At 40.8% G+C, this 62,739-nt stretch overlaps 2 long non-coding RNA genes across 2 annotated transcripts; one reads left to right on the top strand and one right to left on the bottom strand.

Moving 5' to 3' along the window:
* Positions 1-13,519: 13,519 nt before the first annotated feature.
* LOC119896871 lies at positions 13,520-22,054 on the bottom strand. Its single transcript, XR_005443302.1, has 3 exons — positions 21,886-22,054; positions 18,641-18,734; positions 13,520-13,799 (listed from the first exon to the last, which is right to left on the bottom strand). It is a non-coding gene; the product is annotated as an uncharacterized LOC119896871 (long non-coding RNA).
* Positions 17,319-19,289, top strand: LOC119896872. Its single transcript, XR_005443303.1, has 2 exons — positions 17,319-17,406; positions 18,846-19,289. It is a non-coding gene; the product is annotated as an uncharacterized LOC119896872 (long non-coding RNA).
* Positions 22,055-62,739: the final 40,685 nt, after the last annotated feature.

The raw sequence follows: 62,739 nt of genomic DNA, 5'->3' as shown, positions 1-62,739 counted from the left end.
TGTCTTACATAGACTTTTAACTCTATTACCTTTTGTAATACTGAACAGCTTCTCCTAAAGTATTGCAAAGTTTGAGCAGCAGCCAAACAGCCCTTTTTATACAGGGACCCCCAAGATGCTACAGTATGTTTATGTAGCGCTTTCCCAGTATCACCTAGCATGAGATACAGTGCTCTGGGTTCTTTTCAGTAATCTGCACTTTCTGGTAAATCTTATGAAATGGCAGTATTTATTTACTAAAGTTTTTAAAATAAAGATAAAAAATAATAAAATTAAATAAAGTGACGTTTAGGGTTAAGAGAGATGTCCCTTCAATTACCTTAACAAATTGAAATATACAACTGTCCACTTGTTCCCCAGATACTGTAAAACCGATAGGTCTGTCTGTACCTTTAGAACTATTGATGGAAACTTAAAGTTCTCTGCACTAAACACTTACTGCAAATATCTGTACTTTAGCAAACAATATTTTTTTCACATTCTAACTGCAAATGAACATTCAGCAGTAAATACCTCAGATAACTTCATATAAAACAATTATCATATATATTAATAACCACAGCACTGTACTCTGTTACTCTAATGGGTCCAAAGAAATAAAAGCCGGCATTAAGTGGAAATAAACAACCCCTGCTGCAGGCCTGAATGCAGCTTGAGCGCGCTGAATGACAGTTTACAGTGGAGCGGATGGTCCCTTCCCTCCCTGAGCAGGGTACCAGTGAGTTACTCACCAATGGTGAACAGTTCAAACGTCCCCTTACTGTTTCAGGCAGGCGACTGTCTACTCTCAGTCCCAGTGACTGAGTTGGGAGTTTTCTCCTTTTCTTCATCATCACCACTGGGACTGCCTAAGGACTGCCTAAGGAAGAGGAAAACTCCCAACTCAGTCCCAGAGATAATGATGAAGAAGACGGCTTGTCTCACTCACAGCCAGAGGTGCACCCGTGTTTTTCCGGTCACACAGGGCGCTATCTGGGGTTCTGTCCGGGCCTCCAAGTCCACACACACGGCAGGCAAGCCGTGAGATACTATGCTAATTAGCCTACCGGCCGAGGTTAGCTCAGAGATACACAGTAATGTCCACAGCAGACTCTTAGCCAAAAAATACACTTGTCTTAAATGAGTCAGGCTAACACTGGGTCTCTACACTGTAATATTCGTCTTGGTTCGTAGCTATTCGCCACTCAAAATACAGTCGCACACTCACACTGCAGCGTCTACTTCTCTCGCATGTCTCCCTTGTTTTTCTGCTCCTCCAGTTCCTCTGACTTCTAGTCCCTAACAAGTAGTCAGAGGACCCTAACCAATCATACCTTTTAGAAAATGGATGCCTCTGTCAATGGACTAATCAGAGGCACATAAATAAAAGCATCAGGTTAATATGTCTCCCCTCGTGTTGAGCGATGTATGTTCTAAACAAACTATTAAAACACTGGCCCCTTAAAGGAACAGCGCCTACTATAGTAACAATGTAGGGTTTACACTGCTGTGTTCAAATTAGCTCTGGGGTTTAACCCAGGGGCTACATTTAAAAAAGTGAGATCGTAGGAATTAAGATGCAAACATTTGATTGACATGGTTAAATCACTTAAACCTCACTCAAACAGCTAAATTAAATGCCATTATTCACATGTTCATCTGTAACCATTCGCCCTAGCAACCGGACAATGTTTGCTTTGTGAAACACCTTCAATAACTGGCATAAAATACCCTCTAAAATCCACATTGTGCCCATTATTATACAGCAAAAGCTTTGAACCCACGAGGTAATGGACTACTGTGCTATATTTCTTCTTGACACCATATTTAGCAGGGAATCAGATCCAGTACATGTGCCGGCAATGAAAGGGCTGTGATTTAACATCCAGTTAACTGATGGTAATGGTTGGTAATTGATCATTCAAGTTATTTATCGAGCATAACAAATTTACAGTTTGCAAATTCAGCCACACATTGTTTTCCTATCTCTGCAGAGGGCACTGACCCATGAATGTGCATGAGGAGGGGTAACGCTTATTAGACTGAAACACACACACACACACACACACACACACACACACACACACACACACACACACACACACACACACACACACACACACACACACACAATGTGCACAGTATAATCGGTATGCAATACTAAATAAGGCAAGGCTTTTGAATTGCTGATAAGGAAAAAATAGAAGAAAACATAATAATTTGGAAAAAACTGAGGTGTACTGTTAGTAATCTCTTATGTTTTTGGTATTTTTTTCACCTCCCGTGAGCTGATCTGAGGGGCAACATACCATGTCTGGAAGAGAGTAAGAGCTTTTGTTACAGTGGTTAATGGAGTCTATCATAAAACATATGCTTGTATATGGTAGATGTATGCATAGGCTTCACTTTGTTTACAATCCATCCATAACTTCTAAACTTCCCACATATAGTTTTATTTTTTGACTTACAGATAATAATAACTTTATTATTTACTTGCAACCTTGTCTGGCCAGTCCCAGTCTCATATTAACAACCTATTTTACTGCTTCTTCTCTTTGATTTTTCCCCTCTCATTCTCTCCTCTCACAACATGACTGGCTCCTGCTGTCCCTAAGGATAACCAGGGAGTTAAGAGAAAGTTGCGAGATGGAGGAGAGTGCTACTGTGAAAAAAACTCAGGGCTGGTTATGGTTCCCTTCAAGCAGCACATCCTGCATCATTTCAACAGTTGTCCCTGAAGGTTGAACGTACAGTACAGTATGTTTTGGGGTGAAGTAAGTGGATCTCAGTGCAGCACTCAGCTGGGGGAGCAATTTTACTTGAGTTATATTCAGAGTGATAGCAGTGCCAAGGCACTATCGTTGGCATCAGCTACATTACACATTCATGTTTGTAGAAACACACAAATACACCATGTCATGTGTAGCCAACATCATTAGGGCAAAACAATCAGAGATTACATCACTTCTTGGGCTCAGAAGAAGGACTTGTGGTGAAGGTGTCTGTGAAAAGAAACAATGAAAAAAAAAGTACGCTTCCTCTGCATTAGATTATTTTTGTCTGTTTTTTCTTCTCGTGCTGTTGATGCAATGACATCATGAGGCAAACAGTGTTACAGTGTTGAGGTGGAGGTTATACAGTATGTCATTATCATCAGAGAAAATAGCAAACTTATCGTTCTGCCGTTGAAACTGTTGTGCATTAAAGTTACTATGCGATGAGTTTTAGGACATCACTTTTCATCACGCTTTATTATACATTATGTTTATTGTGCTTTAAAAAACACCTCTGAGGTTTGTGAGAGACTTAAACTCTCTTACATCTTAGCCAGACAACCGAGTAAACACAGATGATAACAATCAGCACCAATATGGATTTAGTTTGCATCTAATGTGACATCTGATATGTTTAAAAGGGAGAGAGGCTACATATGGCATTTTAAAATACCTGCAGCGTTGACTCATGAAACATTTATGATGTATGGTAGAACACATTTTCAATGAATATGTACTTTTTTCATTAAATGCATAATTTATTTTGGAAAATAAGTAATTGTAATTTTAGAAACTGTAAAATAGTCCCTCAAGGACCATTATATTTTAATAAAATGGCTCCTTGTTTGTATTTCTTCAACAGGGATGAATCTACAGTTCATTCATATCATTCTAAATGCATACTGGAGAGCTGACGATGCCTCAGATAGTGTCTCAGAAACTAAAGCAGATGTCGGATCAGATGAAAATCTGGCTTCAAAGTTATATAATGTGCCAAACTCTGTCATGACCATCTTTGCTCCACAACCAAGTGGAAAATATTACCTTAGTTACTTAAAGTGTCTCACAACATTGCAAGCAGCAATATTAATAAACACAGAAAAAAAGTTTTTATTTTTTATTGTCATCATCACCGTGGACATAGACTAGATCTGATCTACGATCTTGAAAGGAAACAAACCCTTACACGTTAGCCAGCAAAACAACATCTTTTCAACGTTCAATTGAACAGGAACTGTGGCCTATAATACAAAAAATTACCAATTTATCGGCTTTGTGTGTGTAATGTGGGTGTTGTATTTTAGTGACCTTCTCTGAACATTTTCAAGAGGTGGTATTATGCTTTTTGGCTTTTCCCCTCTCCTTTATTGAGTTATATATCTTTTTTGTGCATGTAACAGGTTTGCAAAGTGAAAAAGCCCAAAGTCCAGCCCAAAGGGAGTTCCCATCTCCCACAGAAAACTCTGCTCTGAACCGCTTGAAAACAGCTCGCTTGTAGTCCAGTCCTTCACTTCCTTTACTTGTGACATCACAATGAAAACGCATCATAAAGCTTACCAAGCGGCTGGCGGGGTTCAGGCATGTCCTCAAACCAAGCTAGTCTGAGCGGAGGCCCTTTGGCTCAAGACTGTATGGCTGCAGCCTGGAGCCTCCCGTCTCATGCCCTCCCGCGTGGTGCCTTCCGCTAGCTTCTACGGCAAAATAAAAACTCACGTCTGGTTCTTTCTGTCTCCTCGTACTTTGGTGTTTTTGAACTAAATAGTTACGGCAATGATGCGAATGAATAAAATACTTAATAAAATATCTGCTGCTTATTCTGTATATATGCCAACCCAAAGACACACACACACACACACGCACACACACACATTAGAATAAGCAATTGTATTTGCAGCGATTTCCCTATTAAGTGTGGAAACAATATAGAATATATAAACAAAAACGAGTCTTGGAGAGAGTATAACATGTTTATTATTTTATTCTCCATTATCACTGTCCTCCCGCACATTGACAGAAATTGCTGAAAATATACCATGCAGGTCACCTCTTCCATCGTACCCTGTGTTTATAAGAAAAACAGAACAAAATCATACTCTTGATCTGCTCTCATACAGTGTTTAGATTTGTTTTTGTTTCAGACAGTCTTTTTTGTTAGCAACAAGTGACTTGCTCAGCTCAGTTGGCTGTGCCCTGTGCATGTGTTATTTAAAAAAAAACACACTGATGTATTCCTTAGGTAAAATCAAATAAAGAAACCACTGAAGTCTGTTATCATAAATTGGTATAGGTAACAAGTTAGTGTTGAGCTAATATTCGCTAACAAACGTCTAATTGAAACGCTCTCGCAGTTTAAAGTGTTAAAGTCATCGCAGGTTTCATCAAATACGTTAACGTCAGGGACACAACAATAACACCCAGAAATATGCAAAATATATCTATGGCCTCACCCGTAACTCCAACACTTTTTCCTTCTGTTGCTGCTGCTTCTTCTCTTGATTAAGACCGGATTGCAAACAACGCCATCTACTGTACAAGAGTTTGTAACACACACACATTCGCGATTTCCATTTTGACACTTGAACCTACGTTTAAAACAATCTTTCTACCAGATTGCTGGAATAGCATTATCATTAGCACGACAGTCTTTATTTATCAGTTCAAAAACACCAAAGAACAAGGTAGAAATAGGGAACAAGACACAAGCTTTTATTTTGAAATGTAAAAACTAGCGGAAGGCTAGTACAAGTACTTTTTTTCATATCACCTCACCTCTGTCGAGGTTCCAAGCAAACTGAGTGATACTAAAAGGTAATGTGCAAACAGGACAGACTGCTGATTGGTCAGAGAGAATATTCACTATTCACTGCATCATCATTGCGTGCGCCAGACAGGGGCCAGCAACAGAAAGTTTTATATTTTACAGTTTTCGTATGTAATTTCATCACTAAATCCACTTCTGAGGTGAGAAATCAGCTGTGTAGATTTCGAATATTGCCAGTTTTAGGAGAAGTGATGACAGAACAAAAATGTGCTTGAATATTGTCGGAGTTGAGGAGCTCCGCAAGTGGCTGCGGGGGAAGCCTGTGCCAACCCGTGGGAGGAGCGTGTGAGGCCGGCCAGCCGCCCGCTCACAGAGCCCTCTGCTCCCGCCGTCACACAGACCGCTGCAGCAACAACGGCAGAGGAAAACACAGCTGTAAGGTTTTCATACCGCTTATCTGTCTTTACATTCTGAGTAATGTTGAAACGTTTTACCTTAAAAAGAGAAAGCTGTGTGTGTCACATTGAACATTACGGCGCAGCAGTTGTGTGTGGCGTCACTATGACGACAAGCTACATACTATCTCTGGGTACTACCTGCAATGGAAAACGGAGCAGGGCCGAGTAGAGTCGAGTCTATCGATTTGCGCTATGATATGATTTTTCGGCAAGGCAGCATAGATCATCAGAACACCGGCAACAGTTCAATGTTTAGTCCTAATGGTAAGATGTGGAACAATGATGTTGTGTGGTTGTGGATTTCAAAGTAACTTATACCATCTGCTAGGTTACAGTCGCAGTCTGAAGCAGCTTTGATTTGGATCACACTACCTTGTTTCTTACGACCCGCCCTTCTCTGCTTCTGATTGGCTAGTAGTCCTTACCTGGGAACTGCACATGTGCAACTCCCAACAAAGATTTTGTACAAGTAAAGATGCATCACTCTGTAGCTCAAGAGTGGAGCGTACAACACATAAGGTGAAAAGAGGAGGTGCAGCAATGTGCAGTATGAGAAATACATGGTGTTTTTTGAAAATTAAACCATGTAAACCGGTTTTGGTACAACCCCTAATTAAGATTTTGAACCTGAAAATGAGCATAATACCACCTCTTTAAACCTTTTAAAAAAAATAATTTTATGATTTAAAGTTTATGTTTTGTTCCCTACTTTCTTGACATTTCTCCATAACCATGTCTACTTCCCTTATTATGTTCTCATGAGGGCCTGATGGTGAGACCAACATAAGGTACCACTGCAAAACCTGTTATGTGTGACAAACTGGTGTTTTCACTGCCATGCAGGATGATAATGGCAAAATGTTCCTGTATATAATGTAATATAAAGAATTTAACAACCCCGTAAGCATAAAAAAGAACAACACATGAGCACAATTTGGAAACAAACACCAAGAAAATATATAATATCTTGTTAATTTCAGTAGTATGGATGTTCACATGAGGTCTCAATTTACACAAGGTTCATAGGGTTTAGCTTTACAATACAATATGAGAAAACCTAAAATGGAACAAACCATAAGTTTAGCACTGAGTTGCTTTCAGGAAAGTGGGTTGAGGCATGGTTTGTTTTCATTTGCACACTCTGAGGTAACGCATGCACATAAACACATCTGACCTGTATCACTCAATCTCTCTGACATTTTGATCTCTAAAAAGCATAGAGGCTCTCTGCCTTTTCAAGCTCTGTAAGCATTGTTATGATTCACTGTCTTCATCCATAGGCCAGACAGAACCAAATGAAAAACTACCACATTTAGAAAATGTCATCTACTTGGCTCATTTTCAAATTGAAGTCAGCACCATTCCTTTGCCTTGCAACCTTATTTATTTATTTGTGTTGAACATTTCCTTCAAGGTGAGGAAGTTTAACATTGTTGCTGTTCAAGAGCAGCAAACTTTTTTTTTTCTTTGCTAGGTATTAAAAGTTAGGCATGCAGACATTTGTGCTTGTGAGTGAGGTTTGGTGTGTCTGTTTGCGTGTGTGTCCTGGCTGCAAATGGTGTGTCAAGTATGCATTGGCTGCTGCTATGAAGCACCTGGCAAACCCCCACTGTCTTTATAACAGGGCCTGACAGGTATGCTTCATGCAGGTCCAGAAGAGGAAAACACTTGAAGATGGGTCTTAAATTATGATGAGTTGGCAGGCCAACATAACTCGTATCCATGAGATCCCCATATCAGCCAGATGAGCTCTGAGCAAGGACAGAACTCAAGCATTTTGTGCACTTGCATCCCAGGGATATCCATTTTTCTAAGCCCACATTAATGTTATTGCCAGTGAGGACAAGTTTGCACTGGTGTGTATGGAAGATTACAAGGCTGTGATGCTGATGATGATGACTGTGTGACATACATATACTGTATTTGTCTTGCATTGAATTTTTTATGATTTTGTGTGTGCGCATGTGTGTGCATGTATTTTGTACTCTCAACGCCCCCTCTTTGATGTGCCCTCCCTGAGTTGAAAGGGTAATATGAGAACTCAGGACCCACAATGCTGCTCTCACCTGTGTCCTTTGATGACAGGACAGAGGCTAAGTAGACCAAACCATGGATGTTCCTGTCATGAAACACACACACACTCACTCATGCACACACACAGATATTCTCCATGACCTTTTATTGTGGTGACTGCACAACTCAAACCAGTCCTGCTGCCTTTGTTGGCCATCGCTCTGATGTGCTCCTGTTACGGCGGTGGATGGATGTGTGTCATACAGAGGTGAAGGCCGTGCCCTCCTCTTTATCACTCAGCCCTCACTGTGGGAGCCACTGAAAACTTTGGACAACACTATAACTTACAGCATACTTGTTTACTTACAGTGTTTACCTTTTTCACCTCCTACTCCCTTTCAACTTCAAGCTTTGCTTGAGAAACGACTGTTACAACCTGATGTGAGACATATTAGCTACAGTTTCAATGTGAAAAAAAGATTCTATATTTCATTAATATCAAAACACTTGACTTAAATGTCTGCTACCGCAACTATCTTTCTTGATTTTAGGATTCACTTGAACATCACTTTCTCAACTCAAGATGTTTTACTGCAATTATGACAAAAAAACAACGTTCTCATTCTGAAACAATTGTCGAAAGCATTAACTTTACAGGTGTGCATTACTTACTTACATTACTGTTTTCTTCAGGTTGTGGACAAATAAAATAATAGAATACCTGAATACCTTGTTCAGTACATATTCACTCACACAATTTCTGCATTTACTTGATCACATATCTTATACTTTGCCTACAGGAAGGAGCAAAAGGGCCATGCCACCCCGTGCCCAACCCGATTTGATGATCAGCATATTTGATTTGGTTTGATATTTACACCTGATGCCCTTCTTGACGCAACCCTCCCCATTTATCCAGGCTTGGTACTGGCAACAAGGAATGGCTGAGGAGCAGATAGTGGCTTGTCCAAGGACGCGTCGACATGAGGACAGCAGGAGGTGTGGCTCGAACACATTATCCTGTGATCAGTAGACGACCCGTTAGACTTACCCTATTTATGTTATTTCACAGATGTAGCAATAGCTGATCCCATTTCTCTGTCCAGTCTGCAGCGACAAAGCTAATAATGGTTGGACAGAGAGTGATGGTTTGACAGCAGGATGAGGACATCCCCTGTGGACAGGTGAACCAGATACTGGCTCAGGTCAGTACAAGGTCAAAGCACAGAGCGAGAGAAGGGATCTGTGTGTGTCTGTGCATTTGTGTGCGTGTGCGTGCGTGTGAAGGATAGTGCTTCCATGAGGTAACAATTCTTCCTCCCTCTGTCCTGCACACACACACACACACACACACACACACACACACACACACACACACACACACACACACACACACCCTCTGAAAACAAACCCACCACAGAAGCAACCCATTGTCAAACCAAAGAGGCGCTGAAGGGTCCTGTCCTCCGGTCACTTCATCCCTCCCTTCATCCCTCCACCTCTCAGTGGGGGTGACAATGACCTCTGTCTGAAACAGAACAGGATCCTGCATCTGTGGAAAGAGGAGGTCCCGTGCAGGCTGATTTGATTCACTTCTCTTCTTTTAGCCTCATTATCAATGTCATACAGCACCGGGTCTCAAACGTTCAGTCCAGAATAGATCACAGAACTTCCTGTGTTGGGTCTTTTTTAACATTAGTAAAGCACATTTCTGTTCTTTTCAGATGATCTTTTGAACCCATGCTGAGTGTAAATACTCAGTTTGAGTATCAGCCAGGTTAAAAAGCGCCAAAAAGTCAAATGAAAGGTTAATAATCCCTGTGGGAAAAACAGGCAATTTGCAGCAGACATTAAAATGTGTGATTTTGGCAAAGGCAATTCAGAGACTGATCAGTAAAAGAGGAACCTAATCTAAAATCTGATACTACTGTACTGTCCTGAGGTTTTTAACATATGTTGTTGTATTTGTATGTATTCCCTGGGCTACACTGACATTTACAGACACTTACAAACATGAAGTCCTTGCAACAGTATCCATGGTAAAGCTACACAAACTCTGTCAAGACTCTCTAATTTCACTGATGCTCAACAGTCACATTTATGAAAGAGCCACATTTGCAACATTTTCACAGAAGCGACTCACTGTTACAAACGTACTGTCAGTGTTGTGAAATTCCTTTCACCCCAGGGATGAAGAAAAGCACTGTGGGAAATGTAGGAAAGGATTAACTAAAGCAAAGGGTAATGTGGTAAAGGTTACCTCTCATGCAAGAGACAAATAATTACACTAACTACCCAAGTCTTGGAATGGATTAAGCAATGCCAATCACAAAATCTAAAGGCGGAATTTTCCTTTAAAAGTCTCACAGTATTGGCTTATCATTTGCCATTTACTGTCAAATTACAGATGGAAGGACAAACTACACGCGGATACGACAGTGTACACTTGCAAAGTGACTTCTGCTTGAGGTAAAGTCATGATAACAAATCAAATCAACCCCCTTTGATTTCTCAACAAGACAACCTCACTTCTGTTATCCGTTTGCATATTGTCTCCTTTTTCTCCCTCTCATCCCAGTTTTAAACAGTCCTCACCTTCATACTTGGTACACACGTGGATGACAAATTGAGTTTCACTAAAAATACTGATTGCATCTGTAAAAAAGCCGGGCAGAGAATGTTTTTAATTAGGAAACTGAAGGAGTTTGGTGTCAGTCAAAACATCCTGGAGAAAGTGTATGTCAGCCTGATAGAGAGTATTCTCGTTTTTAATATTTCGGTCTGGTTCGGTCGTTTAACACTTAGAAACAAAAATAAGTTGGCCAGGATAGTCAAAACAGCAGGAAAGGTAATAGGCCGGCAACAAAAGTCACTGGATGACCTTCACAGTACAGCTCTACACAGAAAGGCCCTGAGCATCATTGGTGACAATAAGCACCCCCTCCATACTGAGTTTGAGCTGCTCCCTTCAGGACGACGATAGTACCTCTGGCAAACAGGAATATCTATAAGCGATCTTTTATACCTAGTGCAATAAATTTAATGAATAAACTGCACTAATTGGTATTTTTTTGTACAGAAAGTATATTGTACACGGTGTGTATGGGATAAACTGCAATGATGTGATGTGATGTGATGGGCGGAGAGATGTACGGCACCGATGTGATATGATGTTGGTATGTTTATGTATGTTCATGTTTTTAGAGGTCTGGTGAGACCAAAGACAATTTTCCAGCCTTGGCTGGACAATAAAGTGGTATTCTATTCTATTCTATTCTATTCAATACTTCTTCAATACACTTTATTTTCCCTCCCTCCCTCTGCCATCTCTTTGCCAGCCCCAGTCTGTCTCCAGTGACCCAGCCTGAACCAACAGAGCTCTAATCCCAGGATCACCTCTCATTGCTGGGTGACAGAGTGCGGAATCAGCCTGCCTTCGGGAATCTCCAGCCATACTCTCATTGCTGGACCAGACCACACAGAGGGGAAGGAGGGAGTGCAGGGAGAACGGAGAAAGTGACAGAGATAGACAATGACACATGCAACAAATATTGTCTATGTAATTAGAATGAAAGTAGTGGCTGCTATTTATTGACACAATTGAGCCTACGTGTATTGTGTGTGTAATTGTCAATCTGATACTTTGGGGGTACAAGGTGAACAAGGCTTTTGGCAGCATTTCCCTCATAGCTGACATGCTGTCTGTGTCCTCTCCTCTGTAATGGTAAGCAATACTTCACACATGCACTTTAATACAGCAGATCAGCCTGAAACAACAGACTGAGGCTTAACATGATGAATCCCACCAGACACACACATCAGCTTAAAAGGTTTACATGGGTCACACACAGGCCATAGTCCATATTTGATTTTGGTATGCCTTATTATTGTTTGGTAGTAATAACAAACAAAAACCATAGGTTTTAGTGGTGTTACATTCACATATATTTAAACATACAGTACTTTATACACCTATAGTATGACAGCACACACAAAGACCATGCACTTCTGACGCAAGCTCGACACGCTAATTTGCATGTAATAATGATATGCAATTTTAAAGCATTCCAGTTCTCTCTAAAGGGCCCCACAAGAAAGAGTTAATAGTTAATAATGGGTCCGGTCATCCCCCCCATTGCACTGACAGCTGCTGTTAATCAGGAAACTGTTAGAGCCGTCACGGGCCACGAAGGAGGGCAGCAGGCAGGCAGGGCCCTCTGAAAATACTGAGGAGTTGACTTTGGTAGCACTATAGCATGACAAGATAAAACTCACCTGCTTTGTCTCAACACTCACACTTTATCACAGTCAACCATTGTTTTATGATGCTGAAAATGTTTTAGGCCCTATTGACCAAAAAGTAAAGTCGCACACATTTTTGAAAAGCTCAAGAATTGCATTTTGTTTTAAGGTGATGTTGGTAACACATAGCTTGTTTAATTTTCTATGACTGAATAGTCTGGCAACATTGTTAAGTATTCTATGATGTGGAAAACAGGTTTATGTTGCTGCATATTTATCAGTTGTGTGATTCTAACCAAAAACACCCAGGCTGAATCTGATTTCCTGTAGGCCAGACATTGAGGAAACTTAGTAGTAAAGCCTATCTCCAATAGGCATCTGCTCAATGTCAAAGCTCAGACATTTTGTCATCATATTATTATATTACCATTACACACAATCATGCAGTTAATGAGATATGAAGTAGTACTGAAAATCAAATTCAGACTGAACCTCTGAGTCCATAAGGGTTTCCTTCAGTAGCGCCATGTCACGACAAGATAAAACACTACACATCTGCTTAGTGTCAGCAATCCGCCACAGCAGAGGGTTGGAGGCATGAACTAGTCGAGGGGAGTGTGGGGCAGTGGAGCGTGATTTAAACTCATGAGCTGATGGCTCTGCTTTAGCTCTTTTGGAAAAGGTGAGCATCTAGAAACAAGTTTAATTGAGAACTTCTAATGCCATTGCACAATATAATATTTCGATTTTTTTCAGATTCTTTACAGACTTAATTTTGACCTAACCGTGTTGTTTGTGGATGCGTAGCGTTTGGCTGTGTGTCTGTGTGCTCTCATAGTCTCTCATACACACATTACAGTGCCACCAGATGCATTTAGTGTCCTGCATGAACCAGTCAGAGTTTGACACAGCACAGTACAATCATCTCAACAAGGAGTTGCATCCTCTGACTAATAGGTTTAGGTTTATAACAGTGTCAGCTCTTTTCACCACTGGATGATTCACCCATTCAGTCTCAAATTAAGTCTCTCTGGAACTGATCGTTGTTGGTTTCAAACCACAGAGCTATTTGGAGAAATTTGAGACAGGGAAAGTGAGTTTGTTTCCCTCTTACCTCTGCAACCACAATCGTGCCCATCAGCAAGGCACTTATGCTTCTCTGCTTGAAGAAACCAGACTCATTGTGAGCGTGTGTGTGTGTGTGTGTGTGTGTGTGTGTTTAAGACCTGGCACACACTAGAGGATATTCAAATTATAACTGATTTTAAAAACATTGGAGACCACAGACATAATGACATATTTAACAGATTTTTTAAATATTTTAATCATAAAAATGCACACACCAGATGACTCAGTCAAGACGCAGCATCACACACATGCAGTTTACACTAAACAATTTCAGTGTGGCAATTCCTGGGACTGTTTGTGTAACTATATGTGAAACTTTTTGCTGCTGTCTTGTCCTGGACTCCCTTGTGAAAGAGTGATGAAGAAAATTGATGTTGATCTTCACTTTGATGAATAACGTCTTCAGCCTCAGTTGTCCTTACTTGAGTTTGATAGAACACAAATCTGTTAACAGAGAAGCCTTGTTAGAGCATGTATGCATGGACAGAGTCATACCAAAACTTTAGATACAGGGCAAAGCATCTTGTTCTTATAACAAAGATCAAGGAAAAAACATGGGCCACCATGTTAAACACACATCATGAGTGTCTCAAAGGTTTCTGAATTCTTTACTATCAGGGGAAGTCTGGCAACTCTCTCAAGGTCCATCTGATCTGAAGCTCTGTCCATTTCAGTGGATCCATGTCTAAGAAGGAGCACATCTCTGCTTTGTTGTGTGTGGAGGCGGCACTGCATGTGGCAGCATCACTGTCTGAAGGAGGATTTTCCAAATGTTCCAAAAGTACGTGACCCAAGACTGACAGCTTGGTGAGCAATGCTCAGTGACCTCTTTCAGTCAAAAAGTCATTTCTCACAGTCATTTCAGGAGGAGAATAGAGCTTGCATGCTTTCTAAGAAGACATACCTTCATCAGGTCATTAAATATAAATAATTGTTTAATTGTTTATGACAGAATAGTCTGGCAACATTGTCAAGTATTCTACGATGTGGAAAACCGGTTTATGTTGCTGCATGTGTATCAGTCGTGTGATTCTACAGACTTAATTTTGACCTAACCGTGTTGTTTGTGGATGCGTAGTGTGTGTCTGTGTGCTCTCATAGTCTCTCATACACACATTACAGTGCCACCAGATGCATTTAGTGTCCTGCATGAGCCAGTCAGAGTTTGACACAGCACAGTACAATCATCTCAACGAGGAGTTGCATCTCTGACTAATAGGTTTAGGTTGGCTCTTCTCACCACTGGATGATTCACCCATTCAGTCTCAAATTAAGTCTCTCTGGAACTGATCGTTGTTGGTTTCAAACCACATTATAATAAATAATAAACTTTATTTATAGAGGACTTACAAGTGCAAAGTGCTTGACAGAGGCACGGAGACAAGGATGAAATAAAGTTATTGATTAAATACATGAGGGCCAAAAATGAAATAAAAATAAAAACAAACAAAACATTAAAACAGGCAGGAAAAAGAGATAAAACAAGAAAGAAGACATTAAAATTAACAGGTGGTTCAAATAAAATCAAGATATGCTTTTATGCATAAATGCATTTTTAGAAGACACTTTAAAGAAGACACTGACTCTGACAGTCTTATTTCCTCGAGCAGGCCGTTTCCAGGGCCCTGACAACAAAAGCTCTGTTCCCTTTTGATTTCAGCCTGGACTGGACAGGAGACCCCTGCCAGGGTCATCAAGAGGTGTGATGAGGTCATGCCTCTTGGTTCTGGTTAAAAGCAGAGGAGCTGAACCCTGTGCAGTCTGTAGTCGTTTTTTGATTAGGACAAGAGAAAAGGCTGTTGCAATAATCAAGGTTGTATAAGGCTTAGCATACAGAGGAAAAACAATTTATTGCCGTTCCAGATTTGCCCACCCAGTGCCTCAGTCTATCTAAAAGAATGACATGGTCACTTGTGTCAAAGGCAGCAAGTCCTGCAGCACCAGGATTGAGCACATGCCTGCATCAGCATTTATTAAAAAGTCATTAGTGACTGAGCAGGGCTGTCTCAGTGCTGTGATGCTAACAGAAGCCAGACTGGAGGTTTTTAAGGTGCTATTGTTTTCTCAGCAGTAAGAAGGTGCTTTGAAACATTTTTTCCGATAATCCTCCTGTCACCAGTGGTACAGTGTACAGTTATTGGATTTGAGTTACATTAGTAGAACAATCAAACAGGAGAATAGTCTCCAAAATGTTTACATCTGCCTAGCTCAATATCTGGCAGAAGAGTACAAGGTCTGTATAACGCAGCTTGGATGACATCTCATTTTGGTTAATAAAGCAAAATGCACAGCAGATAATAGACTAGTTGTAATGAAGGGAAAAATGCAAATGGGGCAAACGCAAAAGTAGCTGACTCACAAAAATACTCATGTAAAGTAAAGTTAGCATTCTTAAAAAACAAAGCAAACTCAACTCATTAAAACTCATTTGTGTTACTTGTGACAAGTTACTACCCACCCCTGGTGGCGGGCCCTATTAAGGGGATACGAAGGAGCTGGAATAAACGACAATTCAAATAGGCAACAGTGTCCATGCTGGTGCTATTTGCTGCAAGAAACGAGAACCTCTTGGCAACGGTGGGGGCTTGGCTCTGAAGAAACAGATGTGGTCTTATTTTTTTTGCCGCAATCAAGACAAACAAACAAACTTAATTCAAAAATATTCAACAAAAATGCATCTTCAGTCAGGCATTTATGACTGGGAGTGGGCCAGGAGTACTTCGAAGGAAGAAAAATCATTAAAAGCAATTTGGTTGCATTTGAAATGCTTCCTATAGACAATAACAAGGACACCACCACGATCACTCTCCCTAGGGTGTCCTAATCTGGGGGGCACCATTCAGCAAGCCAACTGTGAACACTAGGATGTAAAAAGGATTCTGTTAAAAACAAGATCTAAATCAAAGTTTTGTTAGAGAGGGATCTTACACTGAGAAGATCCATCTAAAAGAGTCTAGTCTGTTGTGGTGGCAGCCCGGCCGACAGTGAGTGTCCTGTTTATTTTTCCTTTTTTCCTACCATTCTGTTTTCCCCTGTGTTTTGCCTGCCTCTCTGTGCTTCCTCTGCTCCCCCTGCTTGTGTTCTTCCTCTCTCTCCTCGCTCCTGAGCCTAGCTGACAATCCATACCTACACCTCATCAGCAGCCTCCTCTGCCTGCCACATCTGCCAGCAATCAACTCCATCTCCGCCAGTATATCAACCCCGGTTCTCCACACAATCTCTGCTTGACCATTGTTGCTCCTGACCTGGTGTCACTGCATTACTCAAGCTTCTTAGAATCCTGCAGAATATCTGTTTCCCTGTAATTAACCCTGTCTGTCTGCCTTTTCCCCAGGTTCACTCACCTGTTTAATCCTGAGCGTTGCGTTTGGGTCCGCCGTTCTGTCCTGACTCACAACATGGTCTGGGTTAAAACTGAACTGAAGTTGGGATTTTGGCCTGAGTCTTTATCAAATCATTAAAATTGCTGTGTAGGGTATGTCTGTCTTGTTTGACAGACCTATGCAAAATTACTATGGGAATCTTGTGGGGCTGCGCTAGAAAGGTCCGGGTCATAGGTGTTGCTAGACCCTTTTTACTGAGGCACGTACCCCTGTATTCATGTGCTGTGCTCCAATAAAATGGCCAATGTGAGGAACCAAGCTGTCAGGCATGAGAAGTCAGAAAGTAAGTTTCCAAAACATTTTTATTTACAAAACACAACTCATTTACGAAACAAAATTGAAAGTTCTGGCCCCATAAAAGAGGTCAACTAAACAGACCTTAACTAAACAGACCAAAACAAATGAAAGAGTTACCACCATGAGCTGTTGTTTCCACGTGTGAACCCTTGGCGTCGTTTTTGGATGTGTAGGGCTCCACAATTAAGTTAGCAACAACACATCTGCAACATCCGGTCAAGTTAGCAATAATACAGTACTGGTTAACGTTGTCAAAAGGGCCAAAGTTGGTATCGAGTGTTTACAATGTTAATTACAGGATGAAGAGAGACTGTCCTGCACGCAAGACGAGAAAAAACTCAATGAGAGTGACTTTCGTGAACAGCAGTCAGGTAAACTTGTGTTCTCTCCTCTCAGTCTGTTGTCAGCAGATAAAAGTGATGTTAGGGTGCCGCTGCAGTGAATCTCTCTTCTGTCTGTCTTTCTAACCCAGCTGGGCTGCTCATCTCCGTCTGTGTTCTGGTTGCTTGCCAGACTGTGACATTTGATAAACGCCATTAGGCAATAGTGTTTATAAACTGCAGCTGGGAAAAGATAACCCTGTCGCGCGTGAACAAGCGCTCATACGTGCGTGCGTGCGTGCATGAATGAAACTTGTGCAACAGTATGGACCAGTCAGTTCGTGGATGTGATGATTATCTCGTTCAAGGTTTGGTTACAACTCTGGAGTAATGCAAGATAGAAAGCACTGGATTCACATTGACTATTACAATGTTGATTAGCGGGGCAGACTGGGCAATATGGATGCACATCTCCCAGTAAATAATAAACATAAAATATTCAGTTGAGTCTTAGTATAACTAGTATTTTACCTTTGAAAATATATTAAAGGAAACCTGGGGGAGCCAGTGTGAATGGGCCTGATGGAGCTGATAACATTCATATAAAGCAAGTTTTGTTATCTATAATTTACAGGGGCTATGCTTAAGTTGGTTAGTAGAGTAGATGCTGGATCAGCCAGCAGAGACTCCAGCATCAGCCAGTACTAGCACAGTTGATCTACATCTAGCCTCAGCCAGAAGACTACTAGCACAGATCCAGACATCTTTAGCAGGTCACACAGAACTAGGTGAAGGAGACCCTGGTCCAGACTTCCAGTGGAATGGGAGCACTATGATCTTTCTACAAGGGGGAGTCACTGACAGTGCAGAGTGCATGGCTGTTTTCAGATAAAGAAGAGCAAGGTGTGACAGGTGAAGTAAATAGTCAATCATGTAATTAATGCTAATGCACCACTGTTTAAAAATTTAGAATTAACATCAGTCAATATTGGATATGCACACAGGTTTCCAGATGTTGAACAAAACACCATTCTCCAGGTTTGTTAACTTCAGAGATATAAATGTATTACTGGCTAGAGGCAGGTGTCACCTTGTTCCATAAGAGAACATACTGCTTAATAAGGTATTAAAATTCTGCAGCGCAAGCAAGGTCCCCCTGCTCAAGCCAGCGCATGTCCAAGCCTGGCTGAAGTTTGCCAGTGACCATCTGGATGATCCAGAGGAGGAATGGGAGGTCATGTGGTCTGAGACAGAAATAGAGCTTTATGGTTTAAACTCCACTCACTGCGTTTGGAGGAAGAAGGATGAGTACAATCCCAAGAAAACCATCCCAACTGTGAAGCATGGAGGTGGAAACATCATTCTTTGGGGATGCTTTTCTGCAAAGGGGACAGGATGCATAAAATTGGAACTATGTGAAGCACTACAAACTGTAATGAATTGCCTATTGTCTAGTAACTATCTTTAAAATCAACAATTTCACTTTGCAGATAAAGACATTTTCACAGGTCAGACTTGAAGTCCTTGAGAAAAGCGGTGTACCAGATGAAAGGAAGCAACCCTTCTTTCCTCACAAATGGCTTAAAGGACAACAGAGGGGCTCCACAAAGATAAAAAAACATACATGTCAAGTGACTGTATAACATTGCAGTTAACTAGGCCCTATACCCAAGTTCTCTCACGCCATGTTTAATTCATGCATAGATAAGGTTCAATGAATATTAACAGGCAAAAATCAGTACTCTGTTTCAAGCCTAAATTAAATTGTCTAATTCAGTTGTAATGTTGGTTAATAGTGTAGCTGTCCTTGTGAATGATTAACAATTTGTATGGTTGTTGCTAGAATTCCATTGATTGAGCCTGTATAAAAGAAATTTCAGGCTGATATCAATGTTGAGCAAAAATCTTTATTAAAATTTTTTTGTTCAATGAAATGTATAGTAGAAATGTGTTGTATGCTTTGATTTCTGATGGTTTACGTTTGGATCTTTCTGAAGAATTATTGTTTCAAACCACTTAGTTATTTATACAAAATTTAATACATATTTTTGGCCATTTTAATCTGATCTGTGGTCATCTTTGTTCACTTTGGCTAAAATGGTGTCAGCTCTGGATTTGCTCTGTAGTAGCAGTTTTGTTTTTAAGTCAGTCCAACATTTTTTTAACCTTGTGATCTAGAACTGAGAAGACTGTGTCATAACAAACCCACAGACATTACTCCTCCCTTGGATTGTTTACACTCCATCTATGACTGAGTGATTGTCAGTTCTGCATGCATCAGAGCAAAGTCACACTCTATTTGTACATTTTATACCTTTCCTACAGTGCTTAGTTTGTTAGGGGCTTTCCATAAAACAATTCTCCATTTAAAATATAAGCTCCTCCACATAAAGTGACTTTGAAAGTAAATATAGTTTTGCCACACTTTAAGCAATTTGATATACAGTAGGTACATGTATACTTCTACTCAATGTGGTTTCAGAGGTTAATGTTGTACTTTTTACTTCTGTGGAATTTTGATTGCAATGTATTTTCACATTGTTGTATTTGTTTTCTGTCCTGGGATAAGGCTATTAATTACCCGAGAATGTAACATAACAGCGCTACAGCTCTACAACATGTTGATCACTGTTTCACCTGAAAAAGCGTATTTCCCAAAATGTCAAATTATTTGGTTTAGTGGCAGTATAGGTTTACTCAAAACTTGAGTATCAAAGAACAGAACACATGCAACCATCGGTTATTACTTATCCATCCTACACAACAGTGGTGATCTGAAAAATGCAACAAACTACACTGAAACCAGAAATGCATATCTTTAGAGGTTTTTGAGAAGGCCTACTCAGCACTGTCATTCTTTCTGCGGGGTCAGCCAACCACAGACAGTTGAAATGAATTACAAGACATAAAAGAAAGCCAGACAAAATGAATAAAGTATTATGTTATTACTTTTTTGTAAAAATGTTTCTCATGCGTGGGGTAATAGGAGTTTTTGATTATTTATCATTTGTCATTTTACGTATGTGTACGTCTACTCAGCTACATTTCAGAGGTTAATGTTATATTTTTCACTCTTGAGGAATTTTGAGTTCAAGACTTCTACTTGTAATGGAGTATTTTCAAATTGTATTAATTTACTGTGCTTGGATGAGGCTGTTAATCGCCCAAGAATATAACATAACGGAGGCTTGATTTTACCTCTGGCCAGGATAGTTTGTTTTTATCAACTTTATTTTGGAACTTTTAATCAACTGGGGATTTGCAAGTTTAGGCACTAACATTGGTACTTATTTTCACATTTGATGATCTGAACACGATGCCTTATTGTGGTCATGACTTTCACCTGTGTCCATCATGGAGCAAGCACTAGAATATTTTATTCAAAAAAACAAAAATAACATTACCAGTGTAAAATTGCACTCAAAAAAAGGCAAGAAGTAGGTCATGTAAAATGTACTGCTAAGTTAACGTTTCTGCGATGATAATGATAATCAACGCATACATTGGTTACACAACAAATTCCTTTTCTATAGACGAACATTTTCTCCTTTCTCAATAAAGCCTTACTGCTATTAAACAGAACAGTACCAAATCTGAGTCAATGACACAAAAATGAGCAACAACCAGTAAAACGGCTGTAGACACCACAGCAGGTGCAATAAACATTATTTGGGTACAGAAATTAAAACAGTGGCTGCTTCAACAGCAGAATGAAACATCACTAAAGCAGGAAACTCCATAAACTCCACTGCAGCGACAGCCAGCAAACAAATTTTAAAGCAAAAAAGCACGCACCACTATGTTTCTAACTAGAAACGTAGTGGTGCGTTCCACCAACTGGTTGTTTACTCTGTACCATGAGAGGCAAGACAAAATACTCTTCTGTTTGTAATAATATCAGAGGAAGAGGAATACTATATTGAATTCTTGGGCATTTTTAAAAGTAAGTACTCCCCTTAAATTGTTTCTGCTCTTGAGTCTTAGTACTGTTGGAACCCCAATATAGAGGCATTATTTTACTTGCAAATCAGAAGTGAAACATGAGAATCAAAACATGAAACAGATGTGATTGTGAGGTAGTCTCCCAAATTCCTGAAGAGTGTTTGATTAAAAGCATTGTGAATGACAAAAGGCAACACATAATTTTGAACGCATCTTGAGGCTTTTTCAGATTTAAATTTACATAGATTGTCAGACCGATAACTGGCAAGTTGTGGGGATCCTCACTTCACACATTTTCCTTCCCCCTCCCTCATTTCTTTTCGCCCAGTCTCTCTCTCAGACTGAGTTTGTGCTTAAAAGTACCTGAAGAGGGTGAAGTTATTATCTCAGAGCTCCATTAAATTGGTGGCCAAAACAGCTTACTAAACCGTAAATTCACACAATTTTGACTTTATACTGGTCCTAGAGACTGTATTCTGGCTTTAGATGCTCATCACCAAATGCAGAAAATACACAATTTCTTTTTGATTCCATCCAGTAGCACACAGTGTAAGATAAAGGAAAAGAAAGAAATTCTCTTTTACTTACCCAGTGTCTGTCTCTTTTGGAACACTGCTGCCGACACCAATTTTGATGAAGAAAACTTGCACTGATGTCAATCTTCACTTTGATGAATAGAAGAATAACTCGAAGAGCCTCAGTTGTCCTTACTTGAGTATATAAGTTTAGTGAAACACAGGTCTGTTAACAGAGAAGATTTGGGACAGCATGTATGCATGGACACAGTCATACCAGCACTTAACACTACAGGGCAAAGCACCCAGTTCATAGAACAAAGAGGGAGGAACAAACATGGGTTACCATAAACCAACATTAAGAGTGTCTCAAAGATTGTCCTGGTTCTTTACTCTCCGGGAAGTCTGGAAACTCTCTCAAAGTTTCATCTTATCTGTTGCTCCGGCCATCTGGTCCTCCTAACCCAAAACAACCTAATCCAAAGTCCTCTGTGGCACCTTTTGTAAAACCATATTTCAAGCCACATATTAAAAGTTCTTCTTCCCCCATAAATTCCTTCTTTACCCCTTAAAATCTACCACAAAGAGATTCTAAATCTCAATGGGAATATCCCTGGTAAAATAAAGGTACAATTTAAAGTACATACAATTAGGATAACTGAAAAGACAACAGAAGTATCTACTTATCAAGCTTTCATAAGTAATTAAAACAAGGAGTACATTTTATCATGCTTTTTTTAAAAACTGACCATTTTTTATATATGTGGTTGTTTAAGTTATCACCAACTGGAGGTCTTAGTTTATTTTCCTTTTCAACCATCGTAATTTCATTTTTTTTAAACTACTGCATGTCTTGTCTTGATATGAGATGATTAAGAGGAGGTCTGCTTGGGTGCAGTGTAAGGTTTCTCATTGTGTGATGAAACATAGAAATGAGTAAAAGCTTAACAAAATATCTTCCTCCATGTTGCTCTTTTTCTTTCTGGTCTCTCCCCCCTACCAAAGGCAGGACCTCTGCCTTGCACAACATGGAGCATGGCACTGCCGAGCAGGCGAAACTCACATGTAAACATGCGAGCACACTGAGGCGCGTTTTCTCTCTCTTTCTTCACATCTTGTTGTATTGCATTCGCTCCCTCTGTCATACAATCCTTTCTCTTATCTGAAATTAACACAGCCAAATTAAAAATGATCTAAGAAATTGGGAGGATTTCTGGAAAGGTTGAAAACAAACCCTAAGATCAACTTAGGCTCACGTTTTTAAGTCATGCTCGTGGTCATATTATGGTTGTCATATTATGAGTACCCTATCTCTTTTCTCTTAAAAGGGTTGTCTGTGTTAAATAAAAAATAAGTAAAAGTGTCTGCTTGCATGTACAACCATGGGTCTACTTCTGATCAAATTTCCCATCCATCTTTAAGTGTGTGTGTGTGTGTGTGTGTGTCTGTCTGTTTGTGCGTTGGATGTATGCATCTGCATATGTGTGTGTATGTCCCTGTGAACGTGTGTCAATGTATATTTTACCCGGGGTCATAACTCTGCCCTGGACAGTTTTATAAAGTGCGGTGCAGCCAGCGAAGCAGCAGTAAATCAGTTTTATTTGCTGTGTGTTGGGGGTCAGCTCTCTTGACACCCCCTGGACCCTGACACCACAGGAATGGACTGGCTGGATTTTGCTGTTGCAGCTGTGTTGTTGTAGGCTGGTAGTTAAGGGAGACTTATTCTTGTATGGACGCAATTCACCTGATATTTTGTTTAGTTTGGACGAGCACAAAATATTTTTTTTATGCTTCCTCTAATGAGTACTTATTTTACTGTCCAAATAATGTACTTCTCCTTTTAATAATTAAACTATGCTTAGCTTAGCATAATGACTGGAAAAAGGAGGAAACTCCAAACCCATCTCTGTTTGAAGGTTACAATATGTGAATACAAGCACCTCGAACACGTTAATTAATGAGCTTTAGAGGTGTTTGTCCTTGTTTCCAGTCTTTATGCTACGCTAACTGGCTGCCAGCTGTAGCTTTATATTGAAGGGGATGAGAGTGAACAAGCGTATTTCCCAAAATGTCAAATTATTTCTTTAAATTACAGTACGGGTTTACTCAAAACATGAGTATCGAAGAACAGAACAAATGCACACATGGGTTACACTTATACTAACAGACAACAGTGGTGATCTTCAAAATGGAACAAACTAGACTGAAATAGAAGTGAATTTCTGTAGAGGATTTTGACAAGGCTTACTCAGCACTGTCGTTTATCTATTCTTTCTGTGGGGTCAGCCTACCACAAACAGTTAAAATTAATCACTACAAGACATAAACTTTAAAAAAGCCAGACAAAATGAATGAAGTAGATTATGTTATTACTTTTTTGTAAACATGTTTCCCATAATTGGGGGAATAGAAGTTTGTTGCTCAGAAAAGTAAACTATATTGAATTTTGTGAATGAAATGTCCTTGTCAGGTCTAATGGTTTCACTTTGCTGTCAGAGACTCACCCCAAGTCCTAGAGAGAATGATTCATTATTCTCACACACACTGACAGAAACACTACACACACACACACACACACACACACACACACACACACACGCACACACACAATCCTAGAGAGCAGGGCTGTGCTGCGTGGCACGCCGATGATATAAACTCTATGTGGGAATGCAAACAAACTCCCTCTCTTTCTGTCAGCAAACCTTTTCTCAGAAGGTCATTTTCTTGGAACTCATTTCAGGTTCTCCATTTCGAAGTTACCAGATCTAACAAAAAATTTTGAGCAATTCAACACTCTTCTCAAATAAGCAAATCACTGATTAATTGAATTGAGCTATACTATTAAAATACTTAAAGATGAAGTATGCTAAACGTTACATCAGCATACATACTCACAGCATTCCTTGTTTTATTTGTTGAAATTCTCTTTACATCATGACAGCAATCAATAAATCAAATACTCTGACACATTTAAAAAATCCAGTATCTGTGGCTGTCGCAAGACTGTAAGCATGACCAATCATTTAATTCAGTCCCAATGAAATAATTGGCTGGCCTATCTACCTACCTACCTACCTACCTACCTGCTTACCTGCATGCAGTCTGCCCGTGCACTCACTGCGCATGAAAATGTGTTTTGGCTGTGGAGGGAGGCCTGAAGAGAGAGGGTACTTTATCCAGCAGCAAGTTTATGCCATTATTTTGTTTGTCAAAGCTAAACAATGTAAATCTGTTCTATGTGAAGACTTTGAAAGAGAAGAATCAGATGTTGGAGTCATCCAAAAATCTCACTGGAGTTCCAGTCAACTATCTGTTAGTAAACGTGTCACTTATGTGAGTGTGTGAGTTGGTTGACTTCTATGTCAACTTGAGGCTCATCAGCAGCTTCTTCAACTTGAACTTCATCAACCATTGTCAACATTGTCATCAACAATGGCCATGTTATCATCATCATCGCTGGGCTCCTGTTCATTCATACTTCGCCTCAACAAGGCAATGCCGTCATCCTCCCGTTCATTAATGATGATGAATTGCAGGCAGACAATCAAGTCACTCATCTTGTGAAATAGCCTCCATTAAATCAAGCCTCAAGTACTGGGCCTACAAGATCCTTAAGACATACAAACACATGTGAAATGTTAATTTATTGATACATTAATCAACTTATTTAAAATAAATCATTGGATGAATATTGCTTAGATTGGAGTGTGTGGATTCTTTTCACATCCATACATATTGTGTCTTATAATAAGGGACAGGACCCATGTCAGTGTCTTGAGCGAACAAACAATATTTTTAACTGACTTATCTGTTATAACTAACAAAACAAATTTGTGCTCTCGAATGTGTAATTTGTGTTCTCACTGTGTTCTAAGAACCTTAGAATCATTTGTTGCAGTTCATGCCCTCTCTTTCCTGTCTTACTTTGATATATGTTATCTAACAGATAAGGAAGCCGAAGAATTGAAGTTTCATACCAGACAAGCAGAATCATTGCAAGAGTCACTTGCTGTCGGACCCCCTGCTGTTTCTAAAACCATGACAAATGGCTCTCCCTGTATTCCTGATATCTCCAATAACCTGCATCTGCCTACAATAGAAATTCATACATGCATAATCAGCAGGGGGTAGACTGACTCTCTGATTCTGTAGGCTTTGTGAGATAAGATTTATTATACACCAGTTTATAAGTTTGTCCAGCTGCAAAAAAAAGAAGAAGATAAAAAGCTGTATGCTACAGTGCTTTGATTGTTCTCATATTTAATGTGATCCTGAAATGTACTACATATTGTACAGTGATCTAAAAATACCCAATAATGAAAGAACTAACAATAACATGTACTTTACACTTTTCCCTCCTGCTGAGAAAAGAGTATTGGATTAATAAAGAATCATTTTGCGGTGCAGAGAGCAGGTCGGTCTATGATGACATCACACTAAATTGTGTTCGGTATTCACGTTTTCGTATTAATTTAAATGGCCAGGGCAACTTATATCTAATAGTTATTAATACACAAACATACTGTAGGCCTGTGTCAAAGCAGCCATGGCAACTACACAGTCAACAACAGGAACTAATGCATGAGGGAGAGGCAGCGCCTGGACGAGAGAGCAGTTCATCATAGTTTACAACAATGCAGCGCAGTGAGGATACAGACATTTCACAGAGGAAACGACTGGACACTTTTAACAGAGACTCCAGTCTGCAGTGTAGTTCATACACTTCACTGATGAACTACAGAACTGTAGAGTAACATTAGGCTTCATGATCAAAGAAAATTTTTATATCAGATCCTCACTTCTGTCTATATTCTCTCGCTCATCCCCATTAGCTTTCTCTCTCCCTCTCTCTTTTATCAATTGATGGTTTTCATAATGCCTGTTTTTAGGGGTGCCGAGGGGGTCACACCCCCACTTCCTGTGTCCATGTCGCTTGAGTTCTTGCACGTGAGTTGCACGCCCTATGAAGGGCAGGGCCTGTTTCAATTGAAACAGGTGAAACATAGCTAAGGCCGCTGATGTAAAGTATATATTATATAAAATATAAAGAAACATAAGTTATTCCTGTAGCACCCAGTTTCCTTTATGTTTTATGCACATTTGCCATGGGACAGCACAGAAAGTCACACATAAGTAGTGATCAACTGGACAAAAGTTTCAAGTGTTAGTCTCATCCCTCAAGCAGCCCTGGCTAAGAACGCTTTTAACCCTTTTAAATCAAAATTGGTCGAGTTTACCACATGCAAACAGTGATTCAAACTATGCCCACACACCTCTGCACATGTGCTTTGGTGTTTAGAATAAGATGCATTGATATTCAGCAGGACCTGGAAAAATCCCACTTCTCACATTCTCTGTCAGAATCTGTGGGCCATTTCCTCTCTCTTTCTCTTTGTGTGTATTTGCATGCACCTGTTTTATGTTTCATAGCTATCAACTCTGGAGGTCTTTTCAAAGCAGGTTGCAGAGTCCAATAGTCAACAGATGCCTTCTCACAGGGTCAAGATTCGCCTACAGGTTGCTTGTAAGAGAGACTCCAGCCTTTTCATGTGTGGATCTGACCCTAATTTAACTTTTCACCATAATAAGCTAAAAAATTAACAACATTAAACTTAAAACACAAGACTTATTACACACCAACACGAGTACAAATACAGCACAGCTAATTTGTTTGTTTGATATTGGTTTTGTGCGTAATTAGGATGGATGTATATATTTTGGTAATCATGAGTGTAAGTGAGTGAGTTGTACTTTCACCTGCTGGAGGTTCCCTAAATAGAGTAGACACAGCACTTCTCACACATTTAACTAATCAGTTTGTAAAGCCCCATGTGTGCATGTGTGTGTGTGTGTGTGTGTGTGTGTGTGTGTGTGTGTGGGGGCACAGGTGTAGGTGTGTGTGTGTGTGTGTGTGGGTGGTATGACCTCAAGTTGCCAATTCTTGGACCCAAATGACATGCAGAAGCCCTCAATCAGACCTCTCACAGAGGACGGGAAACCATTTCACCTCAAATGGCCTAATGTCAAGAGTGGTTTTAACGCGCGTGAGAGAGAAAAGGTGTGTATGGATATAATTAAAACTAGGTTAACTCACATTTGGATTCAGAAACTCTACCCTCTAGATTTGTGGTATTGTATGGTGTTTGTCAACAGTTCCTTCTATGTTATTACAGCTGTGCTTACTATATTGTCCTTTATTATCTGTTTATACACCAGCATCCACTTATGGGTGTTCAACAGGAGGAGTTACAGTTATTGACAAATACACTGATAACCTCTTACTGTATATCTGCTTATAACTGCATCATAGTGTGCTTCTAAAATACTTTATTTCTGAATGGTGAACTAGGATCACACAGCACATTGATTCTTGTAAAACAAACAAAAGTATTAATGCACAACATTAATCCACAACACATGGGACTCTACGAGTAAGAGGTACAGTTTTTTTCTGGCTTGTTTAGCCTCCAAAATAAAAGAGCAAAAGATTAAGCTGGAAACTACTGAATCAAGCATTATCTTTAAGTAATCAAAACAACATCTAAGAGCCCAGACTGCTGTTTGTTGTCATGGTATGCAACATTTAAAATGTTTTATGTTGCTCTAAACTGCACTGTTCTCTGTTCTCTTTCCAAAAGTGACATTTAACAATAACAGACAAAATCACAGTATCCAAAAACAAAAACCAACCAATATGGAACATTTTTTGTTACCATTTCTGCATAATATGTCATGTTTTGTAAGGTTATGATATCAGTCATGATATCAGAGTTCTCACGTTTTTGATTTTTTTTTCTTCAAAACAATACATTATTGTTATAATTTGCAACATGTGACTTTATTTCCAAAATCTTGACAAACTTGACATTTTGTAGTCTAACAAAAACTTGTGTGGTCAAAACCCTTCCATGATCTGAGAAAACTGTTCAGCATACCTGCAGACTTGGTGGGCTGGCAGAAGTTTCCACAAGTGCTGTGAGTGTGGAAAGACATCACCTGATTCTACATAGAAGAAAATAATGCTCACAAACAACCTGCTGCTATAAAGTAGCTAAAGGGAAAGTTAGTGTTTGCTTCAGCTTGAGCTATTAACCTCAAAGTTGACCAATGGTATACCTAGCCAAATTCCCTGGCTGTTTAAAGTGTAATTGAATTTCCACAAGAAAGACCCAGAAATCACCAAAATCCAGGAGCACATATAGTGTGGCCATATATCAAGTAATGTAAAGAAAACAGTGCACACATGTGAAAGAGCATGTGATTTAATAAAAAGCACAATAAAAGAATTTACTAGATTACACTGTTTATAAACTGGAAGGAGTATAATAATAGTAAGATTGAAATGGGGAGTTTGTTCCATTGTTCCACTACAGGTATACTGTTATCATTCATGATATCTATGATGAAGAGAATGGTGGTATCTGAACTGAAAGGATTTATATCTGGGTGAGTGCTAAAATCCAGGAGAATTCAGGAAGGGTGTCAAAACAGCTTAGAGTCGTTATGGCAGCACTTCCTGGTTAATGGTGTATAAAGAGCCTTTGATTGCCTTTCAGAGCCTTAAGCCACCATCACTGCAAAGCACAAAGTAGAAAAATGTGTTGAGGCCAGCAAAGGACTTGCTAATTATCAAAACTACCCTTTTTAGTATAGTGGTTATCTGCAAAATGAGTTTAAAATAGCTTCCTTAGACTGTCCAAACACATTCAATGTGAATGAATTAAACTCTAACAATCTCTCAAGACCATGCAAGCCTGTCTGAGTGTTTTTTGATCTTTCCTTAATTTTCATTTTCAGCATCACAGTTTACTGGTAAAGATTTGAGTCACCATTTGATTTACGTTACAGATAAAACACAACTAGCAGCTGCTACCATGCTGCTCTTTTCTCGACAAAAAAGAGAAACTATTTCTGAACATTCCCATAACCTTTCATCAGGTATACGGTATGTGATACCATCTGTGGCGCATAAGTGGCCTTCATTAAAGGGCAGGTTCCTTTATTCTGCCTGCTTATAAAAGATTCATCTATATAAAAGCAATAAAAAGAATTGAACTCTCACGTAAATATGAACTCAGTCCACTACACACAGTACTCTCAGACATTGGATGATGTCCCTAATAAGTTCAAAACACTCCGGCAAATATCACAAATATCAAATGTAGGCTGAATTACAAATAACTGTATGAAATATACCATATCGAAGGAAAAGCTTTAGAAGTGTTCATTATCAGTAAATCTTAACAACAGTGTTGGAAGTTAGAGTTTTCATGCTTGAGTTGTGTTTCCGTAAGAGCATTAATGTCTTATCAGGTTTCTTATCATCCACTGCTGGTATGCATAGCTGGAACACTATATTCACACTTAAGTTAACCTCTTACCAGACATGGACACATTTGCACTTCAAGCTCAGTAATTCAGGGTGGAAAAAGTGAGTTAGAAAAAACCTCCGGCTCCAATATGTATTTTTATTAGTAAATATGATGTACTTTGCCCAGGGCTAGTCTCTTTCATTTCAGCCTGCTGCCAAATGCCAGAGCCCAGGGTAAATTAATACAAACCATGAAGCCATGTGCCATTAAACTGGACTCAAAATCCTGGCAGAGCACCAGACGCCCATTATTATTTATTAATTTATTTTTAATTCTGCAAATGCTTTGCAGATGTTTCACATACCTCGTGTTTTTTGGGAGACGACGTGAAAGAATAGTAGTAGTGCCTAACATGTGATGAATGTTTTTTTTTCCTATCACTTACTTACAGCAGAGAAAAATGCTGCAGCTTTTAAAGTGTAGTCTGTTTTAGTTTATTTTCAGGTGCACGTCTATCTGGAATTCCCTTGAACCATCTGTGGTTGTGTGAGATAGAATTTGTACTGATCTAAGTAAGAAACCACGAATCATTCTGGTTTTTGTTTTTCCTCCATTACTTTATATTTTGGACATGGAAGTTGACATTTGGATAAAAAAAAAGTTCATTAATATGTAGCTATAAGGAAGCTGTTGTGTTACAGTCCTGGTTTTAAAACCAGCTTTTAACCCTGTGCAGTTAGGATTAGAAAAACATGCCAAAGCGGCATAACACATTGTCTGATGTGACTAAATGTTTTGTCACCACTTTGTTCTACAGGTCTGAAAACCCTCTTTCGTCTGAAAAGGTTGGACTGGGTCATTAAATCCATCAGGGAGTGCATGTATGTGCTTACATATGAGAACAAAAATACATTAAAGTCACATACTGCCTACACAAACACAGAGAACTCCAGTCAAAGTACAGTACAATAATAATGAGTAACTTTTACCACATTAATACTGTAAAACACCAATCAGACCGCAACAGTCCAAACCAGAGCTGTTTATAGAGATCTTACTGTTTTTCCTAAACCAAAGCAGAAGACCGCTTTTGTATTGGAGGCTGTTTGAAGTCCTTAATCAGTTTTTAATGGTACAGAGTGAGGTGGATATTAACTACTACATGTGTGGTTTTATGGTTACTTGCCATTGCAGTAGTTTGTGTGCTATATTAAGCCATGCCAGATGCACTCAACCTACAGCCTTGTATTCAGATAGCTGGCTAATTATAGTAATAAACAGGTGCTCTGCAAAATATTTTCTCACTTCTAAAGAAGAATCTGACATTAAGTCCTTTCAAATTGCTGCAACTGTTGGCCTGTTGACTTGGAAGAAGAATCAGAAGACTCTCTCTGTTGCCGTCAGAGAGGTCGGTGAGAGTTTGTGGATGTATTTTTGTGTTTTACTTTGTACATACATACGTATGATTGGAAGGGCAGCGATGACTGAAGTTATGGGAAACATTATATATATTTCTAATGTGGTAAATGTGGTTTTTGTTCTGCATGTATATGTGGATGCGTGTCCACTTTTTGGCAGTGACTAAGTCAGTCTTACTGGAACTAGGCAGCCTCAGTGGTTAGCGGCTGACTTGCATGCAACAACAGAGAATGAGAAAGTAATTTCAACAGGGATAATAACATAACAAAGCTAAGAACCTAAAGCCATGGTCGCAGCTTTGTAAGGCTGTACATAGGCTCAGCGGTGCTTTGAGCTACATGCTAACGTCAACATGCAAACATAGTATGTTAGCTTGCTAACATGTGCTAATTGGCAATAAACACAAAGTACAGAGTGGATGATGGCAATGTCATTAGTTTGCAGGCATTTTTCCACAAGCCAAATTACTGGAGGAATTAAAATACTGGTCTGATGATGGTGCTGGATGAACAGGTACCATGTTTTCTGCAGTCTATAGTTGTGGAGACTTCTTTACTAAAAACCAAAACTGACAACTTCATGGTGGGACTAGAGGAAAGTCAGGTGATCACCAAAGTCATTAGGATGCGTCCTCTTGGGACCATAAATGTCTGTACAAAAATTCACACCAATTCAACCAATAGTTGTTGAGACATTTCAGTCTGTACCAAAGTGGTGGACTACTTGACGCCTGACATTGTCATCCATATTCAATACAATTCAATTCAATTTTATTTATATAGCGCCAAATCACAACAACAGTTATCTCACAGCGCTTTTCATAAAAGAGCAGGTCTAGACCATACTCTGTGATGTTATTTACAGAAGCCCAACAATTCCCACCAAGAGCGAGCACTAGGCGACAGAGGCAAGGAAAAACTTCCTTTTAAGAGGTAGAAACCTCGAGCAGAACCATGGCTCAGGGTGGGCGGCCATCTGCCTCTACTGGTTGGGGGTGAAGGAGGGAGAGAGAGAGAGAGAGAGAGAGAGAGAGTGCGAGAGAGAGAGAGAGAGAGAAGGCAAGAGAGGAACAGAGAGAAAGAGAGAGAGGGATGGAAGGAGAGAGAGGGGAGGGAGGCAGCCTACACAATACACACACAGAGGTACAGACAGTAAAGGTGATGTTGCTATAGACTAAATGAAAAATGGTACAGATATTTAAAGTAGTGTTAATGATAATAATCGTAATGTTAATGATTATAATAACAATAATAACAATAGGACTAGTAACAATAGTTGTTGTAGCAGAGGGTGTTGAGCAGGAACACGGGGGCAGCAGGTGACCCGCAACCACAGATCCAGACTCCACAGCTCCAGAGCCAGAAACACCTACAGGAAGTGATAGGAGGAGAGAGGAGAGGGACGAGAAAGCACAAGACTACCGGAAAGGGGAGAAGCTGAGTTAGTAACATGCAATAATGGGATGAGGTTGCATACAGAGGGAGAGAAAGTAGAGGAGAGAGGAGCTCAGTGCATCATGGGAAATCCCCCGGCAGTCTAGGCCTATAGCAGCATAACTAAGGGATGATTCAGGACTCACCTGAGCCAGCCCTAACTATAAGCTTTATCAAAGAGGAAAGTCTTAAGCCTACTCTTAAATGTGGAGATGGTGTCTGCCTCCTGAACCCAAACTGGAACCTGGTTCCACAGGAGAGGAAATGGAAGGTTAGATATAGGTCTATAGTTGGCTAAAACATCTGGATCAAGTTTGGGCTTTTTCAGAAGAGGTTTAATTACAGCTACTTTAAAGTACTGTGGTACATAGCCTGTTGGTAAAGATGGATTGATCATATCTAGTATAGAATTGCTGACTAAGGGTAAAACTTCTTTAAGCAACCTAGTCGGGATGGGGTCTAAGAGGCAGGTTGATGGTTTAGATTAAGAAATTATTGAAGTTAGTTGGTAAAGATTGAGGGAAGCAAAGCAGTCTAAACACATATCTGGTTTTACAGCTGTTTCTAAGGTTCCTGAGTTTAGAGATAAGTCGGTGCCAGTTGAGGGCAGGTCTTGGTGAATTTTGTTTCTTATAGTTAGAATTTTATCATTAAAGAAGCTCATGAAGTCGTAACTACTGAGAGCTATGGGAATACTTGGCTCAATAGAGCTGTGACTCTCTGTCAGCCTGGCTACAGTGCTGAAAAGAAACCTGGGGTTGAGTAGTACACTGCTCTGGCATTACGGAGGACCTTCCTATAAGTTTTAAGACTATCTTGCCAAATCAAACGAGAATTTTCCAGTTTGGTGGAACGCCAATTCCTCTCAAGTTTCCGCGATATTTGCTTTAATTTGCGAGTTTCAGTATTATACCATGGAGCTAACCATCTTGGTTTTATTATTTTCTCTTTTAGAGGGGCTACAGAGTCGAGTGTCATTCGCAGCGAGCCTGCACCACTATCAACAAGATGATCGATTTGTGAGGGACTGAAATTAGCATAGGAGTCCTCCGTTACTTTGTGACTTGATAATGAATTTAGAGCTGATGGAATCGCATCCTTAAATTTAGCTACAGCACTATGAGACAGACATCTTGTATAGAAATTTTTGCCCAATGGCGTGTAGTTTAGCAATATAAACTCAAAAGTTATCAAACAGTGGTCGGATAAAGAGGGATTCTGTGGGAACACTATTAAATGTTCAATTTCAATACCATATACCAAAACAAGGTCGAGGGTGTGGTTAAAACTGTGAGTCGGTTCATGAACACTTTGAGAGAAGCCGATGGAATCTAACAGAGAGATAAACGCAGTACTGAAGCTGTCATTCTCAACGTCCACATGAATATTAAAATCCCCTACAATAATAACTTTGTCCGTTTTACGGACTAAAGTTGACAAAAACTCTGCAAATTCAGATAAGAATTTAGAGTACGGACCAGGTGCTCGGTACACTATAATGAAAAGAACTGGTTGCAGTGATTTCCAACTTGGGTGTGAAAGACTAAGAACAAGGCTTTCAAATGAGTTATAATTTAATTTAGGTTTAGAGCTGATTAGTAGGCTAGAGTCGAAGATAGCTGCAACTCCATCTCCTCGGCCTGTGCCTCGAGGAGGTGGCTGCCTAGTTCCAGGTCCATAGAGTCATTCCAAAATCCAAAGTTTAAATTGGATTGGAAAGACGGCTAGTTAGCCAAGTCAGCCTTTCAGCCTTGCTTATCTACCTGCCTGTTGTGTTGTATCACCTGCTCAACATTTTCTCTTTGTCTATGACCTCTGTCTTTTTGACTTCCTTTCTTTTTCTGTAATGTAACTAGTTAAATTCATCTGTCTATGGCCAGCTGGCTGGACTTTAAAGGCGTCGAGGTGGAGACCCCTGTTGCATGTAAAAGGAGACCTTGTCTGCAAGGTGCAGTGCTTTACAGGGGTCTAATCCAGCAGTAAAGATATATAAGAGAGCGTTCCTTTATATCGGCCTACTCTTTCCTTCACACTGGTTTGATCTAGCCTCCAGTGCCATAAGGTTTAACATATTTTTCCATGATTTAATTGTGATTTTTTTGCCTCCAGTTTTTACACTGAGGGTCATGGGGTTTGTTAAAAATTAGCAGCTGTTCCATCTCATTTCTACCTCTGTAAGTACTTAACCACGGCTCACAGCTCTTTTCTCCCCACATAAATATATATAAATAAAAAGAAAAAAAAAAATATATATATATGGTACTGGGTTTAAAAATGAATTCACTGTTCAAAATCAACTCATTTTGTTTATTTAGATATGAACCCTTTTGTTCTCAAAAAAAGATTATAGCTGTTTTAATCCATCATTTCCAGTTTAATAATTTAGCAGATTTCCCTCAACATCTGCAAAATATATGGCCGTACTTCTGTACATGGGATCAGATCACGCTAGACCTAAAACAGTGGACGTTTCAGATATGAAGTGAGGTGCTGACTTCTACAAATGAGCAAATGTCACGATGTAGTCTCCCACAGCACACTTTCATCTGAGTCCGGTTGCTGTGGCCTGTCCTGTGTTTATATGTGCTGAGCTTTCAGGGTGGTTGCAGCGGCTTTGAGCTTGTTCTGTTGTTTTCCCTCTCCACTGGCATGGCCGCGGCCACGTTTGATGGTTGATTGAACACAAAAACACTTCTCTGCATTCTGCGAGGCAGCCGTGAAACTGTCAGCCTCGCTTCTGTCTGTGCATTCGAGTCGAGGCTGACAGTGGTGGACAGACGGATGATCTTCTAGACCTCAACACTTAACAATCCCATGTTGACAACTAGCAGAGAAGTGCTGAGTAGCAATTGGACGCGTTTGGGGAAATGGGAGTCAGGGTTCCTCACATTCAACCCTCCCTCTCTCGCTCTCTTCAGGTCATCAGTCACACCCAGGTTAATGAGAGTTTACCAAGGCTGGTGTGCTTATTTACTCTCTCCAAACAGAGCTCTTAATTGAAAGCAGCCGGTAGGTGATTCTACCATTTATAGATGTGAACGTAATGTTAATACTGAACATTATGCTTCTTCTTTTTGTGTGAAATCATCTGACAATCTTGAGGAAAAACATAGGTTTGTCTAAAATGATTTGTGTAAATTAAGTCAGATTGTTTTAAGTTATGACAGGAGGGCGTAAGAAAGTTAGAAATGCTTCTTTGCATACTGGAGATCAACAGAAATGAATTTTTAATAAATCCATTTAGGCTGCTGTAGGATTTTTGCAGACATGTTTTAATGCTTTATTTACATTCGCATCTTAAAGATGGTTAATTGTTTTGTATCTCTAGAATATGGATTTTAATATTATTATTTCTTATTGTTATAATCTGTAGTCTGATTATTTCATTTTAAATGAATAAAAAAACAAATAGGCTTAATTTCTGTAGATTACAGTTATTCTTGTCACTCTCACCTTGCCTGTCAATCTTTATTGTAGACTTTGATATAACACGTGCCAAAAAATCACCTTTGATTTTGACGGTTTAACTCTAACCAGACTGAGCTTTGATTATCTCCCAAGCCAGACTAAACTCTGCTTTGCAGCCAGCTGTTGGGGAAATATCCAGACACCCTAGAGATGACCTCACAATTATGAAAATGAAGTATTAATAGTTTGAAATTGCACCCAAATGGCTATCATGTTGGCACACAAGAAAAACCTGTTTGTTTTTTCTTTCCATTGAAATCATTAGCAGAGTTTGGAAAATGTTCTTGGATGAGGTTCAGAGGTATTCTGGACATTTGCAGTGTGTTAAAACGGGGAATGTGTGTGTGCATGTAAACCTGTCCGTATTTTCTCAGTATCTAACATCTCAACCGTAAAGCTCAATCTGACAAATATCTGGCAAATATGCTGTTGCCAAGTTAGTGTCAAATTTAGGTGATTTGTGTGTGTGTGTGTGTGCTTAAAGGCTAATGAAAACATATAATTGAGATGAGGAGGAGATGTGTATTCAACTTGTTCAGCTTAATTACAGAAATTGACCCATCAATAAAAATGTATTTCCAAAGCAGAAAGAAACCCTGAATGGGCAGGGGAGCAGACCTTCATAATATAATAGTAGCAGTTAGAGAAAAACTTTCTTAAATATTGCGTGCCTTTTCATTTTTTTTTGGCAAGAATGCACTCTCTTTTGGCTGAGAGGGAGGTATTTGATAACATATCACTGATTTAAGTTCAGACCTGCTTTGTTTCGTTATTCTTATAATAGAATATGTGAGATGCACTCTGCAGCATGACCAAGAAGTCTTAGTCATGCTGAATCAATCTGAATTTTTATTCATCTGAAATGTATCTAAACAAAGGTCACAAGTGCACCTTTTTTGGATTAGATAATCAGTGTGGTTCTCTTTTGTACACGAGGGTCAAGGTACCGAGGACTGTGTGGTTCATGAGTGGAATGAACACATCAGTCCAGGTAGTTCGATAACAGAATCTGCCCATGTTTTTGTTGTAAGCAAGTATTTGAGTGGTCCTTTACTAGTCTGGGCCCTGTGCGGCTCCTGTGTGGACCCCCAGCTTAGCCTCATGAGGAGTCAGGTTAAGATGGATGAGACCCTGAAAACAAGACAATTTCCTGGTCTAATCCCAGGTGGAGGCAAAGAATGGTGAAACTGGAGGAGATCCCGCAGTGTGCCTGTGTTTACTAGTTTCTTTATGTGTGGCATAAGAGGCCTTTGCTTATAGTTTTTAGTGTTTCATAGTATTAATGCAGGTCCCTTACAAACCAGTGATTGTATTCTTGCACATTTTAATGAAAACTGTTTAAAGGACTAGCTTGACATTTTGGAAAATAGACTTTTTGCCTTATTGATGAGATTTAGATGAAGATGAAAATCTATACCACTCTCTCATATGTTGGTTTAAATGTGAAGCTACAGACAGGAAATTGTTAGTTTAGCTCAGTATAAAAACTCAGAGCAGGGGGAAGGGCCAGCTAGTCTAGCTTTATGTAAATGTTAAAGAAATTCCACCAGAAGTACATCTCTAAAGCTCACTAATTAACATGTCCAATGCTCTGTTTAATCTGTACAAAAGTTTGAAGATTTAATTTAAGGGGGGTTACACGCTGTACTATTTCTTGGCTGGGTGCTGTGACTATTTTTTAAGCAGACAATCCTAAACACAATCAAGTTTTTGGTCAGAAAGTAAGTCACAAAACTCTCAGCAGCTTAACTGTTTTGGTGCCATTTAGGAGAAATTCTAGTGCTTACCCTAAAGGTAAAGTTACTTACCCTTAAGTTTAAAGTCAGTAAAACGTTGTTGATTTATACAAAATGATATGTTCACAATAGCTAATAGGAAAGTCAACTTTGCAGGCAACACTAGATGTTTGGTCATTGTTACTGTAGTTTGAACACGCTTTGCAACTTTACAAGATTAATGGTGTATCCAGTGTGTATTAGTATTCTTACCTTCTTTGAATTTTGTTCTTCTTTTCAAAAAAACAAACCCAAACGGCACAGAGGCTACATAATATGAGGTTACTATAGATATTTTATGGCCCATTTCCTCTACTTTATCACTCTCTTTTTCACTTATTACTCCAGTGCTCATGAGGAACTTGTTGCATCTTGACTGGGAAAGGCAGCATTACCTTCTTTTCGATGGGAGCTACCTCCAGCATGACTGGCCAGAGAGATAGAGAGATTGAGTTTCCAAGCCACATATTAATTTAATCATGCAGCATTGTTAACAGATGTCACTGCAGGGTGCCTAGCCCATTGATCCTTCATCAGCATGTGTTACTGCAATCAATACCCTCATTAGCAAGCTGTCAGGGCCAAGAAAATGCTTAGAGAGAAGGCCTTTTTCATGTTCGATTACACTGAGCCGCTGTCCAACTTTGGTGCTGGCTGAGCTTTCAGTGAGCTCTGGGAGTGTTTTACGTCACACGAGGGATTTCAGAATGAAACATGATTTTAGATTTGTTGGAGCATCTGAGAAAAAGGATGATGTCCACGCCCATGCTGTGGGCTGATTGTAATGGAGTCTCTGGTGATTCCTGGGATCTAGGAATGTCCCAGACTGATGCATTCACACATACACACACACACACACACACACACACACACACACACACACACACACACACACACACACACACATATCTGAACTGCCTCTTGCGTGCACAGTACACACATAGAAACATGCATACCATAGTTCATTCATAGGCGGTTGGTGGAGATGCAGACACTAGCAGGTTGTGGAATATATTTACATACATGTACACATCCAAACATAGCAGAAATACTTTACTTACAATGTTTTTTTGGAAAATGGGCTTTCCACATGTAGTTTAATTGATTAATTGCTACAAGTCTTCCTGATAATTACACATATCACCCTATAAGCCTGTACACCTGGCACTCAGTATCTCTGTTTCTTATCTCACTCTGATCAGTTCAATCCTTTTATCTCAGTAAAAAAAAATATTGAATGCCTTCATGTTTTGCACTTGATGAAGGCTTCTGCTGTGTTTTACTGTGTCAATATCAATCTGATTGGTTGTCTGGAGCAGATGTGTGAGTTGGCTGGCATGGTCCTTTCCTGATGTTTGACTTCACATGAGCATTCTGTGATTCTGGTAATTGTGTATTTAGTTTAACGCAATGCTACAGCAAAACCAGACAGATTTGTATTACCACAGACAAAACGAGAGTGTCACAAACACCTGTATCCTCATGTGTCTAGACATGTAAGGATTGTTGGTGCATGTACATGCCCTCTTACCTCCTGACAGACATTATCAGATTTGTGCATCTGCAGGCAGCCCTCTCTGCCCTTATGTATTTGAATTTCACTATTACTTAATAGCTGCTAATAAACAAATTGTGCCACTTAACTTGGGTAATACGTTAGATCCTGACACACGGTTGAGTAACCATCTTGACTTTCTCTCCCTCTCCTCTTCCAGTTATGGAAAAAAAAATACTTGGCGCTCGTCCACAGACAACACTAAGTCTCATTATCTTCTGCGTGCTCGCTAAGACTGTTTTGAAACGGGGAAAGCTCAGCAAGGCCTCTTTTGCTGACCAGGTATTAGGTATTGAATAACTGACTAGCATTGTAATGAAATATGGATAATGTGTTGCTAATGAAACATAGATACCGCTTCGGTTCAGTGAGGCTGCAGGCCCAATCCCCACCGCATTTAGAGGTTTTGTAACAGACTTCTCAACAATTGCATAGATTTAATCCTGATCATTTGTCAGCATGTGATGCAAATGTTAAATGTTAGAAACAGATGTAACTTGTATGTGCCTTGCATTTGACAACATGTTTCTGGGCGTCCAGAAGTTCCAGATGATAGAAAGTTATACTGATAAATTGCAATGATATGATGATGGATTATATGGTAATTTAATACACCTGAAGAGGTCCAGTGGATTTAGGAGAGAGGGTAACATATGCATGTTTTCTGCTTGCACCAGTGAACATGCATGAACAAGCGCGCCTGCACAGACACACGCACAGTCGCATACAAAAATACTCCGTCCAGCTCTCACACATGTCTAAGGAAAACAAATGATTCTCCCTGTACTCCCCTTCCACACTCACACACATATGTTCACACACACATTCACACTCCTCTGTGAGGTATCATTCCTGTGTGTGTGTCTCCAGAGGGAAACTGTATCAGACAACAGAGTTCACATGACCTGGGGAGTCAGCCTTCCTTAATCCTACTGTCAACCCTAATTGGGCAGTAGGGGATTGATCTAGTATGCCCTCTGCGCGCGTGCGCGTGTGTGTGTATGTATGCCCTACATGGCCTCATAGCTGAAGTTCATTCACAGATGGACTCTGGACTCCACAGTTTACAAAAGCTAGACATGAGTAAAAGAAAGACAAAGAGGTGCCCTTTTTTCATATATATAACACAAGGCAGACTAGAATCAAACAAACACTGTCCCTCACAGGAAGAGAGACGTGTATCATGGAAGATAATTATTCATAATTACTTCCTTTCTACAGGTCAGCAGATTAGTGTCAGACAAGTTCTTCATAATCTCTTTCTCAAAGTTTATTTTCTATGTGTTTGACTAATGGTTACCACCATCATACAACACATGCTATCTAAAATCTTCACTTCACCAGTAGAGGGCAATACTGCTAAAACTACTGAACAATGTCCAACTCCCTCTCAAACACACAAATCACACCCATTCTCTATTTCAGGATAGTTGAAAACATACCTTTCAGAGGAGACATGACACATGACCCATCATTGCATTCAAGGCCAAAGGAATTCATAATTCCAGCTAAGATCATCCCCATCCCCTGAAACCTCATTCATCTGTGTGCTTTTAATTTTGTGAAGGAAGTGGATGTGTCTCAGCCTGAATTATGCATTTTTAGTGCTAGGGGTGAGCAGCTTAAAGCAAGTGTGTGCAAGATGCAAAAAAGAGAAAAGGATGAAAAAGTGACCAGCTGGGTGAAACTAACTAACACTGCAAATCGCCAAAGACATCCATCAAAACCAGCAAACACCAAAACATATGTTTCTGCTGCTATTCTTTCTCCTCTTTCACCATTTGGAAGGTTTTATTCTGTGGATTCTTTTTCACAATTTGGCTGGGGGACAACAACTTTGGTCACACAATAAACTTCAGTGCTTACATCTAATACATCTCTCAACCTTGTTTTTACACTGGGACTCAACTTACTCTCCTTGGAAGTTAAGGACTTGCCTGTATCTGATCACAAACTTATTATGTTCTTCTGTGAAATGCTGACAGCTAACACTGTCAAAACCCAGCCAAAGTACACATGAATTTTAAATCAGCACAGTGCAGCAAAATTCTGTACGCAGTTTAACTCATCTAACAATACGTTCCCAATTGACTGTGATACAAATAACCTAGTTTATCTAATTCTTCATTCACGTCTACCTTAGATTTTATAGCCCCCCTGAAAGCTACACCTAACACAAAATCTGCTCAGCAGCCTTGGCTAAATGACACTATTAGAAATTGTAAACGGCAATGTAGAAAAGCTGAGCGCAGATGGAAATCTGGTCTCCAAATACACTTCATAGCTATGAAAGAGCTTTTAATTTGCTATAATACAATGGTAAAAGACGCTAGAACACACCATTTCTCTACCTTATTATCACTACCAACAAGCACAATTCCAGATTCCTCTTTAACACTGTTGATCTCTTAGTAAATCCTACTCCTCCCTCTGCTTTGGCTGACAGCGACATAGATTGTGAAAAGTTCCTTTCTCACTTTATGACAAAGGTGGAAAAAATAAGATCTAGCATTAGCCCTCACCCTTGCCTTTCTAGATGTGGACCACCCAGCTCAGGATCATTGGAGCTACTTCTCCCCAACTAATTTATTGGATCTCACTGAGACTCTGTCAAAGATGAGGCCACCCACCTGCCCCTTGGATATTATCCCTAAAAGTTTTTTATTCGAAATCATGAACAGTCTAGGTTCCTATTTGCTCTTAATCATAAATAGCTCACTGTCAACTGGTCGTGTTCCAGATTATTTTAAATGTGCTTGTGTTTAAACCAGTCCTAAAACAATCCGGCCTTGATCCCACCAACCTTGACCACTATCGCCCTATCTCTAAACTTTCCTTTATTTCCAAGGTTCTGCAAAAGATTGTTTCTAAGCAGCTCCTTGAAGTTATGAAGAACAATGACATTGTTAAGGGATTGCGTGGAAGGAGGTTTATTGAGGGAAAAAGGGTGAGAGGGACTGGAGTGGAGGGAGAGGAGGACGTCGGGGAAGCACAGGCACGGGGAACCAAGGAGACAGGGGGCCAGGGAGCCGGGGAACACAGGGGCCGAGGAAGCGAGGAGAGGCAGGGGAACAGGCAGGACGCCGTGAGGTCCGAGGAGGAGTGGGCCAGTGGATGAGCCCAGCCGAACGGAGGATGAGGGTGAGTGTACCTGGGAGAGAACCAGACAGTGACAAGGCACAGGGTAAACGTGAAAAAACAAGAAACATGAAAGCCTGAACGTGGGGATGGCACCGGGTATGGAGCAACGACGATCAAACGAGGATGGTGTGGAGAACCGGGGTTGAAATACAGGCGGTCATGAGGTGATTATTGGCAGGTATGGCAGGCTGACGAGGTGGCTGATGGGATGCAGGTGCAGGTAGTTGGCTGGGCTCAGGAGCAGAGGGAGAGAGAGCACACAGGGGAGAAAACACAGGGAGGCAGGCAGAAAACAGAAAACAATAGAAAACCAAGGAAAAAAGCAGAAAAACTGATAAAAAGGAGAAAAAACCAGGACACTCACCGTCAGCCGGGCTGCCACCACAACAGACATTTTTGAAAGATTCCAATCTGGTTTCCGCCCTCACCACAGTACAGAGACTACTCTCTTAAAAGTTACTAACAACCTGCTATTGAAAGCGGACGCTGACATGTTTTCAATTCTGGTGCTGTTAGACTTGTCCGCGGTGTTTGACACAATAGACCATGGCATCTTGCTAGATAGTCGTTGGGTGGGCATCTCTGGCACGGTATTGAACTGGTTTGCCTCGTATTTATCTAACAGGAAGCACTGTGTGTCTATTAACAACTTTAAATCCACCTTTTCTCCTGTTTATTACGGTGTTCCCCAAGGATCAATTCTCTGACCTATTTTGTTTTCCATTTATATGCTCCCCCTGGGTGACACTATCCGGCGATATGGTATTCCCTTCCTTTGCTATGCGGACGATACTCAGTTATACCTCCCGGTAAAGCCAACTGACCTCAGTGTGCTGCGTTCCCTCCAGGCCTGCCTGACTGACATAAAAGCCTGGATGTCAATAAACTTTCTATAACTCAACTCTAATAAAACAGAAATCCTCGTAATTGGTCCCCAGCACACTACAAATCAGATTATACCCTCTATTGGTCATTTGTCTACCTACATTACGCCTGTTGCCAGAAATCTTGGTGTCCTTTTTTGATAGCAAGTTTTGCTTTGAACAACACATTTCTAAGCTTGTCCAATCATGCTTCTTTCACCTTAGAAATATTGCGATAATAAAACCTCTTAAATGCCAGAGGTGCTGAAACTGTTATACATGCTTTTATTTCATCTCGCCTAGACTACTACACCAGTCTGTTCTCAGGTCTAAATAAAAAAACTTTGAACCGCCTACAATTAGTGCAGAACTCAGCGTCTAGGTTATTAACTCAAACCAGGAAGTATGACCATATCACTCCGATTTATTCTCTTTACATTGGCTCCCTGTCTGTTTTAGGATTGATTTTAACTTCCTATTGATTACTTTTAAAGCTGTTAATGTTCTGGCTCCAGAATATATTCGTGACTTCTTAACCCCTTACAAACCTGTACGCAGCCTGAGATCCTTTGCAGTAAGGGCCCCAAGGCTCTGGAATGATCTGCCTGATGACATCAGGATGTCCAAGCTGGTGTCTTCTTTAAGTCTTGCCTGAAAACGTATTTATTCAGGAAAGGGTTTTCTGATTTTATCTCAGTGGCTAGCCGTTTTATTGTTTTATTTTCATTTTCATTTGTGCATGCTTTGTCTTGTTTCAATGGTGTCTTCTTAACTGTTATGATTTTAATTGTTCTTTATCTTCTGTGAAAGCACTTTGTACTGTTTGATAAGTGCTCTACAAATAAAGTTCTTCTTCTTCTTCTTCTTCTTATTATTATTATTATACAGTGTTAAGATATATTTGTTTCCTTTGCTTTTTTATTTTGCTTTTTAAGGTTCCATTGTAACCATGCTAAAACCAAGTCAACCTTTGTATAACATGGGTACAACTACAAATTTTGATTGGCTTCTTGAGACCTCTTCCAGTTATCATGATGAGCAGGAAAGATGAGGCGTATCCAACACTTTAACCAACAAAATAATCTTACAAGGTGTAAGGATGTTGGTGACACTTGTTGGATGTGGGATGATACTCTCAGCTGTCCAACAATGCAATAAGACTCCAAACTAATCTAATGTATAATCAGTAAACAAAATAGTTGCCAACTCTGAAAATAAAGTGAACATGTAGACACAACTGTCTGCCATTTGTGACAGATTGCTTACAATTCTCTTCTTCTGATGCCCTGCTGGCTTTTCTTCTGTTATCCAATGTTTTTGTCTGTGAGTGTCCTCTCATCTAATTTAATGCAGACCATTCACATGGTACTGTTCATAACATTTAGTGAAAGAGTTGTTATGCTGCACATGATCTAATGATCTGCACTTTGAAGAGCTGACACTGTAATGTCCCCTGAAACCTCTTTGGTTTCTTTTTGTTTCCTGTTTCAACCATCACACAATAGAGACCACAGTTATTGTTATTTCTATTACCCATAACCAGAAACCAAGAATCCAAGAAACATCACTTATTGAATATTTGTCAAAATTACAATGAATTTGGTTTTTAGGAAAAGAATAAAAATGATCTCGATATGTACTTACAGATTTTGCCATGGATGAATGGTATTGTTGCTGTGTACTTTGTCTGAAGATTTCTAGAAGGACAGCTGTAGGGGATGGTTGTAACACTTTTTGTGTCAGCACCTAGAGCTCGCAAAATGTTTGCGTTGGAACTCTCAAATTAAGGCACAAAGTACTCTTATTTGTTAACGGCAAATATTAATGTTTCCAACTTCTCCAACTATATCACAGAATTCGTTAATTACTGTCAAATACAGGGAGGTCCATTGTTACAACCTGCCCCACTACCGAGGTAAGTTGTAACACAACCTTAGATAAGTTGTAACATTAAGAAAATTGAGACCAGACCACAAAATATTCATCTGAAGAAATGTAATGTGCACGTGTCAACACTTAAACATCTTCCTTTGGTTTGCCAAAAACAAAAAGAAGTCATATTTCTTACAGTAACACATATTGGTATTGTTACCAAAGAAAAAATGGAAAATAAAGTGCATAGATGTTTTCTTGAAGAGGTATCTAAGCTGAGTAACAATGCGTGTGGTAATTTTTCATTTTAAATGTGCAGTGAACATCATATCTTATTCTTCAATTTAAATTTTTCCTTGCCCAAAACACCTTTAAGAAAGAAATGAGAAACTTGAAGTCTTGCAGGCTGCAGACGGATTCTTTTGCCAGTCTCCCCTACTGTTGTTAGTCCTTACATAGAGCTGTTGTTTAGACAGGTAATGGACTCAAAGAGACTACACAACAGAAACCACTGTTATGCTTGATCTGGTTACGTGTGTGTGTGTGTGTGTGTGTGTGTGTTTGTTTGCATCTGCTGCTGTGCTTGTATGCAGGCATGTGTGAGAGCACTAATGTGCCCTTGCATGTTATTATGAGTATCAAGTGTTGATAAGTTTGTGTGCAAATTGTATGTGTGTGTGTGTATGGGAGAAAGAGAGCATGCATTACACTGTGTTACCCAAATTACCATATGTTGTAGGGACCTTCTCTGTGACCATGCAAGCCACTGATGACAAGGCCAAGATGGCATCTGCTGATAGGGGCTGCTCATCAGCACCTTTATTTCATGGGCCACAGATGGGGTGAGAAAGCTGGGTTATGCATGTATGTGTGTGTGTGTGTGTGTGTCTGTGTGTGTCTGTTCATATACACTCACACGAAGTCTGTTCGCTCACCATAACATAACGAAGGTTACGATATGGTAACCCTAGTTCTATAAACACAGGCGGAGCCCTCTACTGGACTCTATGGGTACTACCTCCTCCAATCACACGCATGCACTTGCCCGCTGAAAATTTATCGTGCACGTAGCCGACCATAAGGACGTCGCTACCGATACGTGCGTGACGTATAAATAGCAGTGTCCCTACTGCCTCAACATCCGACCAACGGCATCAGAGCGGCAAGGCTCATCGGTAGAGAGCTCCACCTGTGCTTATAGAACTAGGGTTACCATATCGTAACCTTCGTTCTATCTCACACAGTCTCCACCCTCTGCTGGACTCTATGGGTACAGTGGGTGGAGCCCAATGACTGTCTGCCCTAGCTGCCACACCAACCCAGTCGGCCCTGAGAAGGTCGCTGGACCGATAGGGGCTTGGCCTGACCATTAACACCTGCACTGCCCTGAGATCCTCACTTTTCAGATCCTAGGTCGCACTTGCGAGCTGGAACCCCGAGAAGGAGCCCGACATATCAAAGAGATAGAAATGCACAAACGGGCACAGTAAGGGCCAAGATGCCATTGTGCACACACTTCCACACTTCAGATTGGAATGTGCACCCACCGCTAAGGGTAGGTCTGATCCCGCCCTTGTACAGGCTTGGGAGATTCATTCACAAAGCCAGCTGGCCAGGCTCTTCTTGGACAGGGTTTTACTGACTGCACTATCACTGAAACAGATGAACAGCTGACCTGTGCATCGAATGGGGGCTGTGTGCTCTACACAGGACGTTAGCCTAGCACACATGGACACAACTGATGCACTCTCACCTCCCTGCACCCTAAGTGGGGTAGGGGGGTAGAAAGCATCCAGATTTATTGTCCTGGACCTGAACATTCTCCTTATGTTCTTAAGAACAAAGGAGGTGTGTTGTCTCATGGCTGCACTGTGGACACCATGAACCAGTATGCAGCTGGGGTGAACCGGCAGGCACACAGCTCACTCACCTTCTTAGCAGAGGTGAAAGCAAGGTGCAGGGCTGTTCAAGAGATAGCATTTTCAATGAGGACTGCTCCAGGGGCTCATAAGGTGCAGATATTATAGCCACCAACACAAGCAGCAAGTCCTACTGAGGCGCCGAGATACATGACACCGGTCGCTGTCTTCTCACACCCTGCAGAAAGCGTATCACGAGGGAGTGGGTGAAGACTGTTCTGTCACCAAACCCCCTGTGACAGGAGAGATAGCTGCAGCGCGACAGCCCCTTCTCCATTAGACTTTGCAGGAAAGAGAAAACCGATCCTACCGAACAGGTAGGCAGATCCGTCTCCCTCTCAATGCATCAATGCTGAAAGCCGTTTGGATGGTCTGTGCGACCTCAGCGGATAGACCAGTCTGAGTCTGCCTCTCCACAATTTTAGGAGAAAAACCTGGAGAGGTTGGTCTAACACCAGCATTGTGCATATGAAGCCTCACCCTTGTGACGGAGCACACAGACCACAGGTAAAGGCTGGAAAACCAGCATTGTAGCCATCGCATGTGCAGCAAGCCCAGAGGGACCACCTGATGGACTCCTGCCCTGAGGCCCAACAGCAACATCACTGACAGCGCTGCCGCAGCTGTCCTCTGCTGCAGCCTGTGGACCACCAAGCCATGCGCACAGATATGCTCCTAGAGTGTTGCAGTTGAGCACAATCCCCAGATACTCCGCTCACTGATTGATATTTGATAATTGATCGCAACCCCTGGCTGTTGAGGTGCAAAATCAACTGGGCTGTGTGGAGATCACTCAAGGCTTCAATCTCTCCATGACCATGAGGTCGTGAGTAGAAAGGAACCCTCATGCCCTTCTTGCGCAACGAGTGTGTGGGGGGCTAGCGGGTAGTTGACAGGGAGCCTAATGTATTTGTAGGAGAAGCCTAGAAATTCCCTGTTACTGTGTCACCTCAACATGAAATAGGCGTCTTTCAGGTCGATGGCGGTAAACCAGTTGCCGGGCTGCACTGGCTCCAGCATTTCCTTGATCATCAGCATGTGGAAACGCCCTCTTGTCCATTATGCTGGTTCAGGTGGCGGAGATCCAGAATGGCTCAGAAGCCTCTCGTCTTTTTGGGGACCAAAAAGTACATGTTGCAAGACCTCTGTGCATGTCATGCGCAGAGATGCCCTAAGACAGCCTGCTTCGGCAGAAGTTGCTGGATCTTGGCGGCCAGGAAGTCCACTTCCTCGAGAGGATAGACTGGCTTCTATTATGTCCAGGAAAACTGGTGGTATGCAGCAGAACTGAAGAGAGTAGCCTCGTCTCAGAATGCTGTCCACCCAGCTTATCAGCATGCAGCGCTGTCGCCATTCTGCACGAAAATGTGTACACGTGAACAACGCATCTTCGGCACTCTCCACCGGCAAACTTTCCAGAAATGGAAGTTTAGCCAAAGGGGGGGGGGGGGGGGGGGGACGTCGAACGGGCTATAGTGTCCCTGAACACACCAGGGCCGGGAACACACCACAACTTGCTACTCTGTGGTGTCCTTGAATACTCCACGGTCTGTTGAGCTCGCTGTTCCAATGACGGCTCAACGTGCAACAGTGTCACCATGAGCGCGTCGTCAGTGGAGCAGTCAATATCAACACAGCTGCCGAGTGAAGCCGAGTCAGGAGTCCTCTCTACTGCAGCGGCTGCTGCTGGGAGAATGAGCCGCTGTTCATTGTGATAAAGTGCCACGGGCCGCACCGCTGGACGAGATGTGTTGTCTGGTTGCATCTCTCCGGCTATATCTGACCTAGATTGGCGTGAGCTCGACTCATGCCGTTGCAGCTAGTCAGCTGAACGCTGCGCTGGTTTGGCTGAGCAATGTGGTTGTGTGTTTTAGGAACACACACACTGTCAGTGAGCTAGCAGTGTTCACTGTCGTGAGTGCACGGGGAACGCAGAGTTAGCTCGCATTGCTGCATTGTGTCACCGTCATGGCAGCAGCCCTTCATTCGGCTGCCAGGCTATGTAGGTGACTATGTAAGCGCGTTAAGATTCGGTGGTCGGGCTAGGGAACTGGACGCCCGGGCCTCACCCACCCTCTCACTCGGTTCTGACCGGGAGAGCGGCGTGGGCCGCGGGGCAAACCGTTAGCATCGCTAACGGTTGGCGTCGCTGAGCGCAGCGGCGTGTTCAACACGGCTAGCTCAGTGGGATGGGGTTGGTGATGGGGAATTAGCACTTTTAAGAATGTAATGTGTTTCTAATAAACATTCACAAGCGTCACCACAGTGTACACACACATGTTAGAACAGTGGCTTTGTGAACACAATGCTGCAGGGCTGACCCTTAGCCTCACCCCAGGAGTTAACATTAGCTTTTTGATGAAAGAAGTTAACTTAGCTCTTTGAGGAATGTAATTAACATGTTTTACTCAAAAAACAGTTTCCACATTCTCAAAAGCCTTACCATAGTTTTACACAAGCAGCACATGTAAAACAATGGCGTCTTGAACACCAGACGGGGGATTGTGGCAGCGTCAGCAGGCCTCTCTCCCTCCATAATGGTCACTTGGCAGGTCGCTCCCTTCCCCAGCCGCAGGTTGGCTGGCGGGGAGTGGGGGCCTGGACTTGTCCGGGCAGGACTTGGGTCATCTCGCCCGGGTGAAAGATAATTTTCTAGAAGTGGCAACTCCATCCGTGGAGGTCGTGAATTCAGTGAGCAGTTCGCCGTTTGCTGAAGAAAAGTTCTCTACCACTTCTCCAAATTTCCTCCCCATCTTCACTTCCCACCTCTCTCTTCATGGTTTATCACTTGTTTCTTGCTCCTTCAGTCTCCTATCTCCATGCCCAAAACATCCACCTTACACTCTCTCCTCTGTTCTAGCTTTCCAAATTTTTCCACTTCCTATGTCCCCCTCTCCTCCTCCCAGTTTCATTCTCCCTCTTGCTTTTTCTCTATACATACAAAAGCCACATGGAGGGTCTGCTTCTAATCTTCACATGCTGGGGTCTCCATTTGTTTTGCTTGTCCAGGGACCCCACAATGCAGTTTCCAGTGCCCAGGACCCACTGAGTGCAGATTTAATTAGATAAGGCGAATGGTGGAAGGAGCTGAAGAATTGAAATTGGACATGGAAGTTTTACAAGAGAGACTGGCTGGTCCTTGGCACTGCAGGAGCTTAGCACAACAATGCACTTCACACTGAGAGGGGCAATGAGAAATTGGAAAGAAAGGGGGAATGAGAATGAAGAATGGAGATGGCATACTTAACTCGACCCTGGTAGTCACTAGGGGTGTGTTGGGCTATTGTGCCCCTAGTCTATAGGCTGCTGGTGCCACACCTACTCATGCCACTGAGCCTGTGTGCATAAAGAGTCTCAAAAATTGTGATTGGTGATAACAGCATGATTTGGAGAGATTGATTTACATGCACAAAGCTTCCTTAACTGTTTGTTTTAAGGCAAGTAAACAATGACATTTATTCAGGCTTGGCTGTAAATTAATTAGCTTAAGTTGTCACTCAAGGTTAAATATGATTCCTGATTGTTTTGTCCTTCTCATAATCTTGATGTAAAACCCCAATTGCAAAGAAGTTGGGACGTTGTGTAAAATGTAAATAAAATCAGAATACATTCATTTGGAAATCCTTTTCAACCTATATTCAATTTAATATACCACAAAGACAAGATCTTTAATGTTCAAACTGATAAACTTTATTGTTTTTTGCAAATGTTCTCTCACTTTGAATTTGATGCCTGCAACATGTTCCAAAAAAGCTGGGACAGGGGCAACAAAAGACTGAGAAAGTTGAGGAATGCTCAAAAAACACCGTTTGTACATTCCACAGGTGAACAGGTTAATTGGAAACAGGTGAGTGTCATGACTGGGTATAAAAGGAGCATCCCCGAAAGGCTCAGTCATTCACAAGCAAGGATGGGGTGAGGTTCACCACTTAGTGAACAACTGTGTGAGCAAATAGCCCAACAGTTTAAGAACAATGTTCCTCAACGTACAATTGCAAGGAATTTAGGCATATCATCATCTACGGTCCATAATATCATTAAAACCAACAGTGAATGCCCATGACCTTCGATCCCTCAGGCGGCACTGCATTAAAAAACTTCAGACTTCAAACTTCAGAGAACCATTGTCAGTTAACACAGTTCGTTGCTACATCAACAAGTGCAAGTTGAAACTCTACCATGCAAAGCAAAAGCCATATGTCAACAACACCCAGAAACGCTGCCAGCTTCTCTGGGCCCGAGCTCATCTGAGATGGACTGACGCAAAGTAGAAAAGTGTGCTGTGGTCCGACGAGTCCACATTTCAAATTGTTTTTGGAAATTATGGACGTCGTGTCCTCCGGGCCAAAGAGGAAAAGGACCATCCGGATTGTTATCAGCGCAAAGTTCAAAAGCCAGCATCTGTGATGGTATGGGGGTGTGTTAGTGCCCATGGCATGGGTAACTAGCACATCTCTGAAGGCACCATTAATGATGAAAAGTACATACAGGTTTTGGAGCAACATATATTGAGTGCGTATGAGTGCGGATACTAGACTGGCCTGCCTGCAGTCCAGACATGTCTCCCATTGAAAATGTGTGCTGCATTATGACACGCAAAATATGACAACGGAGACTGTTGAGCAACTGAAGTTGTACATCAAGCAAGAATGGGAAAGAATTCTACCTACAAAGCTTCAACAATTAGTGTCCTCAGTTTCCCAAACGCTTATTGAGTGTTGTCAAAAGGAAAGGTGATGTAACACAGTGGTAAACATGCCCCTGTCCCAGCTTTTTTGAAACGTGTTGCAGGAATCAAATTCAAAGTGAGTGAATAAAAAACAATTAAGTTTATCAGTTTGAACATTAAATATCTTGTCTTTGTGGTGTATTCAATTGAACATAGGTTGAAAAGGATTTGCAAATCATTGTATACTGTTTGTATTTACCCAGAACTGAAGAAGTCCTTTGGATGAGGGACGAAACGTCTTCCAGTATCTTCAACCAAGTCCAGTTGCCCTTGATTTTAACCTTCGTTGGATAACTATGACCTGGATGACTGAGAATCTTCATAGACTGTTTGTATTTACGTTTTACACAACGTCCCAACTTCATTGGAATTGGGGTTGTATTTATCTCACCTCTCTGTCCATGATTCACTTGTTTACAGTTTAATATGTTGTATTCTAATGCTCATACTGTAACCCTACTGTGACCAAGAGTCTAATAAACATAAACACATAGCAATGCGCTCCGCAAGAAAGTACTGTGACAGTGTTACAGAAAAGTTTTGTCTGAGACCCTACAAGTCTAAATATTTTGGGCAGGATTCTGTTTAGAATAAAACAGCATTTTGCTTGTATGTGTTTATTACCTTCTGTGAAAATACACTGGGTCCTTTGCATAGTATGTCCTTGGTCATATAGATCTAAACAAATAATATGGCTTAGTAAAGCTTTATTCATCAGTTGTGCACACCAACGCTATTTGCTTTCCGTGATGTCAAAATATTATGACAAAGTATTGGTTTCTATTTGTCTTCCATGTACTTTTTTCTTCGAGGTTGGCACTAAAACAATACTAGCAAGTATGATGTACAATCTTATGTTGACAACCAAGGTTTCTCATAATCCTGTCTGTCGTCACATAAATGTCTTGGATACAAAATAACAAATAGTAATGAAGGACATTGGATAGAAAGCAGAGATGTATGGACAGAGAGGAGTCGAGAGTGAATGAGGAAGGCAGGGGTATGTGTGTTTGAGGATGAAGACAGAATGGACATGTGAAAACATTGGAGAAAGTCTTTCGCTTTGATGGGGAACCAACGTCTGCACGAAAATGAGCAGAATGAGTGTTTAGTGGCTGTTGTGACCTGGGGCAAAAACCCTGCCATCATGTAACTGCAGCTGCTGAATTTCTTAGCCAGAGTATGACTATTAGCGGCACGATTCACTTGGTTTTTATTGCAGAGCACAGGCTGTACAAGATAGAGGAAGGCTTAGAATATTGGTTTTCAGTTGGCAGGTGGAGGCTATTTTGACATCACTGCTGTTGATTCTTAATGAACATTGACTGTTTTTCCTGTTTTAATCATGACTTATTTAGGAAAAGAAAGGGTTTTCCTGCACATGCCTGCACTTTTTCATTGTCAGTCTTCTATACACACAAGCAGCAACACACTAGTGAGATGCAGATTGTAAAGTGACATGTTTGATATTATTTGTGGTTCCAATTAGTCCTTAAGTCCTTCTTTAAAGTATTATTGGCAGCACATGTAGTTTCAGGCATGTCTGCTGTACGGTCCACCTCACCCAACCATCATACTGAACTCTCTGTGCCATTGTAACTGTTGTGATGCACTGCTCCTCATTGTTCATCCCCTGCCAGGCTTAATGGTGAATTACAGCGGTTTTGACAAAACAAGAGACAATCACACTACAAGGGCTGCAGCATAATTTTGGAGCATCCTGTGCCCTGTGGTCTGAAACAGGGCATACCACTTGTCCTTCTTTCACTGCCCTAAAGCCCCCCAAGTGTTTTATCTTTCTTTACTGTTGAGGGACTCTCCCTGTTGGTTCTTCCCCTCTTTATTCTCCCCTCTGTATTTTCCTTCCCCCTCTTTTGCATTTTATCTTTAAGCTTCCTATTACAACTTGTACGTACACACACACACACACACACACACACACAATATCTTTCATACACTTTGTAATTTTGTTTGCATTGCCTTACTTTGAGAGTGTAAAGATTACGAGTTTCATTTGGCCATTTGCTGTGTTTTGTAAATCTGTCACAATGACTGCATGCTGTGCTTAATGTGTGTGTGCGTATACCAGGGATTCCCCCAGCAAATGGATCATACAAGTCCAGCTGGTCAAAACTGCATTTTAGTCAGTGCAGACTAAATATGTGTCCAGCTGGTGATTATCCTGGTGCCTGACCTGCAGTCACTAGGGCTGCCCCTAACTAATGACTAGTAGTTAGTTCATAGCATTATTTGTGTAGTCATTGCACATTTATGATATTATTTTAATTGTTTTTGGGGCATCAGAAAGTGGCTCGAGCCCCAGGGCTAAGAAGGAATTTTTATAAGGAGCATTTTTAACACTGGGCTACATTACAGAGAAATAGAAAACTGTAATAACAAGACATTAAAACATAGATTTTACAAGAGGCACGATGCGAGCCGCTTGTTAGTGGCAAGCTGTAATGATTCTGAATGTGTCTGAACAACTAGCAAGGAGACTGAACATTTAGTTAATTTATTTCAACACAGTGTAACGTCACACAAGTCTTGTTGTTTAATATTTAAAGTTAAATAACTTTCAACTTCACCAGAACATACACTCGCAGACTTATCAGCATGACAGATGATGTATGACATAACTTACAAATTAACTTGCTACAAACTCGCTCCTCTACAGCTTAATGCCTCTCTTGTACCCGCCTCAACCTGCCATGTCTTTATCGTCCCAAGCACTGGATTTACTGCGACCCCGACCAGTCGTGGTCAGGGGTGCAGAAGTGGAAAAATATGGGTGCCAGTTCTCCCCCCGCACTATCCTCAACGTCAAGGTGAAACTAGTAAATATTATAACATTAAATAAAGTAAAATGTTAGTATAATATTAATATATTTACAGGTCACACTTTATTTGGATAGTCATTTTGTGTTGTAAAGTGGTGAAGACATAAGGGCACTTTTAGGTCAGGAGAACGATATATATATATATACATATATGACACATATTTAGCAATTAACATGATAACTAATGCAAGGACACAGCACTAGAACTTGGAAAATGTGTCTTTAATAAGGCTAACATTATATTTCATAAAAATTGATGGAAATTATTTCTCAAACAAAGATGACAAAGAGGGCGACTCCACCATGACGCACTGCATGAAACCTTGCATATACAAATTCTAGATTGTGCATAAATAATATTGCCAGAATATTACTGAATATATACAACTGAAAGCAATGACTTTCCGTACAGTATAAGGACCATTTCCCTTTGTGTTTTGTCACTTAATCAAACATCCATCCAAGTTTCACATGTTCCTGGAATAAAACAGAAAGTGTCCTCTCATATTTAAAGTAGTTATCTCTTTAAAAGCACAGTACATGAGTATCACTTTTCTGCCGTCAGACATCACAGACTTGTTGTTCTGTATGAACTGTTCTCTCTGTTTATCTTTACAGATTCCAGATGAACTCTTGCTGAAACGACAGTGGCCAAACATCTGTGTCCTGGCACTGAACAGCAACAGCAGGTCTGCTGGAGATTGGTAAGGTGCATGGAAAAACATGCGGGCACACTCACATACACACATCTATATGCCCACAAATGCTTGACGCACACACATATTCACAGACAGGGCCAAATACCCTATACACAAACATAATCAGAACCAGAAACACTTATTGATATGTATTTAGCTGGTGCTCAACTTTCAAAACAGACATGGAACAACTGGAGAGTCACGGCCAAAGGCATGCACACCTTCCATCAACTCAAAAAAATCAAGCAAAGCACAACAAATCCTGTTTCAGAGCTACTATGTGTTTGAAACTACAACCTCAAGGTGTGAAAGCAAAATTAGGTTAGAAAGCCCACAAAAGCAGGAAAAAGGTTATCACCTAATTTCCAGGACTCAGATGTGATTGTTTTAGCTGTGATACTGTTCCAGTTGGCTGCTGTTCTCAGGACTAAAGATGTTATTAAACCTCTCCCCCTCATGTTTTCCTTTTCAAACCATGCTTTTCTTTTATGAAGGTTGTATATCTACGACTGAAACCATTTTCCACTGTTTGGGACGACATGAAACACCTGCTGTTCATGCACTGTGTTGAACTCCATTCCAACATAAAGATTTTTCTTGTTGTCACTGTTACAAAGTCAAGGACACTGAAAGACAGACCGTGATAGTGATGATGTTTACCAAACTTAAATCTTTTTCTTTTCATACTTCTGTCTTATTTGGCCACTTCTCTCTCTCCTTTTTGGCTACAGCTAAGCACATCATGTTAAGAAGCCAGATGTGATGACTAGAGCAGAGCAGAGGTAATAACACTGAGGACAAGCCATGGTAGATGATATTCATAAACTGCTACATAATCATATTCCTAAAGAGCCCAAGTAACGTTGTTCTGACAGCATTGTTTTGACGTTCTCATTTTTTCCCCATGAAAAACAGCAGGTTTGTGTTTGGGCAGATGGACGGGAGTTGGCTGATGCTCCCTGGGGATGAAATCAACTCTGCCGTAGACCGAGGTCCATGTTTATCTTTGGTCTTTATTAGATGTTGATGTTGGCCGTGTGAGAGAACCACTTGTATAAAAAAAACTATTTTTAAGGGAAAAGGGAAAAGAGAGAGAGAGAAGCGGGCTGAGTAGAGGGGGGCGAGAGTGAGAGAGAGGGGGAGGGGGCACACAGCAAGAGTATGTTTTTGGATTTCATCAACTGTACATGTACATAAAAAGATAAACAGTGTCTTCTTTTGCACATATAGAACATGTATTTTCAGAACTAAAGGAATGTAGTTGAGAAGTAGGATTTGTGTGTTTGCATGAAAGACAAACATGTCTGAGGCTATGTTCTACAACCTAAGTAACCAGGTCAATTGTGATTGACTGGACTGGTGTCTTAAGCTATACTTCTGATTAAAGCTGTTGAAGTCTGTTACATTCTCATCTCTGGGAGAAGTGCTATCCTTGGAAGGCTCAGTCAGTGGTGCAGCTGTCCGTGACACTGCTGGAAATACGACTTATGAGCTTGGGCCTTAACACTCGGTGCGGTGCTTGATTTGACCCAGTGTTGGCCCTGTGTTTGTAAGTGTATTACACTGTGTGTGCTTTGTCAGCACTTGGAAAACACACTGGTCTGAACTACACCTACAGCGGGGCCGTGAGAGATGTTTTTGGTTGTCTTTTATTTAAACAAGAATTACTCATGTTTTTGTCAAACCACGTGTAGAAAGCAGCCATCTCACAGCAGTCAGGGAATTTTTGACCGTACAAAAGACAATCAAAATCAAAAGGACTTTAACATTTCTTAGTGGATTTTGTATTTTTTAAACATAACTCATATTTTTCGCTCTTGACTACATTGTTTACCGTGAAGGACTTGTTTGTGCCCAACCAAAAACCACCCAGCTGTGCTGTTTCTAAGGGCACATTCTCACACAGTCGAAAAAGAGCTGCCTAGCGATTTACAGAGGTATCATTATCCAAATCATCCGCATGACATTGACACAGAGGTCTGCTTGTGGAAGGCTGCCACTATCCTGGAAATCTAAGGTGAAAGCTAGGGTTAAACTAGCAGCAAAGAGAAAAGCAGAAGAGCATGGAGAAGTAGGTGGGGTGCACCTGAGCGCTGTTTAATGATGACTCATGGGAAAACAAACTGTGGATCCAATGGGCCGAGGCCACAGCTGGCAGACCTTTGGCTGCTGCTGCCATGTTGTGTCAAACTGCAGTGATGTGGGGAGACACCAGAGAACGGAGCATTACTCTGCCTTCTCTCTGTTACGGCATTTAATGTTGATACAAAAAGCTGCAATCAGTGCACCAATAGCTGCTACCTGTACTATTTTATGAAAACAAAACACTAAATTAATGCTCATTTCTTTGGCCAATGCTGTTAAGACAGACAGAGAGACATGTGTCACATGGATGGTGAGTGAAGCAGGCGGCTGACATTTTCAGATGGACAGAGACGAGCAGAAACACAGGCACACAGACTTATAGAAACAGAAAGACAGACGAGCTGATGGGAAGTCTGTCAGAGGGGCAAGTACAAACACACACACACATACAGAACAACCAAGTAAAATGACAAATTGCTCGGTGAAAGGATGGATGGAGAGCTGAGTGAGGAATGTGGAAATGATGGATCAACGGATGGATGTGAAGGACGACAGATTAGCACGCCAAATGAAAGTTTAATGGCAGGTTGCAGTGGCACACTAACATACTGACAGACATACAGAGACCTACCCTACACACACAGGTAATCATTTTTACATGCAGTATTGTTGTTGTTGCTATTGATGTTGACCTGATCAGAAAGAAACACATTTTTAGAAGCAACTCTTTCTCTCTTGAGAAAGAACTTGTGCATTGTGGGTTTGTCCACATTGTCAACAGCATATGCATCACCAGCTGGTGTTAGGATGCAGTGTGCCAAAATGCAGAATTAGGTGAGAGTGTGTATTTGCACCTACTCCTGCTGCTTTGCGTATGTATGTATATGTAGGAACATATCCGCTTTTGTAAAATACATTTATGTCATCGTGTGTGTACAAGCAGATTTTTGTGCTTTCTCAGTCCAAGACAGAACATGTTTGGCTGTGACTAGAGGTCAAGTCTGGTGCCAAACTAAACAAAGAGGTGTATCTGCTTTCCCTACAAGAAAAAAAACCTGGCACCCCTCTGGTGTCCACTGGATTTAGTTAAAACATGCTCTGTTTTTGCACAGTGGTAAACCTTGCAGGGCACTTGTTGTTAGCGCCTTGCTGAAATTTGATCAATTAGCTCTCAGGTCTAAAAATGGACTTGCAGAGTTTTAACATCCATCATGTCTCACAGTGATAATCAAACAAATAAAGTTTTGAATATTCAGTTTCAGAGGTCTTCGCACCCTTCTAGGAAAATATGTAGCAGGGGCTAAGCTAAAAGCTCTGTAACGATGGAAATAAAAGAAGATGTTTTTTGTGATGTATGGTGACTAGTAGTAATTAGTGGCCACAGTTTAAGAGGAAGGGGCAAGAATATGGAAGGTAAAAGACGATGTATTGGTCCATGAGGTCATTACTCATGGTTGCTAAAACATCTCTGTTTTCCTTCTCACCCTCTCCCCCTGTCTGTCTGTCCACCCCCACCTTCCATATCTGTCATCCTGCCGTTATTTATTGCCTCTGTCCCCAATCCCCAGGGTTTATTTACCTGCTTTGAAACCCCCAATTGTGCGTGTGCGAGGTGGTGTATTAATGGGGTGTCGAAGGCAAAAGGATAGACTGGGGGAGTCAAAGTACATGAGGTTAGAGAGTCACCCAGTCAAGATGAATACTGAGTCTCTGTGTGTGTCTTTACTGTTTGTTAACACGTTCCTCAACTGCTCAGAGACACACTCAGTCCATCAGATCAGGATCATTGTGTGAAGTACTATGAGTGAACTCCTGTATATTATGGCGCAATAAGCGGTTCTTAAAGAATTGATTGCAACCTTCTTTGGGGATGGGATTAATAGGGTTTTTCATAAATGCAAAAGACAATTTAGAGCAGAAAGAATTCTGTTAATCACTGCAAACGGATTTATTTGTAAGCTATTTGTTGCATTTCAAGTGTTAAGGTAAAGGAAAGATCATGGTTGTGTAGGGATAAGGTAAGGTAACTAAAACACTAAAGGAATAGTTCAAATATCTGTGAATTTGCTGAGAGCTCTGTCCAAAGGTAAAAAAAAAAAAAAGAATCTGCCTACCAGCATCTCTAAAGCTCATTTACTAACACATATCTCGTTTAAATAATGTATACAAAAAAACATGTGGCATACTAAAACATTAAACTTTGGGAAAAATCATTAATTCACGTATTCCTTTGTATATGTGTCATGTAATATCTCACACATTTACCACAGTATGAGCATTTCAAAAGACAAGACATGTTTTTATTCCAGGAAAACACTTGGAAGACATAGTAGTTTCAGATCAGCTCAGACTTGATTTCATCATTTGCTGTGAACAACATGTTTACTGTTTTCATATGATGCCACACAATGTTTCTAAAATTCCCTGTACATGTCATACAACTAGCAGCAAAGTGACACTTAAAGTCAGATAGATTTATCTCATTTTCCTTGGTAACCAGTCCCATACAACACACACACACACACACACACACACACACACACACACACACACGCACACACACACATGCATGCATAACCCCCCTTTCTCACCCCATCTGTGGCCCATGAAATAAAGGTGCTGATGAGCAGCCCCTATCAGCAGATGCCATCTTGGCCTTGTCATCAGTGGCTTGCATGGTCACAGAGAAGGGGGCTGATGGCTTCACCTTTCAAAGGCTCTTTGCCAGCTGCTGCCTCCCCTCAAATTCCTTTGCTCTGCATCTCTTTATGCTACATTTATTACTTGCACTTAGATAATATCCTGTCTGATCGTCCTTTGAAACCACCAGACTTTGGAATAAGTAAAGGTGTTGAAAACTTGGCATCACCATCATGACTGCATTTCTCCCTCATTCACATGAATTTTCTCATAAATAGAAGCAGAAGAGCTTTATTAGTTTGGCATGGTGTACTTGTGTTATCAAAGTCATCCATATTACATTTGATATATTAATATCATAGCTATTAATATCATATCTAATAGTACAGTATACTGTATATATGGACAGAGTGGGTTGTAGTCGTCCAGTAACTTAGAGTTATCCTCATGAGCACTTAATCTGCAACATGAGGCCGTACGTGTTTGCATACATGTGTCAGTCACTTGTCTGTACAAGAATCTGCATACACGTTTCTCTACTTTGTCTGTCCAAACAGTGTGTTTGTGTCTGGCACACATAGTTTCATCTGGTCTGTGTGAGTGTTTGTGGGCAGCCAGTGTGTATGAGTCGTATTAAAAGTGTCAGTGTCAGCACTGCAGGACGACAAGTTGAACACTGTGCCAGTCTGGTCCCTGGACGCCACACAGATGTTTTCAGAAGACACCTGGTACCTGTCTCCTCTTCAAACGTTTAAAGGAAAAACAAACACCTGAGTGGGAAGGCAGGGGATTTCTCTCTGCTGGCCTCCTCCTGACGTCAAACAGGGCTTCTGGTCCCCATCGACCTGAATAACTGACCAGTCTGAAGAAACCCGTGACACAAAGTTACTGTCTAAATTCTGTCTAAATTCGCTAAGGTAATTAATGCTTCTTCAGCTAAAACTCATTACGTGTACCATGCTGATTTTCATTTGACTTGACCTCAGAAAGAGAAAATAAAAATTCAAGTCTGTTGTTGTCTGAGCAGTTTGACAGTTAGGAGATAAAATCATACAATGTGCGGTATTTAAAGGTTCAGCGTGTAAGTTTTAGTGGCAGACCTAACAGGCATCTAGTGGTAAGGGTTTGCGAATTGCAACCAACAACTCACTCACACCACAAGAAGCTATGGTGGCCTACATGCTCTGTTGGCTCTTGTGCTAAATAGCACGTGTAGTTCTCTATTTGTCTTCTCTTCTTACTTCTGACAAACCAGACGACCCTACTACTACTACTACTACTTCTTCTTCTTCTTCTTCGTCTTCCTCTTTTTCTACTTTCTTCTTCATATGTATTCAACAAAGTGATAAAACACGCTCTGTACAGCCGTTTGTCCTCTTGGGCTACTGTAGAAACATGGTGGCACAGGTTTGACGTGGAGAAATAATATTTTAAAGAGCTAGCTAAAAATAAATATTAATGTGTTGTCTGCAATGGATGAGAGAGTGTTATTTCCCCACAGTTAGTCTAGGTTTCAGTGGAGAGCCTCTAACATTTGTGCTTCTTGCCCACATCTCTCCATCCACCATTTCACCCAAATTTGTGCTGTTTAATCTGCTTTTTCCACCCACATTGCAGCATAAGTAAGCAAGACAAATTGCTTTTTAATGAATGTTGATTTCTCGTTGGTTACAGTCACACATAGGTGTGCTTAGCGTGTGACTAGTCATAGTCAACATGTCATTCGTGTGTTGTTTACTGTTTTTACTCAGTTGTTCAATGGCTGCAATAACTCATGTGGGGTGTCTAGTATTTGTGCTATTCATAATGTTCAGTTCTGTTCCCAGCTTAACATGCTCAGCCCCTTGAGAATATCCACTAAACTGCTGCAGTTGTCTTATGACACAACTGAAATGACTCAACAGCATCATCTCCTCCCCAGTGAGAAAGTCATGAATACAACAGTGATGCATCATCTGTTAACTTACGACAGAGTTCATCGTGTCACTGTAAATTTTCTTCTGGAACAGCAGAGAAAGAGAAAGGGACTGGAGGCCACCCATTTCACATAAACATGTTCCAGAAACGTAACCGCAAAGGACTCACTAACAGTTCGAGATACTGTATGATAGAAGCATGATGGAGATTTTGGAAGGTTCAAGGTGTGTTTGAATGTGTGTGTGCTCAGAATACAGTCTT

Source organism: Micropterus salmoides, unplaced genomic scaffold, assembly GCF_014851395.1.
Source record: "Micropterus salmoides isolate LMB-PRFRI ecotype aquatic unplaced genomic scaffold, ASM1485139v1 Ms_hic_scaffold_11, whole genome shotgun sequence".
Lineage (NCBI taxonomy): Eukaryota > Metazoa > Chordata > Actinopteri > Centrarchiformes > Centrarchidae > Micropterus > Micropterus salmoides.
The sequence above is the reverse complement of the archived record's forward strand: the minus strand, read 5'-3'. Positions and strand labels throughout refer to the sequence as shown.